This window comes from Microcaecilia unicolor, chromosome 6, assembly GCF_901765095.1.
Source record: "Microcaecilia unicolor chromosome 6, aMicUni1.1, whole genome shotgun sequence".
NCBI classification, from domain to species: Eukaryota; Metazoa; Chordata; class Amphibia; order Gymnophiona; family Siphonopidae; genus Microcaecilia; species Microcaecilia unicolor.
Genome location: NC_044036.1, coordinates 197,656,182 through 197,728,270, shown reverse-complemented (window position 1 = coordinate 197,728,270; position 72,089 = coordinate 197,656,182). Strand labels below are relative to the sequence as shown.

General features: G+C 43.5%; 1 long non-coding RNA gene across 1 annotated transcript; it reads left to right on the top strand.

The window, feature by feature from the left end:
• Window positions 1-40,104: 40,104 nt before the first annotated feature.
• On the top strand, window positions 40,105-53,450 carry LOC115471686. The gene is made up of 3 exons (XR_003942395.1): window positions 40,105-40,249; window positions 51,903-51,910; window positions 53,441-53,450. It is a non-coding gene; the product is annotated as an uncharacterized LOC115471686 (long non-coding RNA).
• The last annotated feature ends 18,639 nt before the right edge of the window (window positions 53,451-72,089 follow it).

Sequence of the window (72,089 nt, the reverse complement as noted above, 5' to 3'; positions counted from 1 at the left end):
AAAGAACAACTAGCAATACAAACATTGTCATCACAGATAGTGAGTACTTTGAAACAGTCTATTGATGCTCCCCTTTCTGTTTTTTCTTCAGGGACTATAGCAAAACCAGCCGCAGTGACAATGGAGTCACTCTGGGACCTGACATTTAACATTCAATCTTCTTTACAAGTATTGATAACTAAAAACACTAATGAAATTAAGGTATTGTCTGAAGCAGCCATTATCCAGGCACAGGTAATTTGCTCAACAATCCTCTGAATTGAAACTTTTAGATGAGAAAATTCAAAAATTAGAATCTGTGGGACAAGTCTCAATTAAAGAAAGAAATTTACCTTTCGTCATTTGGAATACTTAGAAAATCAGTCTAGGAGGCTTAATTTGAGGCTGACGAATTTTCCTAGATCACCTTTAATTACACCTACAGAGATGGTTAAAAAATATTTGGTTGAAATACTAGGAATGGCTGGGGATTCACTGCCTCCTATAACTCGGGCGCAGTACTTACAAACTAACGTAAAAACTTTGCCTGGAACTTCTCAAACCCAAGTAGGAGATGCTATGAACCTCACATCTTTCTTGGAATCCTCATTAGAGGTAATTACTCAGAGAACTACCGTGGTGGTTTCCTTTGCCCTGGAGATGGATCGAGATGCAGTAGTACTGAGACTTTCCTTTTGTCATTTGGACTCTCTATTCTTGGGGACTAAAATAAGAATTTATCCAGATTTGTCTAGAGAAACACAGAAAAGGCATACAGCCTTTTTGGTTTGCGCCCAAGGACTTTAGTATTAGGTGCAAATTTTGTACTTAAATTTCCCTGTATATGTCGTATATTATTTCAGTCTAAACAATTTCAATTCTTTGATCCCAAGCAGTTAGAAGATGTACACTGTAAGATAGCTTGGAGTAGGCTACCTGGGGAGCATTGATTTAGAATTGCTTCTTAGATACAATGCTAAGTAATCTTTTTCCTTTCTTGGATCTAATTTCCCTAATGTATAGTGGACGAAAGTGGTGAAGATATTTCAGTTATGGATAACTTTGCATATTTTGTTATGAGGTATTTCCAATTTCTTGTATTATTGCTCTATGAGTTGTATAATATATATAATTGAATAAAAATAATGAATATAAAAAGTGCAGAGTCATGCATTGAGGTACGGAAATCCAACCATCCAAAATTAATCAGATCGGACACACCATTTACCTGTTTCACCTACTGATTCTATATAAACCATCGCATTCACTTAGGGGTCCTTTGTGCCCTTAAGTGAGTTTTCCCCCGCAATAAGGCCGTTTTTACCACAGAAATGGACGATTTCATATTTTTTCTATTAATGGCCATGCGCTAATGTTGCGATTACTGTCCAGCCATTAAAAAGAATTGCCACAAAATAACTTACCAACAATTATTTTGTAGGCAATACGGGCTCATGTGGTAATCAAGCAGAAGAAAAAATAGCTAAAGATGTCAAGAGAGGCGACAAGACCTTTTTCAAATATATTGGGGAAAGGAGAAAAGAAAAGATTGGAATTGTAAGACTGAAGGATGCTAAGAATAGCTATATGGAGAGTGATGAGGATCAAGCAAACGTGCTAAACAAATACTTCTCTTCAGTGTTCACGGAAGAAAATCCTGGAGAAGAACCACAATTAACTGCCGAGGGAATATCTGGAAATGGAGTGGATATTGGGCTGTTCATGGAGGAAAGCATTTATAAACAGCTTGAGAATCTGAAAGTGGACTCGTGAATAAGCTGAGAGTGCTGAACTTAGACCCCAAAGTGGTGAAATAGATTGGAAACTGGTTGACCGACAGGTGACAGAACCAGCCAGGGTATGAAAAATTACAAGAGGACCTTATGAGACTGGGAGACTGGGCATCCAAATGGTAGATGTTTAATGTGAGCAAGTGCAAACTGATCTATGTGAGAAAGAGGAACCCGAACTATAGCTACGTAATGCAAGGTTTCACATTAGGAGTCACCGACCAGGAAAAGAATCTAAGTGTAATCGTTGATTACATGTTGAAAGCCTTTGCTCAGTGTATGGCGGCAGCTAAGAAAACAAATAGAATGGCATCTCAAATATTGTGTGCAGTTCTGGTTACCGCATCTCAAAAAAGATGTGGAGGGGCATAATCGAATGGGGACGACCATCTCTAAGGGTGCCCATCTCTCAGGACATCCCAGTGAAGGGGCGGGGAAACCCGTATTATCAAAACAAGATGGGCGTCCAACTTTCGTTTCGATAATACAGTCGGGGACGCCCTAATCTCAACATTTAGGTTGACCTTAGAGATGGTCATCCCCAGTTTTCGGCGATAATGGAAACCGAGGACACCCATCTCAAAAATGGCCAAATCCAAGTCATTTGGTCATGGGAGGAGCCAGCATTTGTAGTGCACTGGTCCCCCTGACATGCCAGCACACCAACCGGGCACCCTAGGGGGCACTGCAGTGGACTAACTGATGCACTAACTGAATGGAAAAAGGCATGTAGTGGTCACTAACCACCTCCCACCCCGAAAAAAACAACTTTAAAAAACTTTTTTTTTTTTTTTAGAGTATAGGTGAAGAATGTCCTTCGCTATGCCTCCGCGACGGCAGTTGAGCATGTCCTTCGCTATTTATTTTGATTTTGCTCACACCTTTTTCAGTAGTAGCTCAAGGTGAGTTATATTCAGGTACACTGGATATTTCTATGCCTCCGTCCCTGCAACGGCAGTTGAGGACATCCTTTGATATGCCTCCGTCCATGCGATGACAGTGAAGACGTCCAAAATGTGGATGTTTGTGAGAAGGATGTCCATGCCTGGATGTTTCTGTGAGAAGGACATCCATGCCTGCTATGCCTCTGACACCCCCTTTATTTATTTAGATTTTGGATCACAAGTAACAGTGGGATTTGAGCCAGTCACCTCTGGATTGCAAGACTAGTGCTCTAACCACTAGGCCCTTGAAATTTGGCCATCCCTGTGGGGGGGGGGCAGTTGAGTACGTCCAAAATGTTTGAAAGAAGGACATCCACGCCCTCCTTATGCCTCCGCTGACACACACATACCTCCCCCCCAGGGACCTGCATACTGCCCCCCCCCAACAGGAATGGCCAAATTTCAAGGAAGTGGAATGGAGTGGAGTGGCATGGCATGGAGGAGTGGCCTAGTGGTTAGAGCACTGGTCTTGCAATCCAGAGGTGGCCAGTTCAAATCCCACTGCTGCTACTTGTGATCCAAAATCCAACTAAATAAAGGAGTTGTCAGAGGTATAGCAGGCATGGACATCCTTCTCACAAACACCCACATTTTGGACGTTTTCAACTGCCATTGCACGGACGGAGGCATATCAAAGGATGTCTTCAACTGCCGTCGCAGGGACGGAGGCATAGCGAAGGAGGTCCTTCATCCATACTCTAAAAAAAAGACAAAAGTTTTTAGTTGTTTTTTTTCAGGGTGGGAGGTGGTTAGTGACCACTGGGGGAGTCAGGGAAGGTCATCCCAGATTTCCTCCAGTGGTCATCTGGTCATTTAGGGCACCTTTTTGTGGCTTGGTCATAAAAAAAAGGACCAAGTAAAGTCGGCCAAGTGTTCATCAGGGACGCCCTTCTTTTTTTCCATTATTGCTTGAGGACGCCCCTCTGTTAGGCACGCCCCAGTCCCGCCTTCGCTACACCTCCGACACGCCCCCAGGAACTTTGGTCGTCCCCGCGACGGGAAGCAGTTGGGGATGCCCAAAATCGGCTTTCGATTATGCCGATTTGGGCGACCTTGAGAGAAGGAAGCCCATCTCCCAATTTGTGTCGGAAGATGGGCATCCTTCCCTTTCGAAAATAAGCTAGATAATGGAATTAGAAAAGGTACAGAGAAGGGCGACAAAAATAATAAACGGGATGGGATGACTTCCCTATGAGGAAAGGTGAGAGCGGCTAGAAAGGCTGAGGGAGATATGATAGACGTCCATAAAAGAATGAGTAGAGTGGAATGGGTAGACGTGAATTGCTTGTTTACTCTTTCCAGAAATACTAGGACTAGGAAATTAACCCCAGATATTTAGTGCTGGCATGTGGCGACATAAGCGAAGACCACTTGCTCCTGACCCTAGTGGCTGCCTGTCCAAAATGGTTGCTGTTACATCTAGTGACAGTATTGTGGTATGAGAAGTTGCGTCAGCCATTTTGGAAGGGGGAACTAGGCCTGGCGAGGGCAGAGATGAGAGGACTTCCGCTCATTTTTCCTGTTATGCGGGTGCTGGCCAATATTCAGCTTTTGAGCTGTCCTAAATTTGCCTGCTTAGCTTGCGGGTATTCTTTACACATAATTGCCATCTTCTCCCCAATGTCCCCTCCCCCCCTCGGTATCATCCCTGACCTTCCCATTTTCTTATGATTGGTCAGAGCCGATACTCAGCAGATCATATTGGCAGTTGGGTGTCCAGGAGTGATTTAAGCAGGCCGGAGTCTCTCCCGCCCACTTAAATCACTTTGAGTATCAGGTGAATAAAGTTAGGACAACCAGACAGTTGTCCTAACTTTATGCGGTGATTTAACCAGGCACCAGTGTGAATATTGGGAATACATAAACGCGGCACTTTAGTGAATAACTTATAAGTATTCTGTTAGTTACATACATAGAGGTCCGTCCTGCCTGTTCTTCTCCCCTCGGAACACTCCATTTACACACGCGATTTAGGTTCTACAATGGCATGTGCTCAACCCCAATTCTATAACGGAACTTAGGCGATCCTAAGGCATTCTAGAATACCAGCCCAAACCCACTTTGGCTCGCCATAACTTAGGCATGGCCCTGAGCGCCATGTGAATAGCGGGTGTAAATGCACCGCGTCAGGTGTATAACTGATAGTATCTATGCTGCATGTATTACTTGGAGCTATTCCCATGGTCTGCCCATGAATAATGAACTACAACTCTTAGACGCTGCTTTATGGAAGAATGCCTAGGGCACTTACGAAAATACTAATTAAAGGCATCTCTGATGTGCATAAGCGCAAGGTTATAGAGTAGCCCTGTAAGCAAGTTGTATTCATCATTTAAAAGATAGCGCTGAGCGGTCAGTGAGCACTTTCATATGTAAGTGCTAATATTCTATACATTTGTGTGCAATCGGTGCGTAACTTTATGAACGAGGGGAATAGCGGTGAAATTCAGCTGATATATCTTATATGTATTGTATAGCTATGTGGTTGAATTTAAGGAAACGATTTTTCTGACCTAATTAAACCATATAGCTGTTTGAATACCAGTTGAATACTGCCACTCTCTTTATAACTCGGTGTCTCCCCTTTGTTTCAGTTGCAGTGGTTAGATGGACTTTCAACACCACACTCTTCTTAAATAATCTAGATGGATTTTCTGAAAATCCATGCAGAGAAAATTTATACATTTACCAGTGGCTGCTAAACATACAAATCCTTTTGAATATTTACCCGACAGAGTTTAATAAAAGAGAGATTTTGCAGTAGATTTACTTCATTAGCTGCCTTTTTAGTAATCCTTCCATGCTCCACGACTCTTGGAACAAAAAAAATATACAGCTAAAGACATCATGAATGTTTTCCACATTATCATGTATACATTTGCAGAATAATGTCATCAATACAGGTGGTGCATTTTTGCCAGACTAGATTTAGGGCAGGTGCTCTAGATTTTATCTTCCCCCCCCCCCCCCCCCCCATTTACAAAGCTGTGTTAGCCCTTTTAATTCTTCCCCCAGCGTGCTCCATTTCCGGCACTACAGAAAATCAGGTTTGATTTTCTAGCGCAGCAGTTACCCGGCGTTAATTGGTCAGTGCCCACTGCGGTGAAAGGGGCCCTGGCACACAGCAGAAATGGTCACTGCCGCTAGTGCAGAATCCCTTTTACCGCAGCTTAGTTTACTCTTTCCAAAAATACTAGGACTATGGGGCATGCAATGAAGCTACAAAGTAGTACATTTAAAACAAATCAGAGAAACTATTTCTTAACTCTGGAATTCATTGCCAAAGAATGAGGTAAAAGCAGTTAGCTTAGCGGGGTTTGAAAAAGGTTTGTATAGCTTCCGAAAAGTAAAGTCCATAAGCCATTATTAAAATGGACTTGAGGAAAATCCACTTCTTATTTCTAGAATAAGCAGCATAATCTTGCCAGGTACTTGCGACCTGGATTGGCCACTGTTGGAAATAGGATGCTGGGCTTGGTGGACCTTCGGTGTATCCCTGTAAAAGGGCCCCTTTGAATGGGCTGTGTCGGCATTGATGCATGGCTTTGTAAACAGGGAGGTTTGTTTCTACAAAATTAAAGTAAGTTACACCCCCACTGTGAAAAAAGATGAGTAAACTACAATATACTACAGACAGCCCAATCCTCCCAGATCTTGCTGGAGAGTGTAAGGTTGCCTGGATTGTTTCCCTCCACCCTGCCCCCCTTGCTAGAGTGGTGGTACTGGCTGTCACACCCTTTCTGGAAGATCCCCTGGTGCTTTATCACGCCAACTGCTGATGTATTGAAACAGGGAACAATTTTAGGAGAGTACATGATAGGATTACCAACGCAGTTGTTTTTACGTGTGCACCATAAGGCATTGAGTCATGAGCTACAAGAAACAAACAAACTGCATTTGTCCTCTTGAAAAGGAGTTGTCAATCTGGTGCCCAGACACTACCAGTGTTGGGATCATTGCTGCATTAATCTAAATCCCTGGATTTAGAAAGCCCTGTTTCTTGGCTGATAGCACGTTATCTCTCCGTCTTCTGTCCAAAATGCTTTTCATTTTACCACAGCAGATAGACACAGTAGATCATAGACTGTGCTTCTCGGATTTTCATCCGTGTCTTTTTTTTTTACTACCTTTCCTACACCCTTTTACTCTCTTTCCTTCTGCTTTCCCCATTTCTCTCTCCCTATTTCTTTCACTGTTCATCCTTTCTTCTGTTTCTGTTTTACTCTCCCTTCCTGCCTTTATCCTTTCATGCTGCCTCTTTCCCTATTGCTTCTATTTTTCTTTCTTTCCTTCTCGTGGTGCAGTGGCTCTTGTTTGCTCTTATTATCCCAGAGTTTGCTATATTTTTGCTATAATCTCCAGAGGCCGTGTTTTTCATCCCCCATCCACTGATAGTTATAAAACAAGGCATTTTCCACACATTTGTTGCATGTTTATTATAAATGTGCTGCAGATTTATATGTAAGTTATGACAACCAACAGCATGTAAAACATGACAAGCAACATAAATTAACACAGCAGGAGAAACTGAAGCATGGCAGAGCCCAAGAAGCCTATTCAACAGGAGGAAACAAGGAAAATATTTTTTCTTAGTACTGAAGGGAACTATAGAGGAACTCAATAATAAACCTGGAGAAAAGATTGCAATTGAAAATGTGACTTTCCATGCAGTATTCTGAGTCAGTTTTCAAATGGAGTTATATAGTAACCAGAACTCAGTTCTAACTTTTCTTTTTTTTTATATATTGGATGTAGTAAACCAATGGTCTGCAAATTATTGCTGTGGTACTATGCAAATGTTTGCTGCAATGGAAGAAAATAATTTTCCCTTTGTGTCAGTGAGTCAGCTGGGACTGACTTATGCATTGACAGGAAGGAAGGTATTTAACACAATAAACAGGCTTGCTGGACACCTCCTCCCCTGTCCCCATAGCCTATCTCCACCCTGCAAGATTTTCTTGGTAGCCTAGTGGGTCCTGATCCCTCCTCCCCCTGCAGAAGGTTATGCTAGTATTCTATAATGAAATCTGCCACTTAAGAACATAAGAATAGCCATAATGTGTCATACCAATGATCCAACTAACCCAGTATCCTGTTTCCAACAGTGGCCAATCCAGGTCACAATTACCTGGCAGAAACCCAAATTGTGGCAACACTCCATACTACAAATCCCAGGGCAAGCAGTTGCTTCTCATGTCTGTCTCAGTAGCAGATTATGGACTTTTCCTCCAGAAATTTGTCCAAACCTTTTTTAAACCCAGATACATTAACTGCTGTTACTACATCCTCTGACAAAGAGTTCCAGAGCTTAACTATTCATTGAGTGAAAAAATATTTCCTCCTATTAGTCTTAAAAATATTTCCATGTAATTTCCTTGAGTGTTCCCTAGACTTTGTACCTTTTAAAGAGTAAAAAAATCAATTCACTTCTACTTGTTCTACACCACTCAGGATTTTGTAGACCTCAATCATATCTCCCCTCATCCGTCTCTTTTCCAAGTTGAACAGCCCTAACCTCTTTAGCCTTTCCTCATACGAGAGGATTTCATCCCCTTCATCATTTCGGTCGCTCTTCTTTGAACATTTTCTAATTCCGCTATATCTTTTTTGAGATACGCAACCAGAACTTCAGTGTTCACACAAAACTCAAGGTGAGGTCACACCATGGAGCAATACAGAAGCATTACAATATTCTTGGTCTTATTTAACATCCCTTTCCTAATAATTCCTAGCATCCTGTTTGCCTATTTGGTCACGGTCATACACTAGGCAGAAGATTTCAGCGTATTGTCTACAATGACACCTAAAATTTTTCTTCGGTGCTGACCCTCAAGGTGGACTCTAGCATCAGGTAACTATGATTTGGATTATTCTTCCCAATGTGCATCACTTTGCATTTGTCTAAATTAAATTTTATCTGCCATTTGGACGCCCAGTTTTCCAATGTCCTAAGGTCTTCCTGCAATTTTTCACAGTTTGAATATGTTTTTAAAACCATGAATAGTTTGTCATCTGCAAATTTAATCACCTCACTTAGCTTTCTAATTTCCAGATCATTTATAAATATGTTAAATAACACTGTCCCAGTACAGGTTCCTGTGGCACTCCACTGTTCACCCTCCTTCATTGAAAAAAATGGTCATTTAACCCTATAGAATAGCCCTCCATAAGCATACATGTGTAGGTAGTGGCTTTTCTAAAATCACTACTTACAAGTGTATTCCCATTTGTGTAATACAGTCTTCTTTACACATAGAGATAGTCCCTAACCATTCTAAAACAACCTCTTTATGATTATAGATAATGGTGCTTAGGAAGGGGGGGGGGCGGTGGGGCGGTCCGCCCCGGGTGCACGCGCTGGGGGGGGGGTGTCGGCTCGCTGGTTCCCTGCTCTTTCTGCCCCGGAACAGGTTACTTCCTGTTCCAGGGCAGAGAAAACAGGGAAGCAGCAGAGCCAACGCTGATTACCTAGTGCTGCGGTCTGGGTCTTCAGGCTGTTTTTCATCCATCAGTAGCACTGGTGGGTCAGGTGGGACCCTGAAATGGGTCCACAGATGTCCCAGGGCACTGGAGAGACAGACATAGCAGATGATTTGTTGCATCTAGTCTTGTAGTATTACCACTAGGGAGCCAGGCTGCCCTATAATGGTGTTTGCAGAGGCTTTCCGTTCTGCACAATACCTGGGCAGTATCTTGTCCTTTCCCTGCTATTCCTGCTCGCTGTGTTAATTTTGGTCTTTAATGGCAGGAACTGCAAAATGTTAATGAAAAGGGCCTAAACGGCCAAAAGTATCTATTTTAAATTAGGGGTGGGGTCAATATCCAGCTGGCATCACTCAATGATTTGCTGAGCGCCACTGGTGTCGTGCCCGGACATTCACTGCTGGGCCACGTCTGGCCTTCAGCACTGAGTTTCCAGATTTGCAGAGGTGGTTAAGTGGGATATTCAGCACTCAACCAACTTTTAGATTTGTTAGGAACTGGGCAACATTCTGAGGAAGGGGGAGCCTATTCCGAAAGGATGGGCTGCACCTTAACTAGGGTGGGACCAGGATGCTGGCATCGGCATTTAAAAAGGAGATAGAGCAGCTTTTAAACTAGATATGGGAGGGAAGGCCGACAGTTGCTCAAAAGTGCACGGTTCGGGATAAGGTATCTTTCAAAGATATCACCAAAACAGGGAAGATAGGGTATCCTGATAGTGAGGTTGCAAAAGAGACCGTAGTAGATCAGGTGTCCCTAAATAAAAATCGGACAAAAGATTGCAAATTAGTACTGTCAAGTACTAAGCATGATGTAAATAGGAGCAACAAACACAGTTTGAAATGTCTATATGCAAATGCCAGGAGCCTAAGAAATAAGATGAGAGATTTAGAATATATTGCACTAAATGAAAAACTAGATATAACAGGCATCTCTGAGACCTGGTGGAAGGAGGCTAACCAGTGGGACACTGTCATACCGGGGTACAAATTATATTGTAGTGATAGGGTGGATCGAATTGGTGGAGGGGTAGCATTGTATATTAACGAGAGCCTTGAATCAAATAGATTGAAAATTCTGCAGGAAACAAAACATATCTTGGAATCACTGTGGATTGAAATTCCATGTGTAAAGGGGAAAAGGATAATGATAGGAGTGTACTACTGTCCACCTCGCCAGGATGAACAGACGGATGCAGAAATGTTAAAGGAAATTAGGGACGCAAACTGGGCAACACGATAATAATGGGTGATTTCAATTACCAAGATATTGACTGGGTAAATGTAACATCGGGACACGCTAGGGAGGTAAAATTCCTTGATGAAATCAAGGACAGCTTTATGGAGCAGCTGGTACAGGAACCGACGAGAGAAGGAAAAATTCTAGACATAGTCCTTAGTGGAGCGCATGATCTGGTGTGGGAGGTAATGGTGCTGGGGCTGCTTGATAACAGTAATCATAATATGATCGGATTTGATATTAGCTTTGAAGTATACATAGGAAATCAAATACGTTAGCGTTTAACTTTAAAAAAGGAGACTATGATAAAATGAGAAGAACAATGAAAAGAAAACTTAGAGGAGCGACTGTGAGGGTCAAAAATTTACATCAGGCATGGATGCTGTTCAAAAACACCATCCTGGAAGCCCAGGCCAAATATATTCCGCGTATTAAAAAAGGAGGATGGAAGACCAAACGACAGCTGGCGTGGTTAAATAGTGAGGTGAAGGAAGCTATTAGAGCTAAAAAAAAATCCTTCAGAAAATGGAAGAAGGAACCGACTGAAAATAATAAGAAACGGCATAAGGAATGTCAAGTCAAATGCAAAGCGCTGATAAGGAAATCTAAAAGGGACTTCGAAAAAAAGATTGCGTTGGAGGCAAAAACACATTTTTTAAGGTATATTAAAACCAAGAAGCCGGCAAAAGAATCAGTTAGACCGCTAGATGACCGAGGAGTAAAAGGGGCGATCAGGGAAGACAAAGCCATAGTGGACAGATTAAATGAATTCTTTGCTTCGGTCTTCACCGAGGAAGATTTGGGTGGGATACCAGTGCCTGAAATGGTATTCGAAGCTGATGAGTCGGAGAAACTTAATGAATTCTCTGTAAAGCTGGAGGATGTAATGGGGCAGTTCTATAAACTGAAGAGTAGCAAATCTGGACCAGATGGTATTCATCCCAGAGTACTGATAGAACTGAAAAATGAGCTTGCGGAGCTATTGTTAGAAATATGTAATTTATCCTTAAAATCGAGAGTGGTACCGGAAGATTGGAGGGTGGCCAATTTAACGCCTATTTTAAAAAAAAGTTCCAGGGGAGATCCAGGAAATTATAGACCGGTGAGTCTGATGTCGGTGGCGGGCAAAATGGTAGAGACTATTATTAAGAACAAAATTACAGAGCATATTCAAAAGCATGGATTAATGAGACAAAGTCAACATGGATTTAGTGAAGGGAAATCTTGCCTCACCAATCTACGACATTTCTTTGAAGGGGTGAACAAACATGTGGATAAAGGGGAGCCGGTTGATATTGAGGCATATTTTCAAAGCACTTTGGGAGGCTAAGTTCCATAGGTTTCTATGGAACTTTGGGAGGCTAAGTGCTTTGAAAATAAGCCTCACTGTGTATCTGGATTTTCAGAAGGCGTTTGACAAAGTACCTCATGAAAGACTCCAGAGGAAATTTGAGAGTTATGGGATAGGAGGTAGTGTTCTGTTGTGGATTAAAAACCGGTTAAAAGAAAACAGAGAGTAGGGTTAAATGGTCAGTATTCTCAATGGAGAAGGGTAGTAAGTGGGGTTCCCCAGGGCTCTGTGCTGGGACCGCTGCTTTTTAACATATTCATAAATGACCTAGAGATGGGAGTAACTAGTGAGGTAATTAAATTTGCTGATGACACATTCAAAGTCATTAAATCGCGGGAGAATTGTGAAAAATTACAAGAGGAGCTTACGAGATTGGGAGAATGGGCGTCTAAATGGCAGATGACGTTTAATGTGAGCAAGTGCAAAGTGATGCATGTGGGAAAGAGGAACCCGAATTATAGCTACATCATGCAAGGTTCCATGTTAGGAGTCATGGACCAAGAAAGGGATCTAGGTGTCGTCGTTGATGATACGTTGAAACCTTCTGCTCAGTGTGCTGCTGCGGCTAAGAAAGCAAATAGAATGTTAGGTATTATTAGGAAAGGAATGGAAAACAAAAATTAGGATGTTATAATGCCTTTGTATCGCTCCATGGTGCGACCGCACCTCGAATATTGTGTTCAATTCTGGTCGCCACATCTCAAAAAAGATATAGTGGAATTAGAAAAGGTGCAGAGAAGGGCGACGAAAATGATAAATGGGATGGGATAGCTTCCCTATGAGGAAAGGCTAAAGTGGCTAGGGCTCTTCAGCTTGGAGAAAAGGTGGCTGAGGGGAGATATGATAGAGGTCTATAAAATAATGAGTGGAGTTGAACGGGTAGATGTGAAGCGTCTGTTCACGCTTTCCAAAAATACTAGGACTAGGGGGCATGCGATGAAGCTACAAAGTAGTAAATTTAAAATGAATTGGAGAAAATGTTTCTTCACTCAACGTGTAATTAAACTCTGGAATTCGTTGCCAGAGAACGTGGTAAAGGTGGTTAGCTTAGCGGAGTTTTAAAAAGGTTTGGACGGCTTCCTAAAGGAAAAGTCCACTATTTCTGTAATAAGCAGTATAAAATATTGTCAAGTTTACAAAACTGGAACCTAGGTTAGTGAGCCCTTGGGCCACTGCTGAGGGGCAGCAGCGGCAGGCAGAATAAACGTACCGGCAAATCCAGGCAAGGTCTCTTAGGTGGGCAGCAAGAATAGTCCAGTAACAATCCGGGTCTAGGCAGGCAGCAGGCAGAAGAAAAGTCCAATAACAATCCAGGTCTAGGCAGGCGGCAGGCAGAAGAAAAGTCCAATAACAATCTGGGTCTAGGCAGGCGGCAGGCAGAAGAAAAGTCCAATAACAATCCGGGTCTAGGCAGGTGGCAGGCAGAAGTATAGTCCAGTAGACAAGCAGAGTCAAAGCCAGAATCAGGAAATCAGACTAGGCAGAAGTGCAGCACAGCACCAACAAACCAGGGACCTTAGACGCAATGCAAAGGCAACCGACTGCACTCTCTAGGTGATTAATAAAGCCCATCCACACCTGAGGTGCAGCTGCAGCAAATCTGAGTAACTATGGAGGCTGTTCCCACAGGAGATCTCTAAGGACCAAATATGGGCTTCCTTCCTGTCCTCGTTACTCCAAGATGGCTTCCTATGATATGATCTATCCAAGATGGCTGTACCCCTTGAGCTATCCAAGATGGCTACGACTCTTGAGCCATCCAAGATGGCTGCCGCCATTGATCCAACCCAGATGACGGCTGCCAGAGATAGGAAACCGAAACAGATCTGCCCAAAGACAGAACTACTCCAGAAAGGATAGGCAGAAGCCAGCTCGGAAGCTGACCCCCAGAAATCAGGGAAAGGCTGTGAGGGGTCACGACCACAGACGTGACAAATGTTTTGTACATTTTTGGGATCTTTACGGGTATTTGTGACCTGGATTGGCCACTGTTGGCAACAGAATGCTGGACTCGATGGACCTTTGGTCTTTCCCAGTATGGCAATACTTATGTACTTATGAACTATGGGGCACCACATAAATAGGACTGACTTTTATGCAGCTCTATTTACGCAGTGATCTTGGCCGGTTAATCGCTGAATAATGGCACTTAACTGGCCAAGTGCTGACTCTGCCCCCCCCCCCCCCCCAGAATACCCTCAAAATAGCCATACTTGAAATAGGCGTTAACTGGATATTTTTTAGTGCCGCTGAAAATGACCGGCCAGTCCGAACAAGCAATTTAACTGGGAGGAGCCATTTCAGGCCAGTTAAATGGCTTTCAATATCGACCCATTGGTGTGAATTGGGGCAGGCTGGGGGGGGTACCGTTATATGTTATCCATTCAGCTGTAACAGCCAACTGCTAAATGGATAAGTCATGCGTTTAATTCAAAATGCATAATTAATAGATATACCTTGAAATGGATACGTTATCTGTTGAAAGTTACACCTGGATTTTCAGTGATCCTACTTACCTGAAAACCTGAATAAGTATAAACAGATAACTCACGTGGCACTTGAGCAGCCTAAAATTCGGCCTGATGGATTTCATAAAGAATTTCTATCTAAAGAAAGTGTAATTAAATTATGATCATGATGAGTAGTATATCTCAGAAAAGAAAGGAGAAAAACTTAAGCCTATAGTTTACTTCTTCTTTTAGGGGGAAAATTCAAAACAATTACAGCTCTTTTCCACCTACTCTTCCTCTTTTGATGGTTCCCTGACTTCATAAATAGAAGTTGTCAGGCTTCCATCTGTACAAGAGACTAACTGCAGGCTTCAGGGAGGTGGGGGGAAGCTGGCGGCTGAAGCCATTGAAGTTGTCACTGCTGCAATCAGAACACTTAAATCACTGGCACAGAATAATAACAATACGTTACTTATATTCCCTCCCCCCTCCCCCCCAAAATAATACTAGCAAAGATGCATTTTAGTCCCAAGAGAGACAGACAAATAAGTTGCAGACAGAAAAAGAGAAAGTGGCAGAAAATATTTAGAATGAGTTAGTGGGGACAATCAGGAACCAAAGCATTGAAAGAGGAGCAAGCATAACGAGAGAGACAGCAAACAGAAATGGCAGAGAATGAAGAAGAGACTGTCTGGGTATCATGCAGACTGAGTCTAGATTTCCTGATTGATTAGGGTGGAGACTTAGATGAAGAAGGAGGAGGGGGAGGGAGGGGCCAATAGTTTCTTATTCCCAAGGTTTTAGGGAGGTATAGCAATGGTTTATGGCCTAACAAGGTGGTTAGAAAGGAACTCTAATGTCATATAGAACAAAGAAATAAAGAGAAGCAACAATCATACAGAGGATACAATCTGTGAGCAAATCAGCAGAAGCCAGAGGTTGGCAGAGCAGGGTCTTAAAACAGCCAGTGTTCACATCGCATGCTGTAGTCTCCTCATAGGTAGACTAAAATAAATCAGATGTACTTATTTAGCACATTTGATATATCGCTGAGGCCTCCACATAGACAAACAGCGGTTAACAGGTACAATTTTCTAGACAGGTACTGGTACAGTCTCTAATGGGCTCACAATCTAGGAAGTATGTATTGTACCTGGGGCAATGGAGGGATAAGTGACTTTCCCAGGGTCAAACAGAGCTGCAGAAGGAGCTGAACCTGTTTCCCCAGGATCTTAAGCCACTCCTCCAGCCTTGAATTTGGGAGAGGAAAGCTCAAGGCAGAGGGTAGCTGGAAGTGCATTCCTTAAGGCAGGCGCTGTACAAATAGACATTGAAAAGGCTGTAGGAGAGCTAAGATGTATTGGCCGAGGGGGTCCCTCACTTCCGTGCATAACTTATTGAATACTATAAGTTACACGCTTAAGTGCAACATTTAGGGAATCTTTTATCAAGCCACGCCAACGGTTCCCGTGTGCCTAAGGCTGACGGAGCCTATTCAAACTGAATGAGCTTTTCGGCATTACCGCACCGGGAGCTGCTAGCGCAGCTTGATAAACCCTTCGGGCCTTATTCTATGAAGGTTATGCGCCTAAATTTACGCTCCTAAATGTACGCTACATCTATAAGCATAATAGGCCCTAAATTAGGAGCATAAATTATGTTTGTAATTTAAAAGCGTAACCTTTATAGAATAAGGCCTTTGGGGGAGATTCTATATATGGCACCTAAAATAATTGGCGGTGAAATCAGTGCTAAGCGTATTCTCTATGTCCCGTCCGTAGCCGTGACAACCCTCAGACTTACCCTGTTTCTGGGAGCCAGTGTCTGTGCTGGCTGCTGCTTGTCTCTGTGTCTGTGTCTGTCTTAGGTTCTCTCTGGCTCTGTGTGCTGATTGCCCTACTGAACCTCACCTGTGTGGGCTATGCCTCTTCCAAGATGGCTGCCTCCTCCTCCTCTTTGCCAGTATCCAAGATGGCTTCCGCTGTTCCTTCCTATGGGCTGACTGCTCTGTGTGTCAAGCCTCTGTTTGGTTGCAAGGTGATTGCTGCAGCTGTGGCTCTGGTGTTGAAGGGCTTTATTAATCACTTAGAGACTACAGTCCTGGCCTTTGCATCTCATCTAAAGGTCCTGGTGTATAGAGTGCTCTGTACACGGTTTCAGTGTTTGCTCTGTGTGAGTTTCTATGTTTGTTCAGACTAGCTAGCTTAGGCACCGTCTGGCTTGTAGCCTGTGCATAGCTCTGCTAGTTCTCTGTGTTTGTCTCCAGTGCATGACTAGTTAGCTTAGGCACCGTCTGGCTTGTTGCCTGTGCATAGCTCTGCTAGTTCTCTGTGTTTGTTCCTAGTGTTAGACTAGCCGCCCTTGCTAGTCCCTATCCCGAGACTGTGATCGTTCCTAGTGTAGACTAGCCAGCTTAGGCACCGTCTGGCTTGTAGCCTGTGCATAGCTCTGCTAGTTCTCTGTGTTTGTTCCTAGTGATAGACTAGCCAGCTTAGGCACCGTCTGGCTGGTAGCCTGTGCTTAGCTCTGCTAGTTCTCCGTGTTTGTTCCTAGTGATAGACTAGCCAGCTTAGGCACCGTGTGGCTTGTTAGCCTGTGTATAGCTTTGCTAGTTCCCTGGGTTTGTCCTAATACTTGACTAGCCAGCTTAGGCACGGTGTGGCTGGTAGCCTGTGTAAAGCTTTGCTAGTGTTCTGTGTTGTTTCCAGTGCATGACTTGTTAGCTTGGGCACAGCTTAGTTGTTAGCTGGTGTATAGCCTTCCAAGTCTCCTGAGTTTGCTCTGTGTATGTTCCTGTGTATGACTGGTTTGCCTGGGTATAGCGTTCCTATTAGCCTGGGTACAGTTTACTAGTCATTGTGTTGAATCCTGCCGACTGCCAGAACCCGGACAGTCCCTGCTTGTCTGCCTTGCCTTCGCCTAGGTGCCAGGGGGCACTCCTGGATCTTCATTCCTGCTGTTCCTGTAAGTCCTACCGGCTGCCAGAACCTGAGGGCTCAACCCTCGGGGAAAGGCAGTCAAGTGTAGGTGAAGCCTAGGTCCAGGGTGTTCCAGTTCCACGGGTTCCGCTCCAGTGTGTTCCAGCCCAGCGGGTTTCACTCCTGTATGTTCCAGTCCAGTGGGGCCACTCCAGTGTGTCCAGTCCAGCGGGCCCCACTCCAGTGCGCACCCGTCCGGTGCGTTCCAGTTCCGAGTGTTCCGGTGTAGAACTCCAGTCCGGGGTTCCGGTCCAGTCTTGTTTCATCTCTACCTGGAAGGTGATCTTGCCTGCCACTGCCGCTCCACGGTAGTGGCCTATGGACTCACAACCCCGTGCTCCCGGGGAAGAAGCCTGAAAGTATGCCAAGGTCCCCGAGAGCGCGGCAAGCGCGAGAGACGCGACACTCTAATTGGTGCCTAGATTGAGGCCCCGAAACACCCCTGACCCTCCCATTTCCACGTCCCATTTTTAGGAGCAGATTCCACACCTAACGTTAACCACGTTGGTCCCAATTAAATCTTATTAGCGCCAATAATCGCTTGTTTTAAAAGCCAGCTATTGGCACTTATTGGCTTCTTATTCAATTAAATTGCACGTATGCGTCTAAAATTGTGCACGCAATTCATCAGGGGGTAACCAGACATTTTCAGAGGCACTAACTAGTTAAGCGCTGCTGAAAATAAGCAGTTCACCCCAATATATTCACTAGTGACAAACTTCCACTTTTGCTAAATATCCCCTTTTTAAGAGCAAACCTCTCAGACAGATTCTCATAGTTTCTCAGCTTCACCTGCTAGAGTGGATCTTTTTATGCTACGTTAGTGCCTGAACTCCCTAGAGGCTTTCACTGTGCTCATTGAGTGGAGGAGTAGCCTAGTACAGTGGACCTTGATCCTGGGGAACTGGGTTAAATTCCCACTGCAGTGACTCTGGGCAAGTCATTTAACCCTCCATTGCCCCAGGGACAAATAAGCACCTATATATACCATGTAAACCACTTTGAATGCAGTTGCAAAAACCAGAGAAAGGCAGTATATCAATCCCCATTAACAAGATTCCAGGCACAATCTCAGATTAACAACATTCCATGTAGAACCTCAAAGAATAGCAAGATTCCAAAATCCAGAGAAGCAGCTTAGTGGTTAGTGCAGCCGACTTTGATCCTGGGGAACTGGGTTCAATTCCCACTACAGCTCCTTGTGACTCTGGGCAAAATCACTTAACCCCCTGTTGTCCCAGGTACAAATAAGTACCTGTATATACTATGTAAACCGCTTTGAATGTGGTTGCAAAAACCACAGAAAGGTGGTATATCAAGTCCCATTCCCTTTCCCATACAGAGTTTGAAAGTTTTGCTTCTAGCGATGAACAATATAATGTTTGAGACATTATGAAGTATTAGTGCAATTAACTTCTATCTTTTAATACAAAGTTCACTGCACTAACCACTAGGCTACTCCTCCACTAGCAACATTCCATGTAGAATCTCAAATAGGGAAAGGGAAATGGGACTTGATATATCGCTTTTCTGTGGTTTTTGCAACTACATTCAAAGCAGTTTACATAGAGGGGCATAATCGAACGCAAACGCCCATGTGTAAGAACGCCCATCTCCGAGAACGGGACGTGAAGGGGTGGGCCGAATCGTATTTTCGAAAAAGATGGACGTTTATCTTTAGTCTCAAAAATACGGTTTGTGCCAGGCAAATGCATTGGATGTGGGCGTTTTTGAGATGTGGGCATTTGTTTGAGCTGGGCGTTTTCGTTTTTCAGCGATAATCAAAACTGAAGCGTCCCAGCTCAAAAACGACCAAATCCAAGACTTTGGGTCGTGGGAGGGGCCAGGATTCGTAGTGCACTGGTCCCCCTCACATGCCAGGACACCAACCGGGCAACCTAGGAGGCACTTTAAAAATAGGAAAAAAACATTAAATTACCTCCCAGGTGCATAGCTCCTTTACCTTGGGTGCTGAGACCCCCAAATCCCCCCCAAAACCCACTCCCCACAACTCAACACCATTACCATAGCACTTAATGGTGAAGGGGGGCACCTACATATGGGTACAGTGGGTTTTGGGGGGTGAGAGGGCTCCCATTTACCAGCACAAGTGGTACAGGTAGGGGGGATGGGCCTGGGTCCGCCTGCCTGAAGTGCACTGCATTACCCACTAAAACTGCTCCAGGGACAGGACTTGTTGCTGCTGTATAACCTTGGCACAGCAGTTCACACTGTAAGACTAATCTCGCTGAAAACGTCCATTATTTCAATAACCGCGTTTACTCACAGTTAATTGCAGATTAGAGGTTGTGTCCCACTGGCAACGAGTCTCCCTGGTACTAAGATTAGCAGTAGGTCTGAGCTGGCAGAATGGTGTACAATGCCCTCTTTCAGTAACATTCAAGGTAAGAACTAAGTTCTGTAACGTGGCTAACACATGAAAGGGATCTAAAACGGACTTACAAAAATGGCCACTACCTCGTGGACTACCGGAAACAAAACAGGGCACACTCTGGCCCAGTAAGCAGAGGGAAAAGCACCATGGGAGAAGAGCCTACCAACTACCAACATCGTGAGACTGTAACACAAGCTAGTGAAATCACGGAGCCCAATACTCTACACCCACCACAATGCAATGCTGATGTAACCCTGCAGTGCACCCGAGAGCCACATCTGACCCAAGGAAAGGCTGTGAGAGGATCGAACACATTCTGCTGTCATGGAGGTGGGTACGGAATTTGAGGGTGGCATAGAGGCTGGGAAATAAGGTTTTTGTATGTGGGGTTTTTTTGGTGGGAGGGGGTTAGTGACCACTGGGGGAGTCAGGGGAGGTGATTCCCGATTCCCTCCGGTGGTCATCTGGTCATTTAGGGCACTTTTTTGGGACCTGTTCGTGAGAAAAAAGGGTCCAAAAAAAGTGTCCTAAATTCTCACTAAAAACGCCTTTCATTTTTCCATTATCGGCCGAGTGCGCCCATCTCTGCTCGGCCGATAACCACGCCCCAGTCCCGCCTTCATGCCTCCGACATGCCCCCATCAACTTTATTTGTTCCCGCGACGGAGTGCAGTTGAAGACGACCAAAATCAGCTTTCGATTATACCGATTTGGCCGCCCACGGGATACGGACGCCCATCTCCCGAACATGGGCGTTTTTCTCTTTTCGAAAATAAGCAGGATAGTATATACAGGGGCAATGGAGGGTTTATTTATTTATTTATTTATTGCATTTGTATCCCACATTTTCCCACCTCTTTGCAGGCTCAATGTGGCTTACAATACATCATGAATAGTGGAAATATATAAGAAAGTATACATTTACTATAACAGAAGGATCTTGGGTAACATGAAAATGATAAAACGTGATAGTAGGTTAACAAGCAAATATTGTAAGGCAGTTCTGGATATATGTATAGGAGTTCATATTTGTTGATCTTTGTGGTATGCCTTGTTAAAGAGATGGGTCTTCAGCAGTTTGCGGAAGTTAGTTAGTTCATAGATCGTTTTTAAGTTGCGTGGCAGCATGTTCCAGAATTGTGTGGTCAGGTAGGAAAAGGTTGACACATGCATTAGTTTATATTTTAGACCTTTACAGTTGGGGAAGTGAAGATTAAGGAATGTGCGGGATGATGTTTTAGCATTCCTGGGTGGCAAGTCTATCAGCTCTGACATTTAGGCTGGGGCGTCTCCGTGAATGACCTTGTGAACCAGGGTGCATATTTTGAACGTGATGCGTTCTTTGAGTGGGAGCCAGTGTAGCCTTTCTCGCAGGGGTTTAGCACTTTCATATTTTGTTTTACCAAATATGAGTCTAGCTGCAGTGTTCTGAGCTGTCTGAAGTTTCTTGATTATTTGCTCTTTGCAGCCAGCGAAGAGTGCATTGCAGTAATCTAGATGACTGAGTACCACTCAGTGGCGTAGCCAGACTGCAAATTTTGGGTGGGCCTGAACCCAAAGTGGGTGGGCACAAAATCCCCCCCCCCCCCAGCAAACGTTATTCACACTCAGATGCATTTGTCACACAGGGTAAAGTTCTGCTTTTCAGTGCGTCCAATTTCAGACAATTTATTTAATAACCTAACACCCTTTTCAATGAGCTTTCAGAGGCCAAAACCTCCTGCCTCAGGTCAGTATAATGCTGTTAGGTATCCTCTCCTGACCTAAGGAAGGAAGTATTAGTCTCTGAAACTTTATTAACACCATATTACTTTATCCTAAATTAAAAATAAAATTATTTTCTTTACCTTTGTTGTATGGCCATTTACTTTTTCTCATTGTGTTGCTCCCAGTCTCTAGATTCTGCTTTCCTTCGTTTTCGCTTAACTCTTCTGCTAGGGTTTCCTGGCCATTTGTCATTTTTCTCTCCTTTTTCTTTGCTTTCTTCAATATTTTTCTGCCTCTCTCTGTGTCCAGATTTAATTCATTCTTACTATCCATTCTTTAATTTCCTTCATCTACTTATGGCTTTTCATCTTTTTCTCACCCTTGTTCTCCCCATGCCCCTTCCTCTTATTCTCCAATCTTTCACTACTCCCCGTTTCCATGCAGCAGCTCTCCTCTTTCTCTCCCCATCCTTCCAGTCTCTCCCCTCTGTCTCCCCATCCTTCCAAAAGTCTCCCCTCTTTCTTTCTGCATCCTTCCATCGTGTCACCTCTTTCTCCCTACCCTTCCATCCAGCATCTTCCCTCTTTCTCTCCCTATCCTTCCACCCATCTACCCTCTCTCCTGATCCTTCCATCTAATGTCTCTCTCCCTCCTTCTAACCAGTGTCTATCTCTCTACCCTTTTCTGTTCAGTGTCCCTTCTCTCTCCACATCCTTCCAGTCTCTCCCCTTTTTCTCTGCATCCTTTCATCCATCTCCCCTCTTTCTCTGCCATCCTCCCATCTGTTTTCCCTCTTTCTCTCCGCATCCTTCCATTTTCCCTCTTTCTCTGCCATCCTCCCATCTGTTTTCCCTCTTTCTCTCCCCATCCTTCCGTTTTCCCTCTTTCTCTGCCATCCTCCCATCTGTTTTCCCTCTTTCTCTCCCCATCCTTCCGTTTTCCCTCTTTCTCTGCCATCCTCCCATCTGTTTTCCCTCTTTCTCTCCCCATCCTTCCGTTTTCCCTCTTTCTCTGCCATCCTCCCATCTGTTTTCCCTCTTTCTCTCCGCATCCTTCCATTTTCCCTCTTTCTCTGCCATCCTCCCATCTGTTTTCCCTCTTTCTCTCCCCATCCTTCCATTTTCCCTCTTTCTCTGCCATCCTCCCATCTGTTTTCCCTCTTTCTCTCCCCCATCCTTCCATTTTCCCTCTCTGCCATCTTCCCATCTGTTTCCCTCTTTCTCTCCCCATCCTTCCATTTTCCCTCTTTCTCCCCATCCTGCCATCCATTTTCCCTCTCCCGAGTCAGGCCCACCAGCCCCAGCTCCCATTGCCGGCCACTGCTGCTTTTCCTGATGAGCAGCAGGGCCGGCGCTACAAAAAGAAGAAGCGCTCAGCTGACTGAGCTGAGCGCCAACGCTAAGACTCGACGAGAAAAAATGTTTTTAAAAAACACGGCACCGCAGGCAGCCTCGAAGCACTGGCTGCTGGCTCTGCAGGCTCCGCCCGTCTCTTACGTCATTGCCCCTGGAGCGAAGCAGGGGCAGTGACGTAAGAGACGGGCGGAGCCTGCAGAGCCAGCAGCCAATGCTTCGAGGCTGCCTGCGGTGCCGCGTTTTTTTAAAAACATTTTTTCTCATCGAGTCTTAGCGTTGGCGCTCAGCTCAGTCAGCTGAGTGCTTCTTCTTTTGTAGTGCCGGCCCTGCTGCTCATCAAGAAAAGCAGCAGTGGCCGGCAATGGGAGCTGGGGCTGGCGCTGGGCGGGCCTGGGTTGAAATTGGGTGGGCCTGGGCCCACCCAGGCCCACCCGTAGCTACGCCCCTGGTACCACTGATTATACCAGGTTGCAGAAGACGGTCCTTGGAAAGAAAGGTCTTACTCTTTTTAATTTCCACATTGAGTGGAACATCTTCTTGGTTGTGTTTTTCACGTGACTCTCAAGTGTTAGGTGTCAATTGATGGTAACTCCAAGAATTTTCAGGGTGTCCGAAACTGGAAGATTCAGTTTTGGTGTGTTAATAGTGGTGAATTTGTTCATGTTATGTTGCGAGGTGAGTATTAGGCATTGGGTTTTTTCTGCATTGAGTTTCAGCTGAAATGCGTCCGCCCATGTGTGCATATGTAGGGTTAAGTGACTTGTCCAGAGTCACAAGGAGGAACAGTAGGAATTGAAACCAGTTCCCCAGGATCAAAGTCTGCTGCACTAACCACTAGGCTACTCCTACTCCAAGAGTCTCGCTGGAGGACTTTGCAGCTGAAGCCAGGAGAGGCACAATGAGTCCAGCTAAAACAAAAGAGGATTCTTCTTTTTCAGCCTTTTCTTCCTCTGCTACATTATTGTCAACTGACATAAAAATAAACCAAAGATAGTTGAAGGTGGAAAGGGGGGGGGGCACATATGACAGAGAAAATGGGTGAAGGCAGGGGACACATATGAGAGAGAGAGAGATAGCAGAGGCATAACTAGGTGAGTCGTCAGGGGAGTGGATGCTCCCCAAAACAGACTTCTGACAGCGCCTATTTTTCACGTGATCTGTCATGCCTAAAATATGCGCCAGCACCATCGGCAATCCGCTCCCCCCATGCCCTGAACCTGGCTACGCCACTGAGAGACAGATAGATCGAGAGCGAATGGGTGAAGGTAGGGGAGGCACATATGAGAGAGAGAATAGGTGAAGGTGGGGGGAGAACATATATGATTCTCAGAAAGACAGCGTAAGCGTGCATGCACACATGTATTTTGGCCCCCCGATTGTTACAAAGTATAAAATGTGACCCCCCCCCCAACAGAAAAAGGTTAAACAATCCTGCTCTAGAACCTGGAGCAAGTACATTTTGAATATCATTAATAGGCATCCCCCATTGCTAACAATCTTCCTCTCAATGGCTGTGAACGACACCCCCACAGCACCCCAGGCCAAGACTGCCTGGCAAGAGAAACCAGATCCAGGACAAACGTGCATCTCTTGTCTGGCAGCGCAAGGCACTGTCACCGAGATGGCCCTAAAATAACTGGGAGTGATACATGTTGCTAGAAAGAGGATTTGTTATAGCACAATATGACTCCTATGACTGCTGGAAGAAAATTACTTTGCTAGAGAACACTGTATTATAACTGGAATTTAGTTATCAAAGGGATTTATTATACAGAGGAATGAACTGCAGCAGAACACAGTTATTAACCCCTAGCTAACATTTTGCAAAACAGGTTGTGGATTTGGCAGTCTTTTCTCTTTAATGTGACAGGATGAACTAGAATAGAAATGAGATCCATACCCTCCAACATGGGATGTGCCCATTACAACTGCAAATCATTAATTTCAACTGTATTTTTTTTAAGAAAAAGAAATATTGCAGAACACAAATAGGTATTAAAGTCTCCCTCTTTCCCCTGCTGATAATTCGTTGGCAGACAAATGAGCATGGCCAGAGGAATAACGCTTGTGCTGCTCAAAAGAATCCTGCCATTGTTTCAGATTGTAAGTCATCAACTATAAATTATACCTTTTACCAAGACATTACAAAAACCCTAACAAAATAATTTGGAATGTAAAAAAAAAATAGATAAAATACATCCTTCTCAAACCTGCTTAAACATATGCGTCTTACAACATGTTTGCTTGATCCACTTCCTTCTTCCTGGTTAAAAATCCCCCGCCATGATCTCAAATCTCTTTTACTCAATCTAGTTACATTGAGTCTCACTTTTGGTATTGTCCCCCTTAGCTAGAAAAAAGCAGTAGTTACTCCAGACCCTTTTCCAATTTTTGTATTGCTTCTAAGATTGCAGAAAAGCCTGTTTTCGATCAATTGACATGAGTACATAGCTATTGCCACACTGGGACAGACTTAAGGTCCATGAAGCCCACTATCCTGTTTCCATGGAACTTTGGAAGGCTAAGTGCTTTGAAAATATGCCTCTTATTAAGCTTCAAATAATCCAGGACTGTTTTAAAATAAATCTAACAAAAACTTAACAAAAAGCTGATGGAAAAGTTTTAAAAAATGTCAAATATGGGATCGATGAAGATTTGCACATCGTTGCTTTTGGATCTTTGACCAGCTATGTTGATGCTATGAATTCTGATGATCCTTGTAAATAATTTCTGGAAATGTTTAGAAATGCCTGATAACATTTTGGAAAAAATTTTTTGAAAGCACGTGGAAAGTCAGTTGATTTTGCCGCTGCATGTTTGTTTAAGGAAGCAGTTGCTGGGATAACTACTAGGCCCTATTTGAAAGCAGGCTCTGGGCAGGGAGTGCCTTCACCTAAAATAAAAATGCTCGGGACCAATGGGCTCCACATCCTGTAGGATTACCACACAAACACAAATCCTTCTGCTTTAAACAAACTGCCCGATATGCACAGTGATTTAAGTGGGCAGGATTAAGTGTCACTGAATATTGGCTCTGACTGGCCCCCCAAAAAGTGGGCAGGTCAAGGGTGGCATATGGGGCAGCACTAGGGAGAAGCTGGCAGTTATGCGGTTGCTGGCAATATTCAGCAACTTACATAACTAGGCAGCCTGAAATTAATACAGCTTAAAAGCTGTCCAAATTTCAGCCACTTAGCTAGGTAGACCCCGGCTGAATATCGGCTGGGACCCTCATAACCATGGAAAAGCAGTTTGGAGTCCTGGGAGCCCCCTCCCACCATCGAAACAGCCCCCCTGCTTCCCTCCCCCCCCCCCCCCCCCCCCCCGCCCAGAACCCACCAACCTCCCTCCAAAATGTCCCCTCAACCCCCACCCTGCTCCAGATATGCCCTCCAGGGCTACCTTCCATCCCTGATGGTCAAGTAGGGAGTGATGGGAGTGAAGTCCGCTGCCTATAGAAAATGGCTGCTACAACCTCTCACAGCAGCCTCATCGTACTACACAGACTGATTTCCATGGTTACGCAGGCCCTGGCTGAATATATATCAGCTATGGCCCTCATAAAATCCGGTGCCTGGCATCAAATATCCTGGGCTAATGTAGCTGGCCATTGCCACCAGCTGAATATCTGGCATGGATGGAGCATTGCTGTTCCTGAGGTGATAATCACTACAGAGGGATAGCTCTGTGATTGGAAAATATGGAGTTTCAGGGTTTATACTGATATTCTGGCCAATCCTGTAGAGAATCCAAAGGAATTCTTCCTTGAACCTTAAACTCCCCGATCAGTGTGATTTTGGCTCTCTGGCTTCAAACTACTACTGTGAAGTTGAAGAATCGCCCTGTATCTTTATCTGCTCTACCCCCTTAACCCATTCTCTCTGATTTCACAGCACAGATAGATGGATGGATGCCACACTGACAGATTATTTGCTGGTAAGCTAAAGATCTGCCAGAGGTTAGGGGACTCCAGTAAAGCTGTGATGAAACTGCGATGTGCATCAGTAAATCAATTCCTTCTGACAAATTCAGTCTTCTAATAAGATATTGCTGTAGAGAGAATTTCATTGTTTACTGTTGATATACATCAGCACACTATTGATTTATCCATTAAATTGATACTGAAGTCTCAAGGGTTCCCATTTCTTAAATCTACAGAGATCTATGCATGCAGCATGCATCCATCCCCATGCTTAAAAGTATGCAGCAGACCTCTCAGATAGTTCAGGCTGAGGGTGACCCCAGAGGCGGTTAAACAAACACATTTAGAAATGTTTATCTGGCCCAGATATATAATCCTTCAAATCCTTTGTCCAAGTGGAAATAGTTAAAGCAGTGTTCTGCAGTGGAAACGGATTTGCTATACTACTTTCTGTGGTTACAATCAAAGCAGTTTACATATTATATGCAGGTACTTATTTTGTACCTGGGGCAATGGAGGGTTAGGTGACTTATCCAGAGTCAAAAAGTAGCTACAGTGGGAATTGAACCCAGTTCCTCAGGTTCTCAGGGTGCTGCACTAACCATGAGGCCACTCCTCAATGCAAGGCCTGGGGCCCAGTGGCAGCCCTCGGAGACCTCTGGGGTGGCCCTCATTGTCTTTCTGTATTTGTTTCCCCTGTTACTCTGCCTCTTTACCCAGTGTCACGGTTGTGGCCGTGCCCTTATGTTCAGACCTACTGTTTCTTTGTATCTAGCTCTGTGACCTCTCCAGTCTGCCTTTTTCCCTATTGTTGTTCTTCCTGTAACTACATCAAAAAACATACTCCTAGTAATTTTTTATTAACAATCACACTCATATAAATAATCATCTAACTGGTGCCTAAGGAACTCACTCATTCTAGCCTTTCACTTCACCATCCAGTCATAATGCCTATGTACATAATCAGTTATACATTTATATTTAAATCTCCCCCCCCCCCCCCCCCCATACAGCTGAAAACACATTAAATATGTCCACACGATTCCGTGTATTAGTCCAGGGTAGATCTTCACACAGTGTCAATTGTCCTGTGTACTTTATCCTCTGGAAACATTCATTGACAAAAAACAGCTTGTACTGAAGGAAATGCCTTATTTAATCAATGTCACCATAGGCTTGCTCAACAGCTAAGCACGGCTTGAAAGGCTTCCATCAGACTCCACATAAAGCCAGAGCAGTTAATTTCACTTTAGCTCCTCTATGCGGGACCGCATTTTGTGTTACGCTTCATCAGGAGGAGCAACTCCCAAATCCTTCAGGGGCTATAAACCAGATGTCCAAGCGGGACCTCCGATAACCGTCACTGTTAACGCTCTTCCTATAAGCCAAGCCTCGCTTTGGTCTCCCTGCTTCTGCTTCATTTCCTGTTGTTGTTCTTCCTGTTAGCCAAGTCTCGCTTTGGTCTCCCTGCTTCTGCTTCATTTCCTACTTGTGACATCATCAGCCTACTCCTTTATAAGGACCCAGGGAGCTTTCCTACGTGGCCTTTGCAAGAGGTCTCTTAATCTTGTGTTATAGGTTTAAACAGGGTTACCATATTTTGTCCTCTCAAAAAGAGGACACATGTCCCGCCAACGCCCCACCCCTGCACTGCCCATGCCCTGCCCCTTTCACATCCTCACCCCGCCCCCTGTCACATATTCCCCTCCCCTCCCCCGGGTCACATATTCCCCTCCCCTGCCCCCCCATCACCTCCCCTCCTCCGGGTCACCTCCCCTCCCCTCCCCTCCCCTTACTTACTATCTAGTGCCCTGGTGGTCTAGTGACCTCTTCGGGGCAGGAAAGAGGCCCCTATTTCCTGCCCAGAGCTCTGTCCTTGCCCTGCATTCTGTTGCCGTGATGGTCTCGGGATTCAAAATGGCCACCAAGAGTTGAAGTCTTGTGAGGCCGCTTCAACGCTCGGTGGCCATTTTGAATCCCGAGACCATCATAGCAACAGGATGCAGGGCAAGGGCAGTGCTCTGGGCAGGAAAGAGGGGGCTCTTTCCTGCCCCGAAGAGGTCACTAGACCACCAGGGCAGTAGATAGTAAGTGAGGGAAGGGGAGGCTAGGATAGGCCCGCCCGTTTGTCCAGAAATCCAGACAAACGGGCAGACTGGCAAAACCCGTCCGGACGCCCGAACTTGTCCTCAAAAAGAGGACATGTCCGGGTAAATCCGGACATATGGTAACCCTAGGTTTAGATCATATCCACGCTTGGCTTTGTTCCTGATTGTTTTGCTCCTGAAGGTCTGTGCTGTGTTTCAATGCTTTCCTTTGTTTCTGTGAGTTTGCTTTTGAACCTTGTTTCCTGAAAGCCTGGCTATAGAGCCACACCCTGCCCTTGGTGTCTGTATCTGTTTGACTCTACCCTTGGCTCCTGCTTTTAGTCTAGCCCTGCTTTTGTCTCTTGCTATAGTTAAGCTCTGTGTTTAAGCCAACCTCTGTGGTTAGCCAAGCTCTGTTTCCATATTCCGTTCTGTTTCCTGTGTGTGTGTGTGGTTCTTATCTGTAGAAGCCAGCATCATACCTGATTATTTCACTGCTATCCAGCTGTGGGTGCTGGTAAGCATATTGCTTCTTTGTTTGTTTGTTTGTTTGTCTTCTCTTAGTCTGCTTAATCCTTTGCCTGCCATGTTTGTTTCCTGGCTCTTGAACTCTGTTTCTGTCCCTGTGTGTGATTGAGCCAGGTTCTGCTCCTGCTCTATGTTTGAGCTAGTTCTATCCCAGTTCCCTGCTAAGCCAAGTCCCTTTCAGTATCCTGTTCCAGTCAAGCCAAGCGAAGTCCGTTCCAGAATCCGGTTCCAGCCAAGCCAAATCCATTCCAGAATCCGGTTCCAGTCAAGCCAAGTCCATTTCAGCAGAATCCGGTTCCCTTTCAAGCCAAGCTAGTTTCAGAATCCTGTTCCAGCCAAGCCAAGTCTGTTCCAGAATCTGGTTCCAGCCCAGCCTGTTTGAGAATTCTGAATCCTGTTCCAGCCAAGCCTGTTCGAGAATCCTGAATCCTGTTGGAGAATCCTGTTCCTGCCTTATGTATTTATTTATTTGCATTTTGCTCACACCTTTTTCACCAGCAGGGCCGTGCCTAGGGTCTCCGGCGCCCCCCTGCAGTTGGCCTCTCCGGCGCCCCCCCCCCCCCGAAAACGAGCGCTACACTACCCGCGCTCTTCTCCCCAGATCCTTTTTTTTTTGTTTAAATTTACCTCTCCGGCGCGTGGCAGCATTAGTGAGAAGGAGGCGGCGCTCCCCCGCCCCGACGTGTCTTGACTTCGCTGTGTCCCGCCTTCTTCTGACGTCAGAAGAAGGCGGAACCGAGCGAAGGAAAGACACGTCGGGGCGGCCGGGGGAGCGCCGCCTCCTTCTCACTTACGCTGCCGCGCGCCGGAGAGGTAAATTTAAACAAAAACAAAAAAAAGGATCTGGGGAGAAGAGAGCGAGGTAAGCATGGTGCGGCGGGGCGCCCCCCAGAGGATGGCGCCCTCCTGCCATGCTTACCTCATCGGCACGGCCCTGTTCACCAGTAGCTCAAGGTGAGTTACATTCAGGCACACTGGATATTTCTCTGTCCCAGGAGGGCTCACAATCTAAGTTTGTACATGAGGCAATGGAGGGTTAAGTGACTTGCCCAAGATCACAAGGAGCAGCAGTGGGATTTGAACCGGCCACCTCTGGATTGCAAGGCCGGTGCTTTAACCACTAGGCCACTCCTCCTTTTTTGTCTTGCTTCTGTTATTCTGTTGCCTAGCTCCTACCCTGTCTTGCCTGTCTAGTTGTGCTTGTCTTGTCTCTTTCCGTCTAGTCCTGTCCGGATCCAGTTCTTGCCCTTTTCTGGACCCAGTTTTAATCTACTTCTGTGTTTTGACTTGTCTTGCATTTCTGGGTCCCAGTTTTAATCCAGTTCTGAGTCTTGCCTTGTCCTGTCTGGGTTCCAGTTCTGGCCCTTTGCCTTCTTTTCCTTGCCTCATCTCTATCCGGTTCTTGTGTTGTCCATTGTATTCAGTTACCTCTGTCCTGCCTTGTTGCATCTGTTGGTTTATCCTAGTCCAGTCTGTTCTGATTCCTGCCTGTGCCAGCCCCGGTGATTTGTCTGCCAAAGCTCCAGCTTTGGTCCAAGGGCTCACCATTCGTGACAGTTGTGACACCAAGGCTCAGAAAGGGGAAAGTGGATGGGGGGAAGAGCTGCATTCTTGAAGGACAAGGCATTTTTCACTAGACAAAAGAGAATGTATTTGGAAATGTTGACAACCTTGAGGATACCCCCAACCCCTCCCCAATGACGTTTGAATGTGGGCTGGTGGGAATGGAATGGTTAGCAGTGTCATGGGAAGATATTTGGTGGCTCTCCTTCAGCCCATTAGAATCCAAAGTGGCCCCAGCTTAAAAATTAAGTTAAAGGGTTCAATAATGGTTGAGTATTCACTTCGAATAAAATCTCTAGCAGGCATACTAATAAAACTGACAAAGAAGAGAAAGAGGCTGATCCAGGGTATAAATATTAATTTTCGAAAGGGTGACTATAATAAAATGAGGAAAATGGTTAAAAAGAAGCTGAAAGGACACTTTTGGCTGCTAAGGTTAGGACACTAAATCAGGCGTGGATGTTATTCAAAAATACTATCTTGAAAGCCCAGACCAGATGCATTCCACATATTTGCAAAGGCGGAAAGAAGAGAAAATGACAGCCAGCATGGTTAAAAGGTGAAGTAAAAGAGGCTATTACAGCCAAAAGATTGTCTTTCAAAGAATGGAAAATGGACCCAAGTGAAGAACATAAGAAGCAACATAAGCACTGGCAAGTCAGATGCAAAGCATTAATAAAGAAGGCTAAAAGAGAATATGAAGAGAAACTTGCTGTAATAACTTTTTCAGGTACACCAGAAGCAGAAAGCCAGCGAGAGAATCCATGGGACCGTTAGATCAGCAATGTACAAAAGGTTAATTTAGGGAGGACAAGACAATAGCGGAGAAACTGAATTAATTTTTTGCTTCGGTCTTTATGGAAGGAGATGTAAGAGATCTGCCAGTACCGGAAATGGTTTTCAAGGGTAATGATGCAGAGGAACTGAAAGAAATCTCAGTGAACCTGGAAGATGTACTGAGCCAAATTGACAAATTAAAAAGTAGTAAATCACCTGGACCGGATGGCATACATCCAAGGGTACTTAAAGAACTCAAGCATGAAACTGCTGATCTGCTGTTAGTAATATGTAACCTGTCGTTAAAATCGTCCATAGTACCTGAAGATTGGAGGTTGGCCATTGTGATTTTTAAAAAGGGTTCTAGGGGTGATCCGGAAAATTACAGACCAGTAAGCCTGACATCGGTGCCAGGCAAAACAGTCTTGGGATAGGAGGCAAGGTTCTGGTGTGGATTAGGAATTGGTTATTGGACAGAAAATAGAGGGTAGGGTTAAATGGTCATTTCTCTCAATTGGCAAGGGTGGAGTGCCACAGGGATCTGTACTGGGACCGGTGCTATTTATCATATCTCTCTATATAAAACGCACCTCCAACGTTCTATGAAGCCTCCACAAGTCCCAACGTTCTAACTGCATGGTGGTGAAACCACAATTCGCCCATGAGTGTTGGCCCCTAATGGAAAAACTATGTCAAACCAGGTAAAGGACAAAAAGTTTTTAGGGTGGGGACCCTGAAACTATGAGGGAGGGTGGGGGGGACCCAGACACTGGAAGGGACCCTGGAACTGGGAGAGAGGGAGGGGGGGTCGGGGGATAACCCTGTAACTCGGACGGAGGGATGACCCTGGAACCCGGACGGAGGGAGGGGGGACCCTGGAACTGGGAGGGAGGAGGGAGGGGCCCCTGGCACACACTCTGATTCTCACACACACACTCTCTCTCTCTCATGCACACACTCGCACCCAGTCTCACTCAATATCACACACACGCACATTCACTCACTCTCTCTCTCTCTCACACAGTCATTCTCACACACACTCTCTGACACATACACACTCCGACGAAAACCTTGCTAGCGCCCGTTTCATTACTGTCAGAAACGGGCCTTTTTCACTAGTTTATAAATAATATGGAAATCGAAATGATGGGTGAGGCGATTACATGTGCAGATGACACAAAACTATTCAAGGTTGTTAAAACATGTGTGGACTGTGAAATATTGCAGGAAGACCTTAGGAAATTGGAAGACTGGGCATCCAAATGTCAGATGCAATTTAATGTGGACAAATGCAAGGTGATGCACATTGGAAAGTGTAATCCAAATCAGTTACCTGATGGTAGAGTCTACCTTGGGGGTAAGCACTCAAGAAAAAGATCTAGGTGTCGTCGTATATAATATGTTGAAATCTTCCGCTCAGTGTGCAGTGGCAGCCAAAAAAAGCAAACAGGATGCTAGGAATTATTAGGAAAGGGATGGTGAAAAAAAACAGAAAATACTATAATGTCTCTGTATCGCTCCATGTTGCGACCCCACCTAGAGTATCGCATTCAGTTCTGGTCAAAGTATCTCAAAAAAGATGTCAGAGAATTAGAACAGGTTCAAAGAAGAGCAACCAAAATGATAAAGGGAATGGAACTTTTCTCATATGAGGAAAGGCTAAAGAGGTTAGGGCTCTTCAGCTTGGAAAAGAGACTGATGAGGGAGATATGATTGAGGTCTACAATATCCTGAGTGGTGTAGAACGAGTAGAAGTAAATTGATTTTTTACTTGTTCCAAATGTACAAAGACTAGGGGACAATCCAGGAAGTATTTGGAAATACTTTTAAAACAACTAGGAGGAAATACTTTTAAAACAACTAGGAGGAAATATTTTTTCACTCAACGAATAGTTAAGCTCTGGAATTCTTTGCCAGAGAATGTGGTAACAGCGGTTAGTGTATCTGGGTTTAAAAAAGGCTTGAACAAGTTCTTGGAGGAAACGTGGAGACAGACATGGGGAAGCTACTTCTTGCCCTGGGATTGGTAGCCACTATTTGGGTTTCTTCCAGGTACTTGTGACCTGGTTTGGCCACTGTTGGAAACAGGGTACTGGGCTAGATGAACCATTGGTCTGACCCAGTATGGCTACTCTTATCTTCTAACTCTAATTTATTTAGTCCCTTCCGCTAAAGACACTACTGCGCCTTTGTAAACAGGGCCCTAACGGAAAAATAAGCAGCCTACAGAGAAATGAAGTTATCAACTGCCTAGAATTTTAGATGGAGAAGTATATACATTTTAAAAATAAATAAGAATACATATTTTAAGTCCTAAAAAGGAGGGAGGACACAAAAAATATTGTGAGGAAATAATGGCAGGTAAATGACCACTGAAATAAATTTGCCTTCTGAAAGCAAATCAGATTATCCCCAACCACAGTCATGTTCAAAACCAGATGTCCCCTTGACTCTAGGAATTTCTGCAGCTGCTCTGGGTCTAAAAAGGAAAAAATATTGAGATCTAGTTGAGTAATACATTTAACCAGGAATGTAAAACGAATTGAGCGCACAAGGATCTTCTCTTTAGTTGTGTTAACTCTGGAAAAATCCATAAATAACTTACAGTAACCTTATAATTATAGAATATGGCATCTTTATGATTGGAAAAAAGTCTTTAGGGCCAGTCCCTGTCAGGCTCCAATGTAAATGATACCATGATTGCAGCTCTAGTAATGTGAGACCTGTGAGTTCTTGTACCAAGTAGAGCGCTGCCGAACCCGGTACTCAGACCAGGTTCTGCTTGGTGGCCGGACAACCCTGGGTTTCACCTGCGCTGACCGCCGTTCCCCAGAGGTTGAGCCCCTAGGTGCGGGCGGCCTGCAGGGCTTATGAGATGGAGCAGGAAACGGGGTGATGAACGTGATGGCCAGACAGGCAGCAGGCAAGAGAGTGATCCAAGTACAGGCAAGGTCAGGAGGCAGGCAGCAGACACAAGAGTAATCCAGGTACAGGCAGAGTCAGTAGGCAGGCAGCAGACACAAGAGTAATCCAGGTACAGGCAGAGTTAGTAGGCAGGCAGCAGACATGAGAGTAATCCAGGTACAGGCAGAGTTAGTAGGCAGGCAGCAGACATGAGAGTAATCCAGGTACAGGCTAAGTCAGCAACGAAGAACAAAGTAGAGCAGAAGCACACTACTGAGCAAGTAACACCTACCAAAGTAGAAGCCGAAGCAAGGAGTCTAGGGAGAGCTCAGCTGCTAAAGTGCTGGCGTCTGACATCAGCAGGGAGAAGGGGCACAGCCATAGGACAAGAGCAGGGGAAGGAGGAACCAGAAGACCAATAGGAGAGAAGCAAGGGAAGCCAGGCAGAGGAAGAGCAGACCCAGGTGGGTGGAAGCAAAGCAATCAAGGAGCCTGCAGCCAAAGAAGAACTACATACACATGGCTCAGGGCTGTGCCAGTCAAGTGTGCGTGTCAACGGGACCCTGCGCAGCCCGAGGGCGCCGCTTGCGTTGAGGTAAGGGACATGACAAGTAATAACATCTGTCAAGGATTCCAACAATGCAATTGGCTCCAAACGGTCCACAGTCTGATCTCCATCCTGACTTTCCCCTCCTACGGTAAGTGGAAAAGCATTGACCGAGTATTGTAACACTTCAAGAATATTTCTTTAACCATATCGTTATACAAAATATAAGGAGATTTAGGAAACTGAGTAAAGCTCAAATTCCTTTTTCTTGCCAAGTTCTCTGATAACTTTATCTTATTCCGCAATGCCATATTGGGATAGAAATTCAGCAAGTGACAGTCAGGGGTTTTTGGCCATCACTGCTTTATCCCCGGATATTCAATTCTGCGGCCAAGTCTGGACACCAGCATTAAATATACACGGCCAGCTAACACATATGGGGTTGTTTTTATGGACTATGGTTTATGTGGTCCTATTAATTTAGTTACCTGATGAGATGTTTTAGACATTATAAGCAGGTCTTCCCAATTCTGACTTGGATGTTCTTTTGAAAATGCCCCTCCACGTGTATTATTTGGTGCCGCATCAAATTTACCCCTGATTAGATCATTTTCTAGTAACAAAATCCCGCGTAAGTGCCATATTGAAGGCTAAATAAATCTAGTATTTGCTACAGATCATGCGTTGGTCTTGTTAATGATTTCTTTAGAAACACTTCCTACAAAAAAAAAATAGGGCGTTTTTTTGTGTTCTTATAAACTGCAAATACCTATCAGGCTCTATGCAGGTTACAAACAAGAAGACTTGGATAATCTACTACTACTACTACTACTACTAATCATTTCTATAGCACTACTAGACATACGCAGCCCTGTACACACAATCCTAAGAAATTATACATTTAAATGAGAACATAAGCATTGCCATACTGGGACAACCCGAAAGTCCATCAAGCCAGGTATCCTGTTTCCAACAGTGGTCAAACCAGATTACAAATACCTGGCAAGATCCCAAAACAGTAAAACAGATTTTATGCTGCTTATCCTAGAAATAAGTAGTAGATTTTCCCACATCCACCTTAATAATGTCTTATGGAATTTTCTTTGAGGAAATTATCCAGACCTTTTTTAAACCCTGCTAAGCTAACTGCTTTTACCACATTCTCTGGCAATGAATTCCAGAGTTTACTTGCACATTATTCCTCTCCCAGCTGGCTTTGAAGTACTAATGCTGGAAAAGTTTTATACAGAAAGGCACAACAAAGTGGCATGTCTCATTCATTGGAAACTCTGTAAATGTCACATCTTCATTGTACTGGAAAAGCACTGGGATCATGAACCTAAGAAAATTGTGGAAAATGAAGAGGTTATGATAACCTGGAACATCCCCATCCCAGCCAATAAAAAGCTGGATGCAAGAAAACTGGACATCGTGGTAAAACAGAAAAACACCAGAATGGTATTATTCACAGACGACTAAATAGTACTTAACACTGGGATCTGTGCCCAATTTTAGGGATGAGAATTTTTACACAAACTGAAACCTGGAGTTAATCTTCGTGCCTTAATTCGGTGTGGATCTGCCTTATTCTATAACACTGCACACAAATTCTAGCAATGCCCTTGGACCACCCATGGCCACACTCTCTCTTTGAATCTGTGCATAAATTTTTGCCCATATCTGGTGCCATTTAGTGCCGGTAATTGATTGTTGCTGCTCCAATTATTCCCATTAATTGGCTCATTGCTCAATTAAATCAACGCACAATTTTGGCACGTCCTCAAATTTGCATGTGCAAGTTTGAGCGCCATATATAGAATGTAGCCCAGTAGCCTGCTTCCAACAGAGGCCAATCCAGGTCACAAGTGCCTGGCAGAATCCCAAAAAGAAAGCAGGGTTCCACACTACTGATTCCAGGGATAAGCTGTGACTTTTGCCGTGTCTACATAATAGCAGTTTATGAACTATTCCTCCGGAACGTGTCCAAACCTTTTTTAAACCCAGATACTCTAACTGCTTTTACAACATCCCAATAATTTCCAGAGCTCAACTATTCGTTGAGTGAAAAACTGCAGTATTCTCTCCTATTTCTTTTAAAAATATGACCATATCACTTCATGGCGTGTCCCATGGAGGGGCATAATCGACCAGAAACGCCTATCTCCATGGGCGTTTATCTCCGAGAACGGGTCCGTGAAGGGGCGGAGTGAACCGTATTTTCAAAAAAAATAGACGCCCATGTGTTATTCGCCAAGGTGTGAGCTGGGCGTTTTTGCTTTTCAGCGATAATGGAAAATGAAATCGCCCAGCTCAAAAACGAATAAATCCAAGGCATTTGTTCGTGGGAGGGGCCAGGATTCATAGTGCACTGGTCCCCCTCACATGCCAGGACACCAACCGGGCACCCTAGGGGGCACTTTTACAAAAACAAAAAAAAAGGTAAAAGAGCTCCCAGGTGCATAGCACCCTTCCCTTGGGTGTTGAGCCCCCCAAATCCCCCTCAAAACCTACTGCCCACAAGTTTACACCATTACTATAGCCCTAAGAGGTGAAGGGGGGCACCTACATGTGGGTACAGTGAGTTTGGGGGGGTTGGACGACTAAGCATTAAGCAGCACAATTGTAACAGGTAGGGGGGGGATGGGCCTGGGTCCACCTGCCTGACGTCCACTGCACCCCCTAACAACTGCTCCAGGGACCTGCATACTGCTGCTTGGGAGGAGGGTATGACATTTGAGGGTGAAAGTAAAAAGTTGTGAAACATTTTTTTGTGGTGGGAGGGGGTTAGTGACCACTGGGGGAGTCAGGGGAGGTCATCCCCGACTCCCTCTGGGGGTCATCTGGTCATTTAGGGCACTTTTTGGGGCCTTATTCGTGAAAAAACAGGGTCCAGGAAAAGTGCCCTAAATTCTAGCTACAAACGTATCCATTATCGGCGAAAGGCGCCCATCTCTGTTCGGGTGATAACCACGCCCCAGTTCCGCCTTCACCACGCCTCCGACACGCCCCCGTCAACTTTGTCCGCATCCGCGACGGAGTGCAGTTGAAAGCGTCCAAAGTTCGGCTTTCGATTATACCGCTTTATTTGTTTTTGTGAGAAAAACGCCCATCTCCCGATTTAGGTCGGAACTTGGGCGTTTTTCTCGTTCGATTATAAGCAGGCTAGTCTTTGTAATTTTTGAAAGAGTAAACAATTCATTCACATTTACCTGTTTTACTTCACTCAGGATTTTTTCTTAATCTTTTCTTAATCTATACAGCGCTGCGTAACCCTTGTAGCGCTCTAGAAATGTTAAGTAGTAGTAGTAGTAATTTTGTAGAATTTATAATATCCCCCCTCACTGTCTGTTCTTCAAGAGCCCTAACCTCTTAAGCCTTTCCTCATTTGAGAGGCATTCCATTCCTTTAATCATTTTGATTGCCCTTCTTTGAACCTTTTTTTTTTAATTCTCTCATATCTTTTTTAATTTGTGGTGACAGAATTGCATAGAATACTCAAATTATACATATGGTACTTGCTGATGAAAGTAATTTCAATCTATACTGTTAGCAAGATAGATTCTCTCTTCTGTTGCAAAGACTTCAGATTCTCTGCATTCACCCTGGTTTTATTCACGTGAATAGCAGACTGCTTCCTATCCTATACAGACCATGATCTGCTATAATGGGATTAGGTGAAGAATCGTCACAAGTCATAAAACCTCCATTTAGAATTGTTAATGCTGTTAGTCACAATTATTTATTAGCTTAACTACTTACAAAATAGAAAATTACACTTATCTGGGCTGTAGCTTGATTGACTGGGAACGCTCAACAGAGAGCCCCTGTTTCTCAAGTGCTTCTTCAGGAGCTATGCCCTCGGCTACTAATTCTGCCCTGTAATAAATGTATAGATGTGGAGAAGCATAATCGAATGGGGTGCCCAAGTTTTCCTGAGGACGTCCCCGCGAAAGGGTGTGGAAACCCGTATTATCGAAACAAGATGGGCGTCCATCTTTCGTTTCAATAATACGGTTGGGGACGCCCAAATCTCAACATTTAGGTCAACCTTAGAGATGGTCGTCCCCGATTTTTGGCAATAATGGAAACCAAGCGCGCCCATCTCAGAAATGACCAAATTCAAGCCATTTGGTTGTGGGAGGAGCCAGCATTCGTAGTGCACTGGTCCCCCTCACATGCCAGGACACCAACCGGACACCCTAGGGGGCACTGCAGTGGACTTCAGAAAAAGCTCCCAGGTGTATAGCTCCCTTACCTTGGGTGCTGTGCCCCCAACCCCCCCCCCCAAAACCCACTCCCCACAACTGTATACCATTACCATAGACCAAGGTGTGGCTGATAGCTCTGTTGAAGGAGGTGCTTTTAACCCACATGGTCTTTTCTGGACTCCTGCCTAAAGGACACTCACAGATAAGAACTGCTCTGGCTTTAATTCTGCATTGATATCTTTATATCTTTTTAAAAAAAAACTGTTTTTATCTACTCTGCTAAAATTGTGATTTGCTTGTTCCAATCCTTAGAGCTGTAGACCTGGACATTTCTTCTGATACATTTAAATGCAGCTCTACAGATAGGTTACAGCAAACACATTCCAAAAGTCTTAAGCTTAAGCCCACCCACCCTGCCCCTCAACCCACCCACCCACCCCAAGACTGACACTTCATAAATAACTTTCCCAAATACACTACTTATCACAAATTAACTCCACCCAAATTACAACTGTCTCTGGAAAGAAAACCCCTCATTATCACAGGAATCCCCAGTCTTCTACTCACCAGCTAAGGATTACTGCTCTAGATAATAAGGACCTCTGTTAACATATCCATAAGCTGCTATTCTCACTAAATGGATTCCATTTATCATCACCCTCTGTCACCTGTCAGTCAACCAGTTTCCAATCCAGTTCACTGCTTTGGGTCCTAAGTTCAGCCCTCTCAGCTTATCCATGAGCCTATGAGGAATCATATCAAAGGTTTTGCTGAAATCCAAGTAGATTACATCTAGCACATGTCGTTTATCCAGTTCTTTGGTCACCCAATCAAAAAAGTCAATCAGGTTCGTTTGTCAGGATTTTCCTTTGGTAAAGCCATGTTGCCTCAGATCCTGTAGTAACCCGTTGGTTTCTACAAAGTTAACTATCTTTTCCTTCAGCAATGACTCCATTATATTTCCTACCACCAACATGCGGCTTATCAGCCTGTAGTTTCCCACTTCTTCCCTGTCCCTGTTTTATGAAGAGGGACCACATCAGTGCATCTCCAATCCTGTGGAACCTCTCCCGTCTCTAAATATCTATTAAATAAATCCTTAAGAGGTCCCCCCAGGACTTCTCTGAGCTTCCTCAGTATCTTAGGATGTATCCCATCTGGCCCCATAGCTTTGTCCACTTTCAGATTTTCAAGCTGTTTAGAAATGCTCTCTTCCATGAATGGCGCAATCCACTCCATTCCCAGACATACCATCGGCAGTCAACCATGGTCCTTCTCCAGGATTTTCTTCCATGAACACCAAAGAGAAGTACTTGTTTAGCACATTCACTTTATCCTCATTACTCTCCACATAGCCATTCTCAGCATCTCTCAGTCTTACAATCCCGTTCCTATATTTTCTACTTTCCCCAATGTATCTGAAAAAGGTCTTTTCACCTCTCTTTACATCTTTAGCCATTCTTTATTTTGACTGACTTTCGCAAGTCATATTTCCCTCTTTGCTTCTTTGAGTTTAATCTGGAAATCTTTTCTGTGATCCTCTTGTTGTGTTCCTCTGTATTTATTGAACAAAGCCTCTTTTGACATTATTTTTTCAGCCACTTGTTTCTCTTGTTTTTGTTTACTTTTCTAGTATAAAGATCAGTTGCCATATTTATATCAGCTTTCAACTTGGACCACCGTGCTTCCACTTCACCTATGCCTACCTATGCCATCAGTTCCTTCTTCAGGTATTCTCCCATTTTACCAAAATCAGTATATCTGAAATCCAATACTAAGTTTTGCGCATCTACACTCCGCTCTCGATCTTATATCAAACCATATTGTGTGATGATCACTACTGCCTAGGTGAACACCCACTCAGACATTTGTGAGCATTAGATCTATCATTGACCCATCCCCTCATGAGTTCCATCACCATTTGTCTGAGCAGGGCACTTTGTCAGGCATCCATGATCTCTCTGCTTCTTTCCGATTCCGCTGACGCGATGTTTCAATCCACATCAGGCAAGTTGAAATCTGCCAGCAATAGCACCTCCCCTTTCATACCAACCTTATGGATATCTTCTATCAGATCCTTGTCCAGCTTCTCCATTTGTGCCAGAGGTTCCATTTTCTCTTTCCAGGGTGATCCATATAGTTTCTTCCTTTCCCCAGGTTCTCTGCATTTCAGCTGCTCTGATATTATTTTTCACATATAGTGCTACTCCTCTATGAGGAAGACAGAGATATAGCAAGTTTTAGAGGCCAAAACCTCTGCAAGTGATAGATGGAGGTAAAGTCAGCAGATTACCAAGGAGATATTAAGAGAAGGACACACAGGTAAGAGCAGTTTAAATAGTATGGGCTACTTTTGTGCAACTACATAACCATTGCTAAGGGAACCAAAAAACAGTTTTGAAAATAGGTACCAAAATGGAGCCCAGGAGTTCAGAAGACATGGGATACTCAATTAAGCATACATCATCTACTTCTACAATGAAACTATAATCCTGAAGGTATGTTTGGAATAGAAAGCTGCACGGGAATGGGGTTCGCGCGTGGGGTTCCCGTGGGGGACGGAAGCAGTTCTGCATGGTTCCTGCGGGGACGGAAGCAGGTCCTGCGGAGTTCCCGCGGGGATGGAAGCAGTTCTGCGGGGTTCCCGTGGAAGTGTAAGCTGCACTGCATCAGCCTCTCATCTACCGAGTACCTTGAGTGCTGACTCCTCCTCCTTGTTTAACAGCACAAATGTGGAAAGTCTTCCATTAAGGAGGTGGTAGAGACACAAATGATGATGGAATTCAAAAAGGCTTGGGATGATCACAGAGGATCTCTAACTAGAAAATGGAAGTTATAAAAATACTTACCTTCAATGGCTGTGGATGTGTCAAGTGACGCTTAGATGGCGACTCTGGCTGTGATTAACTAGGGCCGATACCGGGCAGACTTGTATGGTCTGTGTCTAATATATGGCAGTCTGGTTTAGGATGGATTAGAAAGGGCTTAGACAGCAACTTCAGTGGCTGGAATGTAAGGACAGTGCTGGACAGATTTTTACGGTCTGTATCCCACAAATGAGAAGACGAATAGACTGGAGTGGGCCAGTTATTCTTCTATGGTCTATGTTCCAGAAACACAAAAGAAAGACCATAATCAAGTATATAATATCACACTCATTGATTTAATCATGAATTGATAATGAGTGTGACTATTGGGCAGACTGGATGGACCGTTCAGGTCTTTATTTGCTGTCACTTACTATGTTACAATTAATCCTCTTTGCTCCCGGGCTGATGCGCAGACCTCAGCTCTGACACAGGCATGAGCATCAAATGTCACCTGACCTGCTGGCGCATGCATGTGGCGACCTCTCAGCACACAGTGCCAGTAAATCAGAGACAAATCTTACATGTGCACAACAGAGTGTTCCAAGATTCAACTTCCATTACTTCCTTGCCTACAGTGATGTGGCTCAAATCCAGAGAGAGAGACTGAGGAAGCTGACCAGAATTTTCTTTTATATACCATTAAATTCTTGCGGGGATGGGTGGGGATGGGTTAAATTCTTGTGGGGACAGGTTGGGATGGATTAAATTTTTGCGGGGATGGGTGGGGATGGGTAAGATTCCAGTGGGGACGAGTGGGGATGGGTGAGATTCTAGCAGGGACGGGCGTGGATGGGTAAGATTTCTGTCCCCGTGCAATTCTCTAGTTTGGAACCAGGAGAGTACCATCCCAGCCAGACATCCTCAGCTCCTGAGCATGACCCATGGGCAGGGAATGATTCACAAGATTGAAGTCTGCCAATACATCCAAATCCAAGAAGATACGAATCTCATTAATAAAAACAGTGAGTAAAATATCAGTACTATGTAGAGTCCTAAACCCTGAATGACATGGATATAGAGCCCATGATTCTAAAGAAAGGGTGCATTGAGATCAAACCAATTTCTTCAGAAACTTAGATTAAAAAAAAAAAAAGAGATATGCAAAAGAGGATGATAATTTGCAAGCACTGCCTGATCTAACTTAGGACCTTTCAAAAGGGGATGAATTACTGACTTCTTCCAGACAGGTGGAACAATAACAACTGACAAACTGGTCTGCAGCAATTAAGTCATAACAAAAAGCAGCCAAACAGAAAAGATTATTTATGAAAAACATCAGTGCTGGCTCTAGACTGGAAGAGAAGAGAGAACCTTCTGTACTGGAAAAGAAGAGGGCGTTGAAAGGAGGACCAGGTGGTACCCAATGTTAAGGATAAAACGTAAACAACAAAGCGTAAATAAGACTGTTCTCACTGGCTCTGAAATGAGGACTACCAAACCCTCGAGGTCTACAAAACCATGAATGGACAGGGTAAGCACAAACTGGCTAATTACTCTCATAAAAAGTAAAAAGAGAAGGAAACGCACCATGAAGTTACTAAATCGCACATTTGAAAAAATTTTGCAGAAAACATTTTTTTCATTCAACGCACAATTAAACTCTGACCTGAAAGAAAAAAGGGTTGCCTTTGAGAGCTTGTCAAAAAATATATTGTTAAGCCAATAAAAAAAGATATCATCTTATTTATTTTTTGTTTTGTTTTATTTCTATTTATTACCTTTAAAGTGGGCTGAGAGGGCACCCACTAAATTTTCCAATAAAACCCACAAACATAAACACCCCAGATTATACCCTCCCTATCTCAGACAGCCTGAAAATTCTCGGTGTTACAATCGACCGTATCCTCACACTAGAGAACCAAGTGAAATCTACAACAAAGAAAATGTTCCACTCAATGTGGAAACTCAAACGTGTGAAACCATTCTTCCTGAGGGAAACATTTCGCAACGTTTTACAATCAATGGTACTAAGACATGTAGACTACTGCAACGGAATTTATGCGGGATGCAAAGAACAAATTATAAAGAAACTTCAGACCGCTCAAAACACGGCAGCCAGGCTTATATTTGGAAAAACGCGATTCGAAAGCACCAAACCCCTACAAGAAAAACTGCACTGGCTCCCAATCAAAGAACGTATTGCTTTTAAAATCTGCACGCTCGTTCATAAAATTATCTATGGCAAAGCTCCTGGATACATGACAGACCTCATAGACCTACCAACCAGAAACACAACAGGATCAACACGAACATACCTAAATCTCCACTACCCAAGCTGCAAAGGACTCAAATACAAATCAACCTATGCATCCAGCTTTTCCTACATAAGCACACAACTATGGAATGGAACACATTACCAAAAGCCGTGAAAACAACTTATGATCACCTAAACTTCCGGAAATCATTAAAAACTAACCTGTTCAAAAAGGCATAACCTACCGACCCAACTTAAATGCCAGTACCCTGCAACACAACAAAACCAAAGCTTGTAATGGACATATAATAACTCTTCCTCTCTACGATTCCCTAATGTGTCTGTACACATGAACCTTATTCTACCACAACATTACTGTATTTGTTCATACCGTAATTGGCAAACGCCTTTACGGTACTATGTAAGCCACATTGAGCCTGCAAATAGGTGGGAAAATGTGGGATACAAATGTAACAAATAAAATAAAAATAAAATTAAAAAATTAACTGACAGAGAAAATGGTCAAAGCAGTTAGCGTAGCTGGATTTAGCAAAGGCTTAGATGAGTTCCTGGGGAAAAGTCTGTAAACCACTATTAACGAGGCGGACTAGGGGAAAACTGCTACTTATCCCTGGGGTAGGCAGCATGTGATCTGTCTGCTTTATAAGATCCATCCAGGCACTTGTGACCTGGGTTGGCTGTTGTTGAAAATAGGGCTTGATAGAATCAGGATGTTTATTAAAACAATATACCGCTTAACTTAGGGGTCCTTTTACTAAGGTGCGGTGAAAAATGCCTTGCGCTAGTGTAGGCACCGGTTTTGGGCGCACGCCAATCCATTTTTCAGTGCGCCTGTAAAATGCCTTTTTAAAAATTTTGGTGAAAATGAACGTGCGGCAAAATGAAAATTGCCGTGCGTCCATTTTGGGTCTGAGACCTTACCGCCAGCCATTGACCTAGCGGTAAAGACTCACGCGGTAACCAGGCGGTAATGACCTATGTATGTCCGTTACATGCATCTAAAAATAAAAAATATTTTTGAGACGCATGCCAAAAATGAAATTACCGCAAGAGCCACATGGTAGTCGGGCAGTAACAAATCCAAGAAGACAGGAGGAGCCTCCACGGAAAGTCAAAGCAAAACAGCAAAAGTAGAGGCTGACAAATGCGCAAACCAATAGGGAGATAATATCAAAACCCAGTTTATTCAGAATATTCATATCAATATCAAGGACCCGACACGGTCTGTGTTTTGGCGCCAAAGCGCCTGCCTCAGGGGTCACAATCAACTTTCTACAAAAAAACAGGACAAATTAAAAACATAATATTAAGAGATTTCAAATAAAATATATCCCCCTTAATAAAATATGTAGCCAAACATATATGGACATTCATAATAGTATTGCACATTTGTAAATGTATAATGATAAATTATGTAAAAAAATGTAAATATATTATAATTATGTGAGCAGATATTGTGGACAGAGAAACACCAAACAATGAAAAGTGATAACTGTCAAATAAATGACTGATAAATGAAAGGCATAGGTCAGGCTGATGAAACATTAACATATCTACATATATATTTATCCTGAACTAATAGTAAAAAATACATTCATACAACTTGAACAAGTAAAATGCTTCAAGACATCATGATTCGACACCATTTAAAACTACATTATATTTACATATTAATTATAAATATAATTCAATGAAATAATGTCAAACCTCTGAGAAGAAGCTGATAGGCTTGAATAATTCCTTTGTGTATGCAAGTTAATCCACTGTAAAAGGATAAAAGCATTTTTTAAATACTACAAAGGGATAAAATTCCTGTTATTTCATAAAAATATAAATAAGTTAAAATGGGCCAATATATATATATATATATATATAGACCATCATCTTTATGCAAATAAGTTGAAATGTTCAAGTTGTATGAATGTATTTTTTACTATTTGATCAGGATAAATATATATGTAGATATGTTGATGTTTCATCAGCCTGACCTATGCCTTTCATTTATCAGTCATTTATTTGACAGTTATCACTTTTCATTGTTTGGTGTTTCTCTGTCCACAATATCTGCTTACATAATTATAATATATTTACATTTTTTTACATAATTTATCATTATACATTTACAAATGTGCAATACTATTATGAATGTCCGTATATGTTTGGCTACATATTTTATTAAGGCGGATATATTTTATTTGAAATCTCTTAATATTATGTTTTTAATTTGTCCTGTTTTTTTTGTAGAAAGTTGATTGTGACCCCTGAGGCAGGCGCTTTGGCGCCGAAACACGGACCGTGTCGGGTCCTTGATATTGATATGAATATTCTGAATAAACTGGTTTTTGATATTATCTCCCTATTGGTTTGCGCATTTGTCAGCCTCTACTTTTGCTGTTTTGCAGTCGGGCAGTAACTCCATTTTGGCACGCGTTGGGTGCACGTAGACGCTTACGCGGCTTAGTAAAAGGGCCCCTTAGATCAAAGCAGTGTACAATACTGGCAGTTTTTACAATCGTGTTAAACTTATATCTAGGATTGTTAGGTACAGTGGAGGTTGCATGGAAGCAGGGGTATAGATTAGGTAATATTTTAAGAACCCTAAGGGCGTGTTTTTGCAAGAAATGACAGAGAACATTTTAAGAGGGTCGGGGTGGAGGTGAACAATCGAAAAAGGGCCGAGAGGTTCTTTTACTTTTGTAGAAAAAGAGACCCAACATTTTTGTTTGTTTTTCATCTTGTTTCTTTTATTTTTAAATAAACAAGTGAAAAAAAATTAATGTGCATACCCTACTGTTATTTCTGTAATTCTCGGATTCCATGAGCGGAATCCTAATTTTGTCATCACACTGTGAAATTTGCAGTCTTCCTTTGCTTTAGAGGTGCAAGTCCCTAAATTCAATAACTAGGGATACAGGAGTGCCACAATCAGGCCAGGTTTTCAGGATATCCCTAATGAATATGCATATATTAACAAATCGCAAAAACAGGGTATATAAATTCCAATATAGCTGTATCAACTATTATATACACTGTATCATTAAAAACTATTGAAGTATCAAAAAGTGTCTTTATTGTTTATATCAAATGTATCAACAACCACATACTCTTAAAACCTACAAAACTTTCATACTCAGACCTCATTCACTCTACTCTCTGCAAACGTACCAACACTTAATCACTCCAGACTCACAACACATATACTATAATTATTAACAAATGCACATAACATTTTGTAACATTACATGCATAATGGGGCAGGTAACTGGGTGGAATAATTTTCTAGTTTGTTCCAACAGTTGTTCAGTAATTCTTGAACCTTGCAATAAATGGTCAAACAAAGAGCGGCTACAACCAACAGTCCCTCCCCAGTTCTTAATTCAAGGGATATAAATCATGTGAAAATTTTCCTGGAGACTGACGAGCTTGTAAAGTCACCACATCAAAATACAAACTCTGTGTATATCAAGCTTGTGATGTGTAAATTGAATTTCCACCAATACATTGTTACACAATCCGTCACTGTGCAAACATGGTAGTAAAGTCTTCAAACAGCAAAAATACTTCATCCATCAAGCTGGACCCTTTCTCTTGCAAATAACCTGGTTACCTGCCCCATTATGCATGTAATGTTACAAAATATTATGTGCATTTGTTAATAATTATATTATACTAGTAAGAAAGGCCCGTTTCAAAACGCAATGAAACAGGTGCTAGCAAGGGAAATCCCCACCCATCCTCCCTCCCTGCCGAGTTCCAACCCCCCTCTGTCCCTCCATTTCTCCCTCCCTGGTGAGTTGCAGACCCCCCTCCCTCCCAGTTCAAGGCCCTGTTCACGCCCCTCCCACTGAGTTGAACCCCCCCCCCCCTTGGCATTACTGCCTGCCCCCCCCCCCCGTGGCGCAACCCTCTGGACACCAGCCTTTCGTCCGGAAAAGCTCCCCCGAAGCCTGTGCGTACCTCTGCTGATGGAGGCGAACTTCTCTTCTCGCGTTCCTTTCGTTCCCCAAAACTGTTCCGCCCTCGACGTCATCACGTTCGACGCGAGGATGTGACAGAGAGACATGGGCAGTGGAGAGGATTCACCACCATGAAGTTACGAACCCTTCACGGAAGTGGGTGGAGCTTGGGGGCTTCATTAGAACATTATGTCCGGATGGGGCGTGGCTGAGGGCGGGTGTATGAGTGAGAGTGAGAGTGAGTGGTGCTGACAGCCTACAACAGTACAGGGCTTCAGTGTTTCCCTGCCACACAGTGAGCTTCAGAATTGGAGGTGAGAATTATTTATATAGATGTGTTGTGAGTCTGGAGTGATTAAGTGTTGGTACGTTTGCAGAGAGTAGAGTGAATGAGGTCTGAGTATGAAAGTTTTGTAGGTTTTAAGAATATGTGGTTGTTGATACATTTGATATAAACAATAACGTTTTTTGATAAGTACATAAGTAATGCCATACTGGGAAAAGACCAAGGGTCCATCGAGCCCAGCATCCTGTCCATGACAGCGGCCAATCCAAGCCAAGGGCACCTGGCAAGCTTCCCAAACGTACAAACACTCTATACTTCAATAGTTGTTAATGATACAGTGTGTGATGAATATGCATGAGATAGATTTGCATACAGAGGACGTAGCATCCGTGCAGATCTCTCTCACGCACTTTCATCAGGCACATCCTGAAAACCTGGCTTGTTTGTGCCACTCCAGGCCTGAACTCCTGCATCCCTGCAAAAGAACAAAACCAGCACGGGCTCACTCCAAAACCAAACAGTATCGCTAATAAAGTGCCGCCAGTGTCCTTAGTGCTGTTCATCTGCAGTGAAGACACAAAGAGTGATACGAAATGAACATGATACATCAAACAGTAAATGAAGGGACAAAGTCGGCGGAGCTGTTGAATCATTTATTCCTATTAGAAAAGGCCTGTACTGCTGTTATCACTTCTCTTCCTCTTCTCCTAAAACTCACTGCCTGCTCTGGACTGAGGAAAGAAGATAGGCAGCGAGAAGCCCTGGTAATTAGTGCTGATGTATCTCACCGGAGAGAGGAAATTGGGAGATAAATTAAAATCAGGTGCTGTCTTGGAAGTCAGCGACTGCTACCCTATGGGTTATCGATCAGGCTCAGATGAGCCGGAAGCAACCAAAGGTGAATTTATCAATTAGAAGGTGACATTTTCTCTTTTCCTTTTTTTTTTCCTTAGTTTTGCATCTATTGCTAGGTGAAGGCAGCGAGTACATTTCTCCAACCTTGCTCTTTTATCTCTGTCCAATGGGCAATAATGCAGAAGCATGCTGGTCTAACCATGGATCTCCGAAAGAGCACGGTGCCCCGCTTTTTCACCTCCCATGCTTCAGGGAATTGAGCCTGCCCTTCTATTCTATTCTATCATATCATTAAGTCATAAAGAAGTAGTATTTTTCTTTGACTGATACGTTGTGTTTTTTTGCGCCTTGGCATTCACATGGGCAGAGGCTGAGTGAATCAAGCATTGAGTAGGGTGGTGGTTCCCAAGCCTGGTCCCGGAGTCACCCCAGCCAGTCACGTTTTCAGGAGATCCACAATGAATATTCACGAGAGAGATTTGCATGTACTGCCTTCACTGCATGCAAATCTCTCTCATCAGTATTCATTGTAAATATCCTGAAAACCTGACTGGCTGAGGTACCTCCAGGACCAGGTTGGGAACCACTGATTTCATATATCTAGAGCAGGGGTTCTCAACCCAGTCCTTGGGACACATCTAACTGGACAGGTTTTCAGGATGTACAGAATGCATGCAGTTACAAATACCCTCCTTCCAGTCAGGGATCTGTTCTCTTAGCCTCTGCCACTGAGGTGCCTCTGGGCCTCTCAGCACAGTATCATTCATTTGCTAAAAAAACAAGCTGAAACTCTACCCAAACATTAGAAATAGAATCAGGGCTGGCCCAGGAGTATCTGATACCCTAGGAAAATCTCCAACTATGTGCCCCACCCCCATTCCCACTAGACAGCTTACAGCACAAGGCCTCTCCCCCCTCCATACATGGTATATAGCATCTCTCTCTCTTTCCCTACTTCCCTCCCCCATGATCTTCTTCTACCTCCCCTACAATCATTATCCTTGTGGTCTCCAGCATCTCTCTCTAACCACCCCCGCCCAAGCCCATGGTCTGTAACATTTCTGTCCTTCCTTCCTTCCCTCTTGGCTAGTGCATCTGTTCATGCTCAAGTGCTGCCGGCTCCTGCCCCTCGGAACTTCCTGCTTTGGAAAGGGCAGGAACTAGCAGACCTGGAGCATACACGGATGTTCAAGGTCTCATGTCTGCCATCACACAGTATTGGATTTTTGAGGTTAAATCTGTTGCTCCTTTAGGACTTAATTAACTTAATGAATGGAATTCACTGATTTAGATTTATATATTTTTTTCAGAAATCAAACACAATAAGGCAGATGTTACATATTATAATTTGTTTGGCTCTTTTTAAAAAGCAGTATTTTTGGTTGTGATAATAGGTCGGAGGAAGGGTGATTATAAAAAATAAATTTCATCTATACTTCTGTTTTTTGTTGTATATCTGGCGCTTAATTGTGTTACCAGCTTTGCTAAGTGGGAAGTTTTTTACAACATCATTCATAGGGATCTCCGAGCTGCCGCCCCTGGGAGCATTCTTAAGAAGCTAATGCACCACTCTGACAAACATCAACGCTCCTGAAAGTAAATGAGTAAGAGCTGCGAGATGGTTTCTGCATCATCCAAGCAATCAACCAAGTCCTGAGAAGCAGTTTATTTATGAAACTCACCGAGGTGCCCTTTTTCAAAGGCGCATGTAGGGTGCACCTAATCGACACTACCCGTGGGGTAGCATATGCGCCCGGTGGTAATTCCAATTTTGGCGCATGCCGAATCCTGCAGTAGAAAATAATTTTCTATTTTCTACCGCAGGGGTGTTCCCAGCAGTAACTGGAGCGCACCTATGTTGGCGCACACTGCATGGTTACCGGGTGGGTACCAAGTGAGTCCTTACCATTAGGTCAATGGATGGTGGTAAGGACTCAGACCATAATAGGCACACGCTAGTTTTAATATTAATGCAGGCCCATTTCCTAGCCCGTTAAAAAATAGCCTTTTTCCAAGCTGCGGTAAAAAAATGACCCAGTGCACAGCTAAAAGTTGCATCCACACTACCGCAGGCCACTTTTTATCGTGGCTTTGTAAAAGGACCCCCAGTCAGACATTTCACCTGCAGAGGGGACTTGTTATGCTGCTTAAACTGGATAGCAGATACTTTGAAAACATGTCAGCCATTCTTCAAATGCTGGTGCTCAATCAAGTAAAAGTGCTTTGATTTTTTTCATTTATATTTTATTATTTGGACAGCACAGCACATTAATTCTTTAAGGGCCCTGTATTCAAACCGCAGGATTTATCCCCACTAACTCCGTCAGACCGTTTCCGCTGACTGGCATTGAATATCCGGTTTATTTTTGGCTGGTTCAAGCTTAACCGGCAAAACCAATCAATATTCAGCTCTGGCCGGTTAAGTTTCAACTGTCCAAAGATAGGCCTGCTATTCACACAGCCAACTATGCAAGGTTACACATTAGGAGACACCGACCAGGAAACAGATCTAGGCGTTGTCGTTGATGACACGTTGAAACCCTCTGTTCAGTGTGCAGTGGTGGCTGAGAAAGCAAATAGAATGTTAGGTATTATTAGGAAAGGAATGGAAAATGAAAATGAGAACATTTCAGTGCCAGGATGATCAGTAAAGATTTTCAGTGGAATTCTATGGACAATGCCACGGAAAATCAGTGGCTGGCCTGTCCATTAGATCCCCGCCCAGCCAAAATTTTAAAATCTTTGCCTTCTCATCTGGTGCCCATACTCAGTCAGTTGATCAATCAGTTGTTGAGGGAAGAGAATACGCCAGTTCAGTTGAGGCATATTTTGTTGACCCCACTGTTGAAGGGTTCTTTTTTTTCCCCAACTTTATTTTTGATATATAAATTACATCCATACATAAAACAGCTGAAACATTTTTCACCTTATATTGATCCCCCCAACCCCCTCCCTTTTTCCCTCCCCACCCCCTCCCCTATTTCTTTTATTATCCTGCATGTCTCCTGCTTATATTGTCTCTATATCTAATGCTTCTTTCGGGGCAAGTCCTTGATTGCTAATATCTTTCATATTGCCGGTATCACCAATTGTGGAGCGTCCAAGTTGATCTCCGCCTGGGATCTCCATATCTTGTATTTGTCCCATGTCTTATTAAACTGTTGAAGGGTTCTAATGTCAACCCTAATCTTTGTTCAAACTATAGTCGAATAGCTGGCATCCCATTCCTAGCTAAAATGGTAGACACAGTGGTGGGACTACAATTACATGAGTACCTATTTCAGGTCCAAATACTAGATCCCAGACAATCAGGATTTTGTTCTGATTACTGCACTGAAACTGTCTTATTGGCCTTGATAACAACCCTGGTCATGCAGTTAGATCTGTTGGCTGCCTTTGATTTGGTCAATCATGACATCTTGTTAGTTAGATTATCTCAAAATGGAATTACAGTGGTTTGCTAGATTGCAAGTATTGTGGAATAAATTTATTTCAAAAGCTTGGCAAATGATTTGTGGAGGAGTAGCCTAGTGGTTAGTGCAGTGGACTTTGATCCTGGGGAACTGAGTTCAAGTCACACTGCAGCTCCTTGTGACTCTGGGCAAGTCACTTAACCCTCCATTGCTCCTGGTACAAAATAAGTACCTGAATATATGTAAACCACTTTGAATGTAGTTGTAAAAACCTCAGGCAGTATATCAAGTCCCATTTCCCTTTCCCTTCGCACAGTTCCTCTACCATTTTTGTACAGTTCTATATAAGAGGTTTCTCCAAATATCTTTGGATGGTATGCTTTGCTAGAACCTTCTGTCACTCCCAGGTACAATTTTCTAGACATATCACCACACTTTTGAGATGTGACAAAACATAGAAAACAACAAATGTTGATTCTCAAGTTTTGTCATCTCTAACATTTTTCCTTATAACTGACCTCCCACTTCCAGCTTCTTTTGGGGGTGGGATAATTTATAACAGGACACCTAGATTAACTGGGCTGGAAGGTGCCTATTTTATAATGGCAAACACTTATTTGTCTATATAAGAATACTAGTATAATTCCAGTACAGACTGTGCCTGCTCGAGAGCAGGTGTAAATGTCTATACATATGTTATTGAAATATGTGTGTAAATTTTAATTTATGCATGTACTTGGTGACTCTTTGCTCCACCCAGATCACATCCCCCTGCAACACCTCCAGTACAAGTACACAAGTAAATATTTCTAAAATTTCCTATAGTGAGGAACTTTCAGGAGACTATACTGCAAACGTCAGAGGTGTATGACTCCATTTTAACATGGATACTTGTAAATGGTCTGAAAATTAATCTGGGTAAACAAATACTTTATGGATAGCAGGTAAAGAAGATAAGTTGCCACAACAGAAAATAAAATTAGCTTTGGCTGAATTCCCAATTCAAATGGATATAAAAATCTTAGAAGTAATTTTGGATTTTGCTTTAACTATGGAAAAACAAGTGACTACAGTTGTTCAGAAAACTTTTTTTTTTTTGAACTAAAACTATTTCACCAAATTAATCCATTTTTAGAGATGTCTCAGTTTAGGTCAATCATGCAATCTATGGTATTGAAATATCATTCTTTTGGATTACCTGAAAGACAAGTACGCTGAATCTAAATTATACAGAATATGGCTGTGAAATTGATTCTGGGAGAAAATTATAAAGATCATGTTATCCCATTGCTCATTGAATTGCATTGTTTGCTGGTAAAGGCTAGGATACAGTTTAAAGTATTGTTGTTTCTTTTAATATTCTATCTGGTCTAGCTCCCTAATACCTTCAAGATATAATTTCTGTTTATTCCCCTTCTAAGGCATTGCGCTCTGCTCAGGAAGTTAAATTACGTATTCCAGCGATATCAACTTGTTGGCCATTGACTACTATTTTCCCCTGTTTACTAAACCCCATTAGCAACAGCTGTTGCGTGGCAATGCCGACGCAGCCCGTTTAAAGGCTGTGTCAGCATTAGCACATGGCAGCCGCTAGAACGTCTTAGTAAACAGGGGAGTTTGACTGGTAAGGGCCCGACTTTGTGGAATGAATTGCCATGTAGTATCCGCAATATCACTTGTTATCATAATTTTAGGAGACTTGTTAAAGGCTTTCTTTTCACCTTATATTTAACAGATATCTAGACTCAGTATGAATTATGATAACCATAAAGGAAACATATTGTTATAATAGGGATTATCTCTTTGGTCTGCAACTTGATTGTGATCCGCCTTGATCCACTTCGGTAAAGCAGTATAAAAATGTCAAGATTAGATTAGATTATCAAGGCAAGAGTCGCTCCTACCTAGATAAGTGCTGACAATCTTACCCACCTCCTTTTTATTTCCAACAAAAGCACATCCTTAATTCAAGGTGCCGAGTTATTAATTTCTGGGTATAGCCACTCCCGAGTCAAGTGAATGAGGTCAAACAATTATAATCTTTACTCATTAATCAGACAGCCTTCATGTGTGAAAGTCTTACAGCCATAGTTAGTCTATTCAAGGGCAGCAGCTCAACTCTTGATTGCTCGTAATCACTAGCAGCTTCAGGATCAGGAGTATAATATGCCTTCTGTGCATCTCAAATCTAAAAATGCCTAATCTCTGCAACACAACCAATCTAAAGCACATAATGGACATAACACAACTCTTCCATTCTCCGATTCCCCAATGTAGCTGTGCCACATGAACTTGATCATACCACAACATCACTTTGTATTTGTTCACAACGGAGCCTGCAAAGGCCTCTCCGGTACTCTGTAAGCCACATTGAGCCTACAAATAGGTGGGAAAATGCGGGACACAAATATAACAAATAAATAAATAAAATGGGAGATAATTCTGGATTTCTGGCCTCTCTACAATGACTCCATCTTTGAGCACTCTGAAAGGAGAAAAGAGATGCTTTACATCATCTTGGGTTGTCATCTTTTGTAGCGTGGTAACTAGCTGCAATCAGCCAAAATTCATTTTCTGGTTACTATCCAGAGCTGGCTGCACTTAAGCAGCCCAGCAATCTAGACGGCAGATTTCCTCTTGTTTATAATTTGTTTCCTGTTATATGGACAAGACCTATATCAGTACACTCAGTGGATCTTCTATTTCTTGTTAATCCAACAAATATAGAGATAAAAACTGATTTTTAGCCAAAACACCCTAGTGTTAAGGTACTGACCAAGCCATCAAACCCTTTTGAGAGTAATACTGGTACTTTGTCTAGGAAGTCCTGGTCAGGGTGAGGCTTAGTGAAGCACAACAAAGGCAGACGATGAGTGCAGTTCAAGCAAAGGCTGGAATAAAAGCTAGAAGATCACCAGGCAAGCAGTTCAGGTAGCAGATACGGAAGACAAGGTAAAAGTCCCAAGCAACCAAGGATCCAGGAAAACACTAGGGTGAGAAGTCCTAGAAGAAGGTTCAAAAACCAAGATATTGGAAAACAAGACATGCTCTCAGAAAGAACTCCCAAGATACTATCTTGTAGCAGCAACACAGGACCCCTGCAGTTGCTAGGTTTTATCCAACATTAATCAAGGCTTTGCCTTGCTCTTTTCTTCCCTCACCCACCACCACCATTAGCATTCCTCATAGGTGTATCTTAACATTCTGGAAGAACAAGCATCACATTTCCACTGGCTGCATGGCCGAACATGTTAATCCTGTCTTGCAAAAGAATGATAACCTTTATTATTATGAACAGAACGTACAGGGTTACAGCTTGTGCTCAGGGAAGTGACTAGCTTTTAATGCCTTTTACTTGATCGTTTCCCTCCATACTTTGGTGGATACTTTGGATCCACCTTTCTTATGGTCCCTATGCAAATGAAAGCACTCTCATGGCACCGAATGGCGATATCGCATACTACTTTTGAATTTTATTTGGTCCACTTTCACTATAAATCCCTCCTCCCAGGATCCTGGACTCACCGATGCAAACTTGGCTGGCACTATGTTTTAACACCTGGTTACTGTTCTAATTTTGATACCAATTTGCCACAAAGAATCAAGCCCATATTAATTCTTCTTGAACAGTGTACCCTCACCAACAGGCATGAATTCAAGAATGAAAAGAAAACAATCTTCACATATAATTGCTTGTAGAGAGGACCTTCATTGACCCAAATTCTCTGCTCTGGCTATGATGAAGATATATTTCTTCAATTTTCCTTTCAGAAGCTTTGGAGTCTGTCTCCATTACAGTGCAGTATATGATGGACGATTGCTCCAAAAGCACAAGATTATACCAAGATGGGTTTTGGAGGGTCAGATCCAGCATTCAATAACACCCTCCTCCAGAACACCGTACTGGGAGATACCGGGTTAGGGCTAGACTTAAATTATAGAAAATGTGTGTCTAAATAATGGGACCAATAGCCATAACCTGGTGTTAATTCTGCCATGGATTTTTAATTTACTTACTGTCAGTCTGATGAAAATCAATCTAATGTTATTCTGGTCTCAGTCAACTAAGGCTGCTGTATAATTTAGTTTCACTCATTATTGACTCAAAATCTTCTGCCAAAGTAGTCAGCAGGAGTTCAGAGTTTAGACTCCATCAGCTTTAAGTCATCCAGAAAAGTAGATTTACAAAAGCTTAATGTGACAGCTTGAGGACAAACAGGTGAGCAAGGCAGATGGATGTCTTAAATAAGGGGGAAAGCTGTATGATTTTCATGTATTTGTCACAGTTTAGGGCTGCCAGTCGAACCCAGGTAAATCTATTCCTGTCGTCAGGAGGATTATTTTGGTATAGAAGTTGGAGAAGTGCAGACAAGCAACATCTACCCTGCAGTCTTTGGAAATACAGGATTAATCGATAGGAATGGAAGATTCTGTTTGCAGTAAATTAAAATACCAGAACCAGAAGATTGGAGGGTAGCCCATGTAACGCCGATATTTAAAAAAGGTTCCAGAGGGGATCCGGGAAATTATAGATTGGTGAACGTGACGTCGGTGCCGAGTAAAATGGTAGAGACTATTATAAAGAACAAAATGACAGAGCATATTCGAAAGCATGGATTAATGAGACAAAGCCAACATGGATTTAGTGAAGGGAAATCTTGCCTCACCAATCTGTTACATTTCATTGAAGGGGTGAACAAACATGTGGATAAAGGTGAGCCAGTCAATATTGTGTATCTGGATTTTCAAAAGGTGTTTGACAAAGTACCTCAGGAAAGACTCCAGAGGAAACTGGAGAGTCATGGGATAGGAGGTAGTGTTCTATTCTGGATTAAAAACTGGTTAAAAGAAAACAGAGAGTAGGGTTAAATGGTCAGTATTCTCAATGGAGAAGGGTAGATAGTGGGGTTCCCCAGGGGTCTGTGCTGGGACCGCTGCTTTTTAACAAATTAATAAATGACCTAGAGATGGGAATAACTAGTGAGGTAATTAAATTTGCTGACAAAAAGTTATTCAAAGTTGTTAAATTGCTAGAGGACTGTTAAAAATTACAAGAGGACCTTACGAGACTGGGAGTCTAAATGGCAGATGACGTTTAATGTGATCAAGTGCAAAGTGATGCATGTGGAAAAGAGGAACATGAACTATAGCTACGTAATGCAAGGTTCCACATTAGGAGTCACCGACAAAGAAAGGGATCTCGACGTTGTAGTTGATGATACGCTGAAATCTTCTGCTCAGTGTGCTGCGGCGGCTAAGAAAGCAAATAGAATGTTAGGTATTATTAGGAAAGGAATGGAAAACAAAAGTGAGGATGTTGTAATAAGTACATAAGTAATGCCACACTGGGAAAAGACCAAGGGTCCATCGAGCCCAGCATCCTGTCAACGACAGCGGCCAATCCAGGCCAAGGGCACCTGGCAAGCTTCCCAACGTACAAACATTCTATACATGTTATTCCTGGGATTGTGGATTTTTCCCGTCCATTTAGTAGTGGTTTATGGACTTGTCCTTTAGGAAACCGTCTAACCCCTTTTTAAACTATGCCAAGCTAACCGCCTTCACCACGTTCTCCGGCAACGAATTCCAGAGTTTAATTATGCGTTGGGTGAAGAAAACGTTTCTCCTATTTGTTTTAAATTTACTACACTGTAGTTTCATCGTATGCCCCCTAGTCCTAGTATTTTTGGAAAGCGTGAACAGACGCTTCACATCCACCTGTTCCACTCCACTCATTATTTTATATACATCTATCATGTCTCCCCTCAGCTGTCTCATCTCCAAGCTGAAAAGCCCTAGCCTCCTTAGTCTTTCTTTATAGGGAAGTCGTCCCATCCCTGCTATCATTTTAGTCGTCCTTCGCTGCACCTTTTCCAATTCTACTATCCTTCTTGAGATGCGGCGACCAGAACTGAACACAATACTCAAGGTGCGGTCGCACCATGGAGCGATACAACGGCATTATAACATCCTCACACCTGTTTTCCATACCTTTCCTAATAATACCCAACATTCTATTCGCTTTCCTAGCCGCAGTAGCACACTGAGCAGAAGGTTTCAGTGTATTATCGACAACGACACCCAGATCCCTTTCTTGGTCCGTAACTCCTAATGTGGAATCTTGCATGATGTAGCTATAATTCAGGTTCTTTTTTCCCATATGCATCACCTTCACTTGCTCACATTAAACGTCATCTGCCATTTAGCCGCCCAGTCTCACAGTCTCGTAAGGTCCTTCTGTAATTTTTCACAATCCTGTCGCGAGTTAACGACTTTGAATAACTTTGTATCATCAGCAAATTTAATTACCTTGCTAGTTACTCCCATCTCTAAATCATTTATAAATATATTTAAAAGCAGCGGTCCTAGCACAGATCCCTGAGGAACCTCACTAACTACCCTTCTCCATTGTGAATACTGCCCATTTAACCCCACTCTCTGTTTCCTATCCTTCAACTAGTTTTTAACCCACAATAGGACATTTCCTCCTATCCCATGACCCTCCAATTTCCTCTGTAGCCTTTCATGAGGTACCTTGTCAAACGCCTTTTGAAAATCCAGATACACAATATCAACCGGCTCCCCTTTGTCCACATGTTTGTTTACTCCTTCAAAGAATTGAAGTAAATTGGTCAGGCAAGATTTCCCCACACAAAAGCCGTGCTGACTTGATCTCAGTAATCCATGTCCTTGGATGTGCTCTGTAATTTTGTTTTTGATAATAGCGTTTACCATTTTCCCTGGCACCAACGTCAGATTCACCGGTCTATAATTTCCTGGATCTCCCCTGGAACCTTTTTTAAAAATTGGCGTTACATTGGCCACCCTCCAATCTTCCAGTATCACGCTCGATTTTAAGGATAAATTGCATATCACTAACAGTAGCTCCGCAAGCTCATTTTTCAGTTCTATCAGTACTCTAGGATGCATACCATCTGGTCCAGGAGATTTGCTACTCTTCAGTTTGCTGAACTGCCCCATTACGCCCTCCAGGTTTACCGTGAAGTCAGTAAGTTTCTCCGACTCGTCCGCTTGAAATACCATTTCCGACACCGGTATCCCACCCAAATCTTCCTCGGTAAGAATTCATTCAATCTCTCCGCTATGTCTTTACCTTCCTTGATCGCCCCTTTTACCCCTCGGTCATCCAGCGGCCCAACCGATTCTTTTGCCGGCTTCCTGCTTTTAATATACCGAAAAAAAATTTTTGCTATGTTTTTTTTGCCTCTAATGCTATTTTATTTTTGTAATCCCTCTTGGCCTTCTTTATCTGCGCCTTGCATTTGCTTTGACACCCCTTATGCTGCTTCTTGTTATTTTCAGATGGTTCCTTCTTCCATTTTCTGAAGGCATTTCTTTTAGCCCTAATAGCTTCCTTCACCTCACTTTTCAACCATGCCGGCTGTCTTTTGGACTTCCATCTTTCTCTTCTAATTCGCGGAATATGTTTGGCCTGGGCCTCCAGGATGGTATTTTTGAACAGCGTCCATGCCTGTTGGTACAGTTTTTACCCTCTCAGTTGCCCCCTAAGTTTTTTTTAACCATTCTTCTCATTTTATCATAGTCTCCTTTTTTTTTTTTGTATCGCTCCATGGTGTGACCGCACCTCGAATATTGTGTTCAATTCTGTTCACCGCATCTCAAAAAAGATATAGTGGAATTAGAAAAGGTACAGAGAAGGGCGACAAAAATGATAAAGGGGATGAGACGACTTCGACAAAAATGATAAAGGGGATGAGACGACTTCCCTATGAGGAAAGGCTGAAGCATCTAGGGCTCTTCAGCTTGGAGAAGAGACGGCTGAGGGGAGATATGATAGAGGTCTATAAAATAATGAGTGAAGTGGAATGGGTAGACATGAATCGTTTGTTTACTCTTTCCAAAAATACTAGGATTAGGGGGCATACGATGAAGCTACAAAGTAGTAAATTTAATACGAATCAGAGAAAATGTTTCTTCACTCAACGTGTAATTAAAAGTGCCACAGAATGTGGTAAAGTTGCTTAGCTTAGTGGAGTTTAAAAAAGGTCTGGGCGGCTTCCTAAAGGAAAAGTCCATATAGCATTATTAAATTGACTTGGTGAAAATCCACTGCTTATTTCTGGGCTAAGCATAATAAAATGTCTTGAACTTTTGTCACGCCCCTCACCTTGCCGGTAATGGCACTCCCTCTGTCGGTGTAGTGCCATTCACAGCATCTCTGCCCTGCCTCCTTGCTCCATGGGGATTGGATCCCTGTGACTGGTGTCCTAGTTGTCCATCTCTCAGCTCTTAACCTGTGGGCTCTCTGCCCCGCCTCCTTGCTCCATGGGGATTGGATCCCCGTGACTGGTGTCCTGGTTGTCCATCTCTCAGCCCTTAACCTATGGGCTCTCCTTTGCCTCCTCTGCTCTTTCCCTATTGGAAGCCTGGCTGCTTCCCTTACTCTCCTTCTCAGCTGTTTCCAGTGAATGCCTGATGCCAGCACTATTTCTGTGGAACCCTTCCCTGCCTCAATGCTTCAGCTTCTACTTTGGTAGGTGTTAATTGCTCTGTAGTTTGCTTCTTTTCTACTTTGTCCCTCGTTGCTGGCTTTGCCTGTACCTGGATTACTCTGTTGCCTGCTGCCTGCTTATTGATATTGCCTGCACCTGGATTACTCTCTTGCCTGCTTCCTGCCAACTGACTTTGCCTGTACCTGGATTACTCTTGACCTGCTGCCTCTGCCTATTGACTTTACCTGTGCCTGGATTACTCTCTTGCCTGTTGTCTGCCTATTGACTTTGCCTGTACCTGGATTACTCTCTTGCCTGCTGCCTGCCTATTGACATTGCCTGTACCAGGACTAGGGGGCATAGTAAATTTAAAATGAATCGGAGAAACTTTTTCTTCACTCAACATGTAATTAAACTCTGGAATTCGTTACCAGAGAATGTGGTAAAGGCGGTTAGCTTAGCGGAGTTTTAAAAAGGTTTGGACGGCTTCCTAAAGGAAAAGTCCATAGACCGTTATTAAATGGACTTGGAGAAAATCCACTATTTCTGGGATAAGCAGTATAAAATGTTTTGTACATTTTTGGGATCTTGCCGGGTATTTGTGATCTGGATTGGCCACTGTTGGAAACAGGATGCTGGGGTCAATGGACCTTTGGTCTTTCCCAGTATAGCAATACTTATGTACTTATGTACCTATGTACCTGGATTACTCCCCTGCTAGCTGCCTGCCTGCCTATTGACATTGCCTGTTCCTGGACTACTCCCCTGCTAGCTGCCTGCCTTTTGACTTTGCCTGTACTTGGATCACTCTCTTGTCTGCTACCTGCCTGGCCAATATGTTCACCACCTCGCTTCCAGCTCAATCTCGTAAGTCCTGCAGGCCACCCAAACCTAGGGGCTCAACCTCTGGGGAACGGCAGTCAGCGCAGGTGAAACCCGGGGTTGTCTGGCCACCAAGCAGAACCTAGTCCAAGTATCGGGCTCACCAGCGCTCTACTTGGTACAAGAACTCACAAGTCTGACAACTTTTTTGGGATCTTGCCAGGTATTTGTGACCTGGATTGGCCACTGTTGGAAACAGGATTATGGACGTGATGGACCTTTGGTTTGTCCCAATGTGACAATACTTATGTACTTATAAAATAGCAGTGCGGGAAATCGAAGAATGGGAGGAGCCGAGGAGGGCACTAGCAGACATTGTTAAAGCAGTTCTACTGGAAATATGTTGAGATGCACCATTCTGTTAATTCCAAAATCCAGGAGAATAAAAGAATCAGAGCCACTCTGTAAAGTGGAACCTTCCATGCAGCTTAGAGCACAACATTGAGATCATGGCTGCTCAGTATACTGGTTTTCACACATTCAGCCATTACGCACTAACTAGATTAGGTTAAAGCTTAGGCTGAGTCTTTCAGGAACTGAATCAGTATACAATGATCAGCCTTTTTGTATGATGTCAGCTCTTGAAAGAAATACCCTGAGATTTTCCCTTCTCTTACTGATAATTCAACCGACAGCCTCTTTAGCCCAAAGAAATGTAAAAAAAAACAGTAGATTGAGCTTGAACTGAGTGGGCTCCTGACACCATTAGTTTAATTAGAATCCATGAATAAAGGTTTCATACCCAAAAAGTGGAGTCTCAAGGAAAAAGCAATTAATTCCCTAACACAGTAAATTAATTGACCTCTGAACTTGCCCTTGTGTTTAAGGTGTACTCAGACTGGTCCATGTAGAAGCCACTTCAGTTGAAATATTTGCTAGCCCCACCTCAACCCCAGCAGGCATATTATTAATCCTCAGAAGGAGAAAATAATATTAATAGAAGATTATTTTTCTTTATATATTATGGGCTGGATAAAGCCAAGAGAAATCTGTGGGCTGTTATCCATTGTGTGTTAACATTTTATTACGGCAGAACTCTGTTCTTTTTGCTTCGGTTAACAGTTTGCTGGAAGAAAACCTAAAGTTACTCCTAGGTTCTATTTTTTAAAACAGACTGTTCCAGTCTTGACCTTACCCTGCTATACTCACGGATTCATAGTTCTCATGTCTCTAAGGCAGTGATTCCCAAATAAGTCCTAGGGGACCCCCAGCCAGTCAGGTTTTCAGGATTTCCATTATGGATATTCATGAGAGAAATTTGCATGCTATGGACAGAATACATATAAATCTACCTCATGATTATTCATTACATAAACCACTACTAAATGGACTTGGGAAAAATCCACAATTCCAGGAATAACATGTATAGAATGTTTGTACGTTTGGGAAGCTTGCCAGGTGCCCTTGGCCTGGATTGGCCGCTGTCGTGGACAGGATGCTGGGCTCCATGGACCCTTGGTCTTTTCCCAGTGTGGCATTACTTATGTACTTATGATTAATAAAGGGGAGACAAATCAGAGAAAATTTTTCTTCACCCAATGCATAATTAAACTCTGGAATTCGTTGCCGGAGAACATGGTGAAGGCGGTTAGCTTAGCAGAGTTTAAAAAGGGGTTAGACGGTTTCCTAAAGGACAAGTCCATAAACCACTACTAAATGGACTTGGGAAAAATCCACAATTCCAGGAATAACATGTATAGAATGTTTGTACGTTTGGGAAGCTTGCCAGGTGCCCTTGGCCTGGATTGGCCGCTGTCATGGACAGGATGCTGGGCAGAGCAATGTGTGGCAGTTCAAAAGAAGACAAAGGCAATTAAAAAAAAAAATCAGTAAAGGTTAACATCATTCAGACCTCAAGAAAACTCTTCTTTCAATGTTATTTGACCTGAGCAACACTCCTTTTCTTCTTGGTCCTGGCCTAGATGTATCAGACTCCTTTTATTCCTTGATTTCTCTTTCTGCAAAATAATTGCAAAATACAGACTTAATAGGTACCATCGCTAATGCACTGGAGAATGGGCAAAAGTGCAAAATCCTTCTCAGCACCAGAATATATTTCCTGAATGGAGAAAAGGGTTTGAGGAATATTTTTCCCAAGGAAGCAAACAGAAGAAATTTTCAAGAAAAATAATAAAAATACCCCCCCCCCCCCAAGCACTGCAGTTCTTTCCTTATTACCCTTACTGTGCCATGTCCCTTGTTTATATTTCATTTTTATGTTTTTTATCTCTTCCTATTCTAGGTTGTAAACCACCCTGATGGCTTCCACAGGGCAGGGTAGTAAATATTAAATAAACCTGGAAACTTCTCAGATGTGAAACTGGGATGCAGCTAAGTTGCAGGTCAAACTCAATGTGCTTCCAGACAGTTGAACTGTCCTCCTCTGAGCTCTGGACTCCTCTATTCCTTAATCTATTAGGTTGATACTTCAACAATAACCCTAGGGGGGTTTGCCAATTCCTCTCTTTTAAAAACCTTGTGGCTTTTAAAGTCTAGCCAACTTATGGATAGCAACACTCCTAGCTAATGACCCAGTCAGCCATCAGTATTGCAGCCTCTAAGGCAGTGCCTGAGGGGCCGATGCATAAAGCTTACCATGGTTGCAATGATTGAGTTAGAGTTAGACCGGTTGCAGCCAGCCCAAAGCAAATGTTATGTAGCATCTAATGCACAAAGAGGTTTTGTGGGGCATGTTACTGTACCATTTGCCAGAGCAGCTACTGAGAATCCTATGCAAATGCTTTGCAAACAGCCCATTAGTATTATAATGAGCATTATGTGCAATGCACAGAAAGGATCTCCTACCTTTAAAGTGCTAGAATTTACACCAGGTCTGGAGCTGTCCTTGGGTGCAGTCTGCTTGCATTTTTCAACAGCAGGAGGAGCAGAAGGGCAGAGAACCAAAAGCAGACAGCCGTGCCCCATGCCTATACTCGCTTCTCATCCCATTGACCAGGTCCTATGGTTGCTGTGGACTACTTTTTCCCTATTTCCCAATCGTGTTCCAGAAATCATTCCAGTCCTGTTCTGATGTTCCAGCATTCCAGCCTTACTCTGGTGTTCCTGCAGCCAAGCCTCGCTCTGGTTTTCCTGCAGCCAAGCCTCATTCTTAGTTGTGACATCATCAGTAAAGGCCTTCATAAGAAACTTGGAACTTTTATGCCTTGCCTTTGCAACAGAGGTCTTCAGATGAGTTCTTGTCTGTGTGTGTTTGTTGCACTTTGAGCCTGCTCTTGCTTTGTCTCCAATCTGTAATCTTTCTTCTGCTTCAGCTCTGCTTGTCCTTAGCTCCAGCTCCTTCCCTGCTTGTTTTCTGTCCTGCCTGCTATAGCCCTGCTCTTGACTCTCACTACAGTGTACCCTGTTTTCTGCCTAGCCAAGTCTGTTCTTGAATCCTGTTCCTGCCTAGCCATGTCTGTTCCGGAATCCTGTTCCTGCTTGTTCCAGTCCTGCTTGTCTTCAGCTTCGGTTCCAGTTCTGCTTGTTCCAGTCCAGCTTGTACCAGCCCTGTTTGTTTCCAGCCTCGATCCTTGTTTGGGTGGTTCACCTGCTGCTGCTGGTCGCCAGCAGTGGCCCAAGGGCTCACTACTCCTGACTCTGTGACAGGAGAAAACCCCTGTGATGTCACCTGGGATGCTTAAGCAAAGAGGAGATTCTCAAGCATGCAAGCAACATTTATCACATGTGCTAAGCTGCTTGCAGATTTTCCATGCATCTCATTTGCATGCGATTTCCTTTGAGCATTGGTCACTGTTTAGAAATGGGGAAGTTCAACACCAGCTGCAGTATCTGGCAGGGACTTTCGAGCATCGGGGCCTGAGGCCACAAGATCTACTGCTTCCCCTTGTTTGTCCCCGGTTAGTGCTGAGCTGCTGCATAATGTACACAGTTTTAAAGCTGCTGACAACCTGGGCTCAATTAGACTCAGATATTTAATGCCAGGCCAAATCTAAGCATCGGAATTGAATATCCAGGCAGAGTCATGGAATCGGAGGTAGGGTATTATTATGGATTAAGAACTGGTTGAAAGATAGGAAGCAGAGAGTAGGATTGCGTGGCCAGTATTCTCAGTGGAGGAGGGTAGTTAGTGGGGTCCCGCAGGGGTCTGTGCTGGGTCCGTTGCTTTTTAATGTATTTATAAATGACCTAGAGATGGGAATAACTAGTGAGGTAATTAAATTCGCCGATGACACAAAATTATTCAGGGTCGTCAAGTCGCAGGAGGAATGTGAACGATTACAGGAGGACCTTGCGAGACTGGGAGAATGGGCGTGCAAGTGGCAGATGAAGTTCAATGTTGACAAGTGCAAAGTGATGCATGTGGGTAAGAGGAACCCGAATTATAGCTACGTCTTGCAAGGTTCCGCGTTAGGAGTTACGGATCAAGAAAGGGATCTGGGTGTCGTCGTCGATGATACGCTGAAACCTTCTGCTCAGTGTGCTGCTGCGGCTAGGAAAGCGAATAGAATGTTGGGTGTTATTAAGAAGGGTATGGAGTCCAGGTGTGCGGATGTTATAATGCCGTTGTATCGCTCCATGGTGCGACCGCACCTGGAGTATTGTGTTCAGTACTGGTCTCCGTATCTCAAAAAGATATAGTAGAATTGGAAAAGGTACAGCGAAGGGCGACGAAAATGATAGTGGGGATGGGACGACTTTCCTATGAAGAGAGGCTGAGAAGGCTAGGGCTTTTCAGCTTGGAGAAGAGACGGCTGAGGGGAGATATGATAGAAGTGTATAAAATAATGAGTGGAATGGATCGGGTGGATGTGAAGCGACTGTTCACGCTATCCAAAAATACTAGGACTAGAGGGCATGAGTTGAAGCTACAGTGTGGTAAATTTAAAACGAATCGGAGAAAATTTTTCTTCACCCAACGTGTAATTAGACTCTGGAATTCATTGCCGGAGAACGTGGTACGGGCGGTTAGCTTGACGGAGTTTAAAAAGGGGTTAGATAGATTCCTAAAGGACAAGTCCATAGACCGCTATTAAATGGACTGGAAAAATTCCTCATTTTTAGGTACAACTTGTCTGGAATGTTTTTACGTTTGGGGAGCGTGCCAGGTGCCCTTGACCTGGATTGGCCACTGTCGGTGACAGGATGCTGGGCTAGATGGACCTTTGGTCTTTCCCAGTATGGCACTACTTATGTACTTATGTACTTATGTACTTATGTAGGTCTTTGGCAGCCTGGATGTTATGTACGATCTGACTGACATTCAGTCAGATTCAATGCTTATCTAACCTGGCAAATACAGAGTTGTTTTTTAATGCAGTCTTATCTGATTAGGTATGCGGCACCAGCACTAAATAATGCCAGAGCCAGCATAACTTCTGGCCCCCCCTGACTCTGCCCCTGGACTGCTCTGGAACTAACTGGTACTGCTGAAAATCCAGGGATGGCCTGCTTAAACCACACCAAATAGCAAGCCCTATAAGCTCTGCAGTGCTGCCAAGAGACATAGCCAGGCCTAGGGCAGGACTGCCAGTCGACCGCCAGCCAACCACCTTCCCGCCCCCCACCTAAGCTGCCATGCCATGCCCCCTCCCCACTCGGGTCGACCCCCACATTCGGGCTGCCCCTTACCTTCCTGTGTCTGGCTCAAGAAGGTTTGATGGTCTGACTGTTCCTCCCTCGATCTGTCATCTCCTGCTCCTGTGTGCCAGGACCCAGATGACTGCATTAAAGCGATAACCCAGGTCACCCGGGTTATCACGTTAATACAATCATCCGGGTCTTGGAACACAAGAGCAGGAGAGACACAAACCAGGAAGCAGGAAGGAGCTTGCCGGTGCTGGGCCCCCCCCCTTGGAGGCTGGCCCGGGGAATTTGGCCCCTCTGCTCCCCGGCCCTGAAGCTTTCAACTTGCAGCTTTGTCCTTTTGCTTTAAACTCAGATACAATGTATCAGCAGCACAGGTAGAAACACAGCAGAGGATGTCCCTGTCAGACATGTTTAGAAGACATACAAGATGATTATAAAAGGTTTATCTGTGCAAAAAATACAGTACAGATTTGATTATCCAACCTTCGCTAACCCAACCATCCGGCATATCCAACAGACCCCCCCCCCCCCCCCTTCCCAGTGATATCATTATCAGCTCTAATTGTTTCAGTCTAAAGAAAAACTTTTTGCTAAGAGAATTTTTGAAAATTGGGAACGTGCCTTTGATTTATGCATCGCTTGAGGAGTTACCATAGTTTTCCATATTATCTGACTTTTTACTTATCTGACAACGGGTAGGTCCCATTTAGGTCGGATAATCAAAAATGTACTGTACCATTTACACATATAAATAAGCATCTACATCTAACTAGTGATTTTAGAAGAGGTGGACCTACGTAAACCGCTGTGATTGCAACCACAGAAAGGCAAGATATCAAATCCTATCCCCCTTTCCCCTTCCTTATCCACTGAGAAACAAGTGCCACAGCAGCACATTTAAACTATATCAGCCCATCACTCATGAGCTTCAAACAATGTGAGATGAGAGGTGGTGAGCAGAAAGGTAGAAGAGGTTGAGTGACAGTAATTTTGGCCATAATCAAGATTCAACTTGGAACATTACTGTTTCCATTACTTTTTCTGCGGATTATGCCTTCAAGAGTTTCTGCTCAAATGTGCTTCACAGAATCCGATAGGTATGACAGAACATCAAGAACATTCTAGGCTGTGTTTGTCTATAGGCACTAGAGAATGAATAAGTAGTAAAGTCTTTACAGAACCAACACCACCCTCCAGGCTCATTGTCTGTGGAAACCTAATGTGTATCGCTCAACTTTTGTTTCATTTTATGTGTTGACACATTGTAATCCTCTGATCTACTTCTGGAAAAGCAGAATATAAGAACTGTAAATGAAATAATACAAAATGACTCAACTAATTCCTTCTACAAACCATTAACTTGCAAAAAAGGTTTTGCTTTAACTTGTCTTTCCTTAGTAGCAGTTAAACCAGCTGGAAACTTTTTTAACCTGTGTGATAAGCAACTTTTGTTCTGTGTGCCTTTTGCTTTCCTCAGATTAGCACAAGTAATTGCTCAAAGGTGCTAATTTGAAGAATGTCTCACAGGCTGGACTGATGAGGTTTTTTTCCCCATCTACACCAGTGTCAGTGTAAGAATCATTCCTGCCTGGAGAATTCATTGAGAGCAAAGCTCAGCATATGCATTCATCTCTCAGCAGGGATTGAGCACCACAGCTCCTAATAAATGAAACATCTCTGACACGCACAACAGGAAACAGAGAAATAAGACACAGTACTGAATTAGAAGAAAGAAATAAATATAATTCACCATTAAAATATGAAACAAAGTAGGTGGAAACATTCATTAAATCTGTATTATGGAGTTTTGCAGAATTCACTTGAGGTATCTTTGTGAAAGAATGTGTTTTACCCAGGATTTCAGGCAGCAAATATTCCATAGAAACACAGAAAATGACAGCAGGTAAAGACCATCTGCCCATCCGCATAACTTCTGGGCCAACCCTGACTCTGCCCCTGGACTGCTCTGGCACTAACTGGTACTACTGAAAATCCAGGGATGGCTTGCTTAAACCACTCCGAACAGCAAGCCCTATATGCTTTGCAGTGCTGCCGACAGACACAGGCGGGCCCAGGGCAGGACAGCCAGCTCTCCAAACCCTTCCTCTCCCTCAGAGATCCTCTTTTCCTGCTTACATTTTCTTTAATTCCTTACCTCCGCCACCTCCACTAAAAGGCTGTTCTATGGATCCACTACGCTTTCCATAAGGAAATATTTGCTTAAATTAGTCCTGAGCAAAAAGACTGTCCTAACTTTATCCACCAAGCAAACTGGCACTGGTCTGAATACTGGCCAGTGGCCGGTGGACAGATAACTTCCAGGTGACCGCACTGACCCAGATATTCAATGCCAGAGGCCAGACATGGCTCGGCCCATGTGTGCTTCTCAGAGGCTTAAAAACTGCTGCCCTCTGGACCAACCCCAAAGCAAGTCCTCCAAAGCAAGTCTTACTAGGGGCTGACACAGAATCACTATTACCTCCTTCTTCCTGCTGGCAATAATGTGCTATCCAGAGACCCGGAAATTCAATGTCAGTTGCCCGGACATGGGCCGACAATGAATATCCGGGTTTAAAGCTTGAACATTGGGCTGACTATCGACCCCTTTCTATGTTATCTCACAGTCTTTGTGGAAAGGCAAAGTATAAACCAAATGAAGAAGTTCTGAGAGAAGAGGACATTTCTCTGGTAAGTGAACGCTACCTTGCTTTGTGCATTGGGAACTTAAAGACTGGGGTTTAAAGGAGGAATTGTAGGTTAGTGTTAGGCAAAATAAAAATATAAAAAGCTCATTTTAACAACTAATCTCCATAGTCTTTTCCACTTAGTTTCAAAAGCCTTGTACCATAGCATTAACAGATAGAATCTAACAGGCACTGCAGGATCTAGTTTAGTATTAAGGGGGAATAAAAAGTGAGAGAGAGAGAGACAGGAAAAAGCAAGCAGGACCTAGTTTAGTATTAAGGGGGGAATAAAAAGAGAGAGAGAGAGAAAAGCAAGCATCATTACCTAGTTGCTATAGTGTACATGGCTAGAAAGGTAAGGAGAGGTGACAAAAATTTCTTCAGGTATATTAGTGAAAGGAGAAAGACTAAAAATGGAATTGTGAGACTGAAAGATGCTGCGAACCACTATGTGGATAATGATGAAGAAAAAGCAAATTTGCTAAACAGATACTTTTGTTCTGTTTTCACAGAAGAAAATCCTGGAGAAGGACTGCGATTGACTGACAAAAGTACATACGAAAATGGAGTGGATATAGCACCGTTCACGAAAGAGAGTGTGTATGAACAACTTCAAAATCTAAAGGTGGACAAAGCCATGGGACCGGACGGGATCCACCCCGGGATATTGAAGGAGCTCAGAGAGGTTCTGGCAGGTCCTCTTACAGATTTGTTTAATAAATCTTTGGAGACGGGAGAGGTTCCGTGGGATTGGAGCACAGCGGATGTGGTCCCTCTTCACAAAAGTGGTGATAGGGAAGAAGCTGGAAACTACAGGCCAGTAAGCCTCATTTCGGTTATTGGAAAAGTAATGGAAGCGATGCTGAAGGAAAGGATAGTGAATTTCCTGGAAGCCAATAAGTTGCAAGATCCGAGACAACATGGTTTTACCAAAGGGAAATCGTGCCAAACGAATCTCATTGAATTCTTTGACTGGGTGACCGGACAATTGAATCAAGGACGTGCTATGGACGTAATCTACTTAGATTTCAGCAAAGCTTTTGACACAGTTCCCCACAGGAGGCTCTTGAATAAACTAGACGGGCTGAAGATAGAACCCAAAGTGGTGAACTGGATTAGGAACTGGTTGATGGACAGATGCCAGAGGATGGTGGTACATGGAATTTGCTCGGATGAGGAAAAGGTGAGTAGTGGAGTGCCTCAAGGATCGGTGCTGGGGCTGATTCTGTTCAATATATTTGTGAGTGACATTGCTGAAGGATTAGAAGGTAAAGTTTGCCTTTTTGTGGATGATACTAAAATTTGTAACAGAGTGGGCATCTGGGAGGGAGTGGAAAACATGAAAAAGGATCTGTGGAAGCTAGAAGAATGGTCTAACGTTTGGCAATTAAAATTCAATGCGAAGAAATGCAAAGTGATGCACTTAGGGAATAGAAATCCATGGGAGATGTATGTGTTAGGCGGTGAGAGTCTGATACGTACGGACGGGGAGAGGGATCTTGGGGTAATAGTATCTGAAGATCTGAAGGTGAAGAAACACTGTGACAAGGCGGTGGCCGTAGCTAGAAGGTTGCTAGGCTGTATAGAGAGAGGTGTGACCAGCAGAAGAAAGGAGGTGTTGATGCCCCTGTAGAAGTCGTTGGTGAGGCCCCACCTGGAATATTGTGTTCAGTTTTGGAGGCCGTATCTTGCTAAGGATG